Below are 72089 nucleotides of genomic sequence, written 5' to 3'. Positions count from 1 at the left end.
CCCTCTGCCATCCCTTAAGCCTAAGATTATGGCCTCCTGGGTCAGATATGAACTTCATCCTTCCTGAAGGGCTCTGGCCTAAGAATAATTCAATACCTATGATGGTATGTGCTGTTTTCCCTGAATATCTCTAAGGAGACTTGTTTACCCCCTAGTTGTGTATGATCTGAATGGCTTCCAGACACATCAGCATATCCTTGCAGTAAGATAATTTTACTGTTAATAATCCAAACACTGGTGGCTGATGACTCTCCCAGTAAAAGCAGGGTCTCAGCCTCTCACTTGCACTTAGAAGAAAATCAAGTGTGTGCTCTACATGGACACTCCTTAAGTCCTTTCTGGATGTTGCTTGCAAGAATTACCTTCATTTTCTGTCTCCCTGCCTTTCTTTAGAGCCCCAGCTTTCACTTAGACACTGCACCCCAGGGCTCTGCAAAGAGCATGACTTCCCAAGGATCTGAGTCGACAGAGTGTGCTTCAGTCTGGCCAAGTCAAAGAGGGTCCCGTGCAACGAAGAAACAGTTTGCACTGTACCATCTTCTCACCTTGTCCCTGTATCCCAGTCTGTCTGGACACCCCTATGGTGCCAATGAAAACAGCTTTTATTTGCAGTTCCATTGTCCTTGAAGGCAAAGGCAAAGGATGACATCAATCAAGACAGCCTTAATGTCTTCATCTTTCTCTCTTTTTCTTAGAAACTCATGTGCAATTGATTCAACCAAGTCCTAGGTCAGAGAAGGAGTTTCTGTTGATGGAGACAGAAGTGGAATGGATCCAAAACTCAATTTGGGCATGACAGTGACCTTTTGATCTTTAGAAGCCGATTCCACGGATACTTTTAATTTGGTCACTTAAGTATTTTTCTTCATACATGAGATCCATGCATGAGGATATTAGATAACTCTAGTTTCTTTCAGTTTTTTTTCCCCAGAGAACAGTGCCAGATATCTTTTGCAAGTAACACAGGGAGGAAGGCCACAGAGGAGTCGCTAAGAGTGAGCCAGCAGGAGGAGAAGTGTGTGCAGGGTCACTGCTGGATGTGCAGAGAGAGCAGACTGTGGAAGAGAGCAAGTCAGCTATGACTAAGTGACTTTGTGTTCCGGAATCTTCTCCATTGCCATACTGGCTGCCCACTTCCTGGGAAGCAGTGACCTGCCTTGTGACTCACTCAGATCTCTGATCCCTAATCCTAGCTTGTTATGTTGGCGGTTGTACTTGTGTCCTTGAGAGCTTGTATAGATCCTCTTTCAGTGTGGGTCTCCTTCATCATCACTGATTCCTTTTCTACTTCTTCAGCAACCTCCATTTGCAACAGGAACAATTCCACTTCCATTAGCATTTCTTCTGTGTCTGAACATTTTTTCAACATATCTGTGCTATTCAATTTACCCCCCAAAATTTTGTGGCTGAGGTAACCCAAGAAACAAAGCTGGCTAGAGATGAAGTAGAGATGTTGGCTTCCCTAACAGCTCAGCATGTGTCCCTTGATTCCAATCCTATTTCTGGTCAGCCCCTTTATATATAGTTTTTATATAGTGAGGCAGAAGAGATATACTTCCAGCTTCCAAACAGGGAATATTGGTCAGAAAAGCTTGGGAGTGTGTTAAACAGTCATTTCCTTTTATGGATGATCAGACTTTAGAAAAACATCTGCAACAGATGTGAGTAGGAGTTCTAGAAGATGCTACTCAAAATATAAATTTAAGCAACAGGGAAAATTGCAGGGTAGATAAATATGTATGGGAAATGGATCTTAGCATGCATTTGTGTATATATTAATATTTCTAGGAGACGTAAATTAAGATATATTAATGTAGCTGTCTCTGGCAAATACAACTGGATAAGCAATATACTTACTGGGAAATGTGAAAAAGTATATGAGACTATCTTTAAAATTTTACTAACATTTCAATTAACTCTTTGAAAATGTTATGTATTTATCCAATGTGTTTTGACTATATCTATCCATCATTACCTCCCCCAGACTCCCCCTAGTATACCCACCCTACCTTCTTCTCTACTTCACATTCTACCTTTTTGTTATTATATCTTCCTGAGTCCAGTGGAGTTAAAACATTTAAGGAACATTTAAAACTTATATAGAAGCAAGTGATGATATGCCCATCATCTGTGAACCCATTATCCAAATTCTAGCTCTTAACCACAGCCAACCTTGCTTCTTCTGGTTCTCCAGAACCATCTTGAGACAAATTACAGGCAAAAGATAAGGATCTGATTCATCACCAAAACCTAGTTATTGCATGTAAGATTTGAGCAACAACTGCTTGAGCCTCAGTAGGGAGGCAATGTTCTCATGCCTCTCAATGTTTCAAAAACGCTATTTACTTTTGGAGTTTGAATTAGGCTACAAACAAAATTTGTATTGTGAATTTGACAGATGCCTTCCAAGTTTCTCTGTTTTTTTTTTCCTCACTGTATTTTGTTCTTGAAGAGAATTGGTTATCTCTTCTGCAGAGTCTCCCAGTCTGTTTGTTGTGTTCATCCTCTTGGGGGTATAACAGGTGAGCATCTCTTATATTGCCTATAAATAGATCTAGAGACTCTGACTGCTTTAGGGGAGAGTCGTTGGCAAGGTTGCTTCATAGGGGTGTGGTATCTTTAGGATACATGTAATATCTGGATGCTTCACTTTCATGATTAGCAGCCTGTGATGATCATGACATAAGCATATTATTTTATGGGCATTACAGGCTGTTGCTATACTAGGTTTACCACAGTTTTTGAGTGTAACTTAAAAATATTTACTATGAAAAGCATCACCTCATTGGCTATTTCATTAGTCAGTTTATCAATATACCTATCAAGATGCTTGAGGTATATCATAGGCTATATGCTTGATTCTTCCCCTTTACTTAACAGGTTTTTAAACTAGTGAACTGATTGGTTAACTTCTTCTAACTCCCCTCCCCTCCCCTCCCCTCCCCTCCCCTCCCCTCCCCTCCCCTCCCCTCCCCTCCCCTCCCCTCCCCTCCCCTCCCCTCCCCTCCCCTCCCCTCCCCTCCCCTCCCCTCCCCTCCCCTCCCCTCCCCTCCAAAGTTGTTCTCTTTTGTGGAACCAAGGGCTGAATCATATTCAGTAGGTTTCAAACTGTTGTCATATTTGAAATATTTGGATCCATTCTAACCATCGTCTCCATGGAATCTCAGGTTGCCCCATCTTTTCTTGGGAGGATTTATTCACCCAAGCTTCTGAATCTTGCAGCTCTGCTGGACACTGATTTCTTCCTTGTTTTTGCCCTTGCAGGGTACAGCAGACCTATTCTTTATATCCATACCTGGCCCCTGCCGTTTCTTCCTGGAATCTGTCTCTTTTCATGGAGATCATCCTCTGAGCAATGTGGTTTGTCCATTGGTATCAGACTGGCTATTGTTTCTAGGTTTCTGCAGTGAAGAATTGTGCCCAAAGATATTTGGACTCAACTTTTTATCCTATTAAAAACGCTAAATGTTACAGTGGGGTAGAAGAAACATGCATACTTTCCCATTAGCAAAACTTTCTTTTTATTCATAGTGTTATTGGACTTAGGAGAAGTACAGTTTGTTTACAATTAAACATATCACGAACTCATTGCTACCTATAATTTGAATCGTTGATGGCTGAGCTCTTATTTAGTTTGGTTAGCTCAGTTATTTGTATCTCATGTCTCTCTTGCTGAAACACCAAGGGCTTAGCCACCAAAATGGTTACCATTGCATTCTCTATCACATATGCAACAGAGGCTGAGGTTGCAACATTCTGTGCTCATAAGAGAGATCTGAAGTGTTCTGCAGTTTAGAAGGTGTCTGTAGAGGCGACAGTGTCTGTGTATACATGCTGACAAGCTTGATTTGAAGATATAGAAGAATGAACGATTTGGTTTTGAAATACTAAAAAACCCTTGGCCAGTTCCCATCCATGGCTTATTCTGCTGACTGGATCATGGTTTTTGCTGTTTCTGAACCTGTCTTTGCAGTTAGTTGTTCTACTATATGAGGAAGTTCTTCTCCGGCAGCTGTAGCGGTCATCCTCCTAGTAACTCTAATGCAAGTGAATTACATTGTAACTCACAGTTTCAATAGTGTTTCAACTACAAACTGGCAGTTTCAGTTAATCTCGCTGCCCTGGGATGCCACCAAAGAGAGCTGAGTTTATCAACCTCTTAGGGGTTGAATAAATGGAATGAACCTTCAACCACAACTATTGAAATATAATACCTGATTTACATTGCCCAAATATTTCTATCCAAAGTCTTCTGTTGGTTCTTTGGATTGATTCCTGTCTCCACCTACACTATGTGTTGTATATCTTTGGAATCAACTTTTATCCCTATTAGGCCAAATGTTACAGTGAAGTAGAAGAAACACTCATGCTTTCCCATTAGCAAAGCTTTCTCTTTATTCATAGTTTTATGATAGACTTTCCCTGAGGAGGGAGTACAGGCATTGATTTGCCTTGTTTACTAGAGAGCAGGGCTGCCATTCACTAAGGGTCTCATTCTCTATCACTTTATGATTATACTCTATACAGTTCCTTTGTATAACCCAAGATCTGATCATGGCAAGGTAAAAAGAGAATGAGGGCATAACAGTTATAGGTTACACAGTCCTGTCCTTTGGATAGCTTGTAAATATATCTGGAAAAAGATGTGTTGATCAGGCTTCTTTTGAGGTTGGTGTATAACTCACACTAGAGAACACATGTACTGATTAGTTTTTATTGTTAGCTTCGCATAACTGAGAGGCATTTGGGAAGAGAGTATCCCAACCGAATAACTGATTCACTCAGATCAGCATGTCTGTGGGACAATGTAATGATTCCCAATTGATGAAGGAAGGGCCCATCATAGACATTACCACCCTTAGGCAAGTGGTCCTGAAGTGTATAAGAAAGCTATCTGAGCACAGTAATCACCCCCCTCCCATGGTTTCAGCTGTAGGTACTTGCCTTGAGTCCTGTCCTGCCCCAGAAATAGATTGTCTTGGTTTCCTCTTCTAAGTTGTAGTTGGTCATGGTGTTTATCACAGCAACAGAAAGCAAACCAGAACAACACATTGTGTTTATTTCTCTTTCATAATTAGTCACCACTGATGCTCACAGGGCTGGAGTATTAATTTATGAGTGATTGCAACATGTCACCATTCTGAGTTTATAATTTTTTTCATTAAAATCTAGAAAATAGCTACACAGGAAAATATTACCTCATTGACTTGGATTTGCTTTGTGACATAGATTTTCCTTGTAACATACAATGTAATAGAAGAAGAAATAGCATGAGCTCAAATTCAAGTCAAACATGGGAGTCAGATTTATTAAACACTCACTCTTTGGGTTATTGGCACTCTCTTTGCTAATAATAAAGGGATATTTTAGTTCTGGCTTTTACTGTAATTGTCTGGGTCTTCAGTATCCGTGGAATTGAGCAAGACATCTGTATCTTTTATTCCCTTAATATAGTTTTGTTTAGTAGCTTCAAAACATGATTCTGTTTTTCTGACAATTGAAAAAGAAACTTAGAGTTTTTTGTCCAAATTTAAATATAAATGAAAATTCCTAACATGGCCCTTAAGGCCCAGTATGATCCATTCTCTTTGCCTTGCCTTCTCATATTATTTATTGCCCCATAGACTCCTTCCTATGTTCTAAAATTTTATTCTTAAATAATTATATATATTTATGTATATATACATATATACATATATATATATATATATATATATATATATATATATATATATATAATATGTGTTTTGATCACCTATAACCTGATGTATCTCTTATCCCCTCCCACTCCTGCTGGAATCTTTCTTCTTCTTCCCAATAATCTTCGCTACTATCTTTTGTTTGTTTGTTTGTTTGTTTGTTTGTTTGTTTTGTGGTGTGTGTGACTGTTTGTGTGTGTGTGTGTGTGTGTGTGTGTGTGTGACTGTGTGTGTGTGTGATGTAATGCTGAGTTTAATAAGGACTGCTTGCATGAGCATAAACAATTAACTAGTGGTTACATCATTGAAGAAAATTGAATGAAGAAAACGAAATTAAAAGGGAGCCGGAGAAATGGCTCAGTAGTTAAGAGCACTGACTGCTCTTCCAGAGGTCCTGAGTTCAAGTCCCAGCAACCACATAGTGGCTCACAACCATCTGTTGTGGGTTCTGATGCCCTCTTTTGGTGCATCTGAAGACAGCTACAGTGTATTCATATACATAAAATAAATAAATAAATCTTCAAAAAATAAAAAGGAAAGGACGTGACTAGTCTCAGAGTTCAACACTAGATGAATGAAAAAGAATTAAAAAGGAAAGACATGACTGATTCTAAGTATGGCAGAAGAGAAAGGTTATTGTAGATGAAAGGAAGAACATAGTCTGAGGCAGTGGCATCTGGTAGAATCCAGAGTAAACATGACAAGACTGAGCCAGGTCATGTGGGAGTCAGGGAGAGAAGGGAGGGGGAGAGTCAGATAAAGAGGCCAGGAGCTAATGGTAGATGAAAAAAAACAGGTAATCAAGTGGTTAGATTATGAAGGGAAGGACAGCTGTTAGAAAGACAGCCAGTCTCTGGGATGGAGAAATTTAGGATAAGGGGGTGTGGTATGCCAGCCTGGAAGACTGGTAGGGACTGAGGTAGGGACAGGTAGGGACTGAGGGACACTGGGAGAACCTGGAGACAGGAGTCCACTTTGGACTAATGTCCACTTTTGGTTAATGGATACCTCAGCCTTTTGTCCTGGGTTTGGGACTTAACAAATAAGACTCCCTTTTTTCAGGTAGCTCTTAACTTCCAGTGGCTTCTCTCCAGCTGCTCCCCCTTGATGATGGAATGTTGAGGGGCCCAGTATTGTGCAAATGTTGTTAATGTAACCTCAGCTGTGGTAAATTCATGAGAACAATGGCTGTGACATGTCCAGATGACAGGGTTTCACAGCTGTCCTCTGCAACTTTTGGCTCTTACATTCTTTCTACTGTCTTATCCATGAAGTACCAAGAGCCCTGCAGAAGTCAATACGGATGTCCTAGGGATGGCAGAGCAGTTATTTATTCTCAATGTTTACCCGTTATGAATCTTTGTATTAACTTCTGCCTTCCACAAAGAGAAGCTGCTCTGACCCAGGCTGCAAGTAGCACTAACCTGTGCTTATACACACAATTATTTATGAGCAAGTTTGACAGCACTTCTATTTAGCAAATAACATTCATCCCTATGTTCTACCACCTCCCTAGCTATGGGCATTTCATCAGGTCTACAGTTCCATGCATGGGTTCCCTCCTGTGGAGTAGGCCTCAGATCCAGTCAGACCTCAGTTGGTGACTCCATACCACTCTTTCACCTGTGGCAATAGTTTGCCTGACAGGTCAGTATCATAGCATGTGGGTTCTACCACTGAGGAAGACCACTGATGGCTTTTATTCCTCAGTGGCCTGCACAGAACCTTCATGCAGTATGAAAACCAGCCTGTGGGGAGGAGGTTCCAGTTCAGTTTTACCTTGATTTCTCTTTAGGTGTTCTCCACATAAAGTGTGTGTTGTTTTCAAGAATATGTATCTTAGCAAACACTCTGCTGGGCACCCAAGATCAATGGCAGTAGCTTATATTACTGTGTTTCTTTCTCACTAAGCCCTCCTGGGAAAATTGAGAAGTCATTTCTACATGAGATTTGGGTATAGAAATTCAGTTAAATTCATATTTCCTAAATTGAAGGAGAAGATAAATTTGCATCCTGCTTCCCTCATATGGCTGGTATATTTCTAGTCCTGGACTTCACATTAGCATGAGAAATTTTCAAAGGCTAGGTTAGGTTATATTGCAAGGAAGAGGCAGCCTTTACCAACAATTCATAGGGACATGTCCCATTCCTTGAACAGGGATTTTCATTTAAACCTGTGAGTACTGGGAGAAGCATTGTTTTAATAAAAGGATAATCATAATGTTTGAATTCTAAAGGCATAATTTAATATACAGTGATTTTCCTTTATATCTTGGCCTGTAGTTAGCTGTGGTATTAGTGTGTCAATACTTGCAGTAGGACAGGATAGAAATGGATTCTGACATTTATACTCACTTAGCTTTGGGACCTTGGCTATATTAACTGTCCTTATCAAGTCCACCTTCCTCATCTATAAACATGACTTCTAATATCCATCTTTTAAGTCCTTAAAATTTAAGGACACCATGGAACAGCCATGGCACACATAGAACTGTGAGTTTTCTTCACAATCTGGAATTTTGAATAAGAATAGTTCTTGCCTAGGAGCTCCTCAAACACACTAACTTTTCTTTTGTAGAATTACTGAAGGCACGATTAATCATCCACTGACCCCTAAAGCTATGTAGCACATCTGACAGGAAAAGTTTATTCTATTTCTTGTTGTCTTGCATATCCTCCCTCTTCCAAATCTTGCCTTTCCTTCTGGTACCTTTCTCTCCCATCCTTTATTTCCCCTTTCCTCCCTCTGCTGAAGTTGAGCATGATCACATGACACCTGTGGCATGTCTCTTGATATGTCTTTCATTAAAGTGCTAATGCTACATGCCTTGGGACTCCCTGCTCTGGGAGCTTTGCAGAGTTTCCAAGATGAAATCTGATGAATTTCTGTTTCTTTTCCTTATTAGAACCTCGATGAGTTTGGCTCTGTCACAGCACAGGGTACTTAGAGAGACCACATTCCATGACAAATTCACTTACTTAGTGGCTTGTACTCTGTGTTTAGGGACAGTGGTTAAGGCTTGGCAAGATTGCTTGGCAGGGATACACAAGACTTATTTGTCCCACTTATAAAAAAGATAGTTTCTTTTTCACTAAGCTCTCCAGAGAAAAATTGAGAAGTCCTTTCTATATGAAATTTGAGTATAGAAATTCAGTTAAATTCATATTTCCCAAATTGAAGGAGAAGAAACATTTGCATCCCCCTCACTTCATGTGGTTGGGATATTTCAAGTCCTGGACTTCACATTAGCATGGGAAAAGTTTCAAAGGTTCGGTTAGGTTATGTAATAATCCATTTTAATCTGATCAACAGAGCTGTTAGACTCATTTATTCATCCATCTATCTAGCAAGACAGCCACCTGTCACTAATTCGCATATCTGTCTGTTTACATGTTGAGCCATTCATTAATACCATAGAAAATATTTATTAAACAAACTATTTCCTGTGTTTGTAAATTTTTGTTATTCTCTGAAAAACCTATAGCATGGAACTCATTGTGTTGATGGAGCTGGCTTCAAATGTGCAGAGACCTGCTTGTATTTGTCTCTTTAACACTGAGATTAAAGGCATGGGCCAATACACCCAGTCTGTGTGCTTTTTAAAAACAATTTGAGTGTGCTGTGTGGCATGTACTTGTTACTATGGATGCATACATATGTATGTGCAGGTGTACCTGCATGTGTGCTGATTGTTGATATCAGGTGTCATTTCTTGGTCTCTCTCTCTCTCTCTCTCTCTCTCTCTCTCTCTCTCTCTCTCTCTCTCTCTCAACATGAAGCTAATCAATTTGCTTGAATGGCTGGCTAGGCAATCTGTTTCCCTCTGCCAGTGCCCCTCTCTCAGCTCTGAGATTACATACGTGTGCCATCACACATGGCTTTTTCTGTGGTAGTTGGGAATACAAAATCAGGTCTTCATGTTTTCACAGTGAGTTCATTATTGACTATGCCATTTTCCCAGAAGCCTGTTCTGTGTTCTAGTGGAGATTTATCTTAGGAAGTCACAGGACATATTGAACACATTTTGTTCAGATTACTCTATCAAGTGTTCACCCTCTGGGCATGGGGAGCCAGACTAGCTGAAGACTTTCTCAGAGGCCCCAATGAAATGACAAAGGGAGATTTTCTTTGTCCAGGAGTGGACTTGGTAAGGCTGGTCTAGAGAGTGACACCAGTACCTTGAAGGACTCAAGGTGGTTTTTATGGGCACCCAATTCTTTCCCCTGGGTTGTGATTGTCAGTCTTTAGGCGGTTGTATTTGAGGGTTGTGGTTGACAGTGTTTAGGTGGCTGTATTTGAGGTATCCCATGTTCTTTTCATGAGCAGTGCTTAACTCAGCTGCCTGCTGACCTTAGCAGGTTCCTCCCTATGCAAATACTATATGCAATGCTGTACTTCTCAATAAACCTTGCTTGGCATAAGTCATAAGCTGGGCAAGACCTCCTACTATTGCCATTGTCTTCTTTATCTCCTTTTCTCATGCTTGGACTTCCAATCAACACCTCACTATTTGGGACCCTTACTCCTGGTAGTTTGGGATAAGTGGGTATAGGCACGAAGATCTGAATCAATTCGAAGTCTGCTTTCTTAGAGTTCCGATAGGTAGGGAGCTCTAGAGATTTGCTGGTTGGATCAGCAGCATTTGTAACTCATCCTTGAAAGACCTGAGACAGCTGTGGCATTTACAGAATTTGTGAAGGAGTCCAGTATCCAGAAAAACATATTTTTATCATCGAAATTCCAGGTGGCAGATCTGAGCCTGTGGGCTAAATTTCACTGGGGATTTGGTTTCAACATGGATTTTAAAGACATAACACTTGGAATTACTGAAACACAGTGGTGATCCCACTGGCAAGGTGGCAAACACAGTATCTGAGGTGAACACGCTCTAGGTCAGGGTGTCACCAAGATACCTCTCTACTGCCTGTGCTATTGAGATGAAGCTTTGGAGAGATCCTCAGTGGTGAGTACAAGGGTCTGAGGCCAAGCCTCCCTTGCTTTTTTCAGAAGCACAATTTCTCTCCTCTATTGTCTTACTTAATCTGGCCAAGACACCAGCTAAGGGAGTACTTTAAGAAAAAGTACAGCGAACACCTATATATCTGTCACTTAGATCCAATAATTGTTAACATCCTGTCGAATTTGCTTCTCGCAGTATTTTGTTCCCCTGAACTGTTTGAAAGGAAATTGCAGGCATCATAAAACTTCACCTCTAAATACTTCAGCGTGGGTCTCTTAGAAATAAAGAGCTTCTATCACAAAATCACAGTACCGTTTCCACGCCTGAGAAAATTAATAATTCCCCATAGATTTAAAACACAGCTCGAATTATTCCTAAAAATGTCTTTTTTGGCTTACTCCTTTGCTTCCTCAAGATCAGGATCCAATTAAAGTTCATACCTTGAAATGTCGATTTTTTAAAAAAGGAACATGAAAATCACTCCCCTCCCACCCCACCCCCCCCAAGGTGAAGATGAAGAGAAATAAGTCAGTTAAACAATAGGCTGCGACTTGGAGTTCTAGATCATGGGGCAGGAATCCAAGGCCACAGATTTCCCCATATGGGAAGTTCCCAGATTTAGTATTTTAGGTACTCTCCAATGATTGCTGATCTTCAATTTTATCAAATGTAAGTAACCAGAAATTGATTAACTAGTGATATTTTAATCCTAACATAAAGGTCATGCTTTCAAAATATAAGATATTCTTGCAAACATCAAGAGGTCATTGGCCTTGCTCAAGGCTCTACATCTTTTAGATGTCTGCCTTTGGATCAGGAGATATAACTCTAGGTTCCTCTAGCACCATGTCTGCCTGTATGCTGCCATGCTTCCTGTCATCATGGTAATGGACTGAGCCTCTGAAACTGCAAGCTAGCACCAATGGAATGGTTTTCTTTATAAGAGTTGCCTTGGTCATGGTGTCTCTTTACAGCAATGAAACCCTAAGACAGGTGTGATTAAATATTGGTATCTCACTTCATGTAGGACCCTACTACAAGCTGTTCTTTTTATCTATCACCTGACTGTGATCTCCCACATTATTCCCACATCCCAGTATGCTGGAGGAAGGCCTTTTTTTGTTAGACTACATGGCAGGGTGAAGGCTGGCCAAGCTCAGCCCACAAAATTGTGTGCTCCCTCAGGCTTTTGTTTGTTTGTATTTTTTTTTTTAAGACAATGTTTCTCGGGCCGGGCGTGGTGGCGCATGCCTTTAATCCCAGCACTTGGGAGGCAGAGGCAGGTGGATTTCTGAGTTCGAGGCCAGCCTGGTCTACAGAGTGAGTTCCAGGACAGCCAGGGCTACACAGAGAAACCCTGTCTCAAAAAAAAAAAAAAAAAAAAAAAAAAAAAAAAGACAGTGTTTCTCTATTTAGCTTTGGCTATGCTGGAATTCACTACATAGACAAGGTTGACCTTGATCTCACAGAGATACATCTGTCTTTGTCTCCGAGTGCTGGAATTAAAGACATAGGCCACCACACCTAGCTTCCTTCAGGTATTCTTGATGATCCAGTCATAAGGTTGTGATGTATGTATACACATAGAACAGATACAACATGGGACCTTGTGCCCAGCTCCATTTCTGCCCAGGCTTGCCTTGTGTGAGAGAAATGCATTTCCTGCTTTAACTGGTTAATATAAATGTTGATATACAAGTGAGATAGCCTTTTGGAGAAGAAAGGAGCATTAGATCAGACCCAGCTAATGATTTGCTTTCTTACAAAGAAAAAAAATCTAACTTGGTTTGGGCCAGATTGTCTTACACCCATACATAACATGGTAAGGCCAGCATGCCAATCTCCGTATTCTCTTAGGCTTCTTACCAGTCTGACAAGCTCCTAGAATCACATGCTATCTTGTGAGACAGGCTGTGTTCTGAGATGGTTTGAAGTGTCTGATTTTTGTGGGTTTCCATCCTGGAGAGTGGAGTGTCTCAGGACTGCAAAGATGGCCTCTTTTTATGTGTACACAGAGATCTATCTCTCAAAGCCTCTACCTGGAGCAGACAGCAAGCAGTAGGCACTCATGGAGAAAAAAGAGGCCTCATTTGCATGGGTTTAGGAGGAGGGGTAAATGGGAACAGACCTGAGGATTCAGCCTGACAGAGCTGAGCCAGACACTTTTCACTAGAGGCTTAAACCACAGAGGACTGTCTGAACACAGTGGGAAATCTACTCCCCATTCAGAAGTGGCTTTCAACACTGGAAGATTCTCTACTCTTATCAGATGTGGGTCCCAAAACCTTACAGGATGCTACATGGGGACTTCTTAAAACTTAGAATTCAAGAGAAAAGGAACCTCCCACAGAACTGAAACCCTGTCCCAGGGACCTTGTTGGAAGCTCCTGGAAAGTTTAGGCCAGTGCTTAGATTTATGGAGAGGTCTCAGCTATTCTATAACTCTGGCTCTCAGTTCTTTTAGTGTCTACATGGCATATATTGCCTGTTGAGCAGGGAGAAGCAGTCGATTATGTCTTGCTAGGTAGCATTGAGGGTATCTACCAGAGTTGGACAATTCATAGGCAAGCTAATCAAAGCCATGCTGGACAACTCCTTTCCTATTGCAGTTCTCACCTGGGCTTGGTCTTTTTGCTTCCCTAGTAGAGAGTACACAGGCAGAAATGATACACATTCACAGACAGACCACTCACATATATCACAAACAGTGCATTTGTGCAACTCAGCACAGAACATGCACATTTCATTTCTTCCACACATGTATATTCCAAATGTACATAATAATCACATATTTGATGTACTTCCCAAATTCACACATACTCCACACATGCTATGAATGTCCTGTACATGAATAGTGTATATTATATGTCTCGCATGTTATGTATGCTCACCACATACTCCATAAACTACATTTACCATGTACATATATCACATGTACATCATACATACTAGTGCATATGTACACATATATTACATATGTATACCATATATATTACATACAGCACAAATACCACACACCTATATATACACAAGAATATTCTATACACCTCCCACACAAGTACTAATCACACATAAAGCAAACACATATATCATACAACATAATATTACATATATCACACCTGTACATGTATATTACCTCACACATACACCATACTATGCACACATACATACAGTTTTCCCTCTCTTTCCACCTTTTTCTTTTCCAGAGATGACTCACCTCTGTTTTGAATGTTGTTGCGCCCACACACACACACACACACACACACACACACACACACACCAAATAGAACAACTGTGTGTTGCATTTCTCAGCACAAGATGATAAGCAAACAGTTGCATGAAGCTGGCAGCCAGTGACATCTGAATTTGTAAGCCCTATGAATGCATGGTTACCAGGAAGAGAGAACTACTCTCTAAGTTTTTGTTTTGTTTTGTTTTACATTTTGGAAGGTGTCTATTTCAGAGAAGTACATACTTAAACAAACAAACAAACAAACAAAAACCCAGTAAAGCATAGGACAAGAACTATGGACAACAAAGGGATAGATTTCAGAGATAAACCCCCAGAAAGCAACTTCTGAAATATAGATTCAACCAGAGCTTGTGATCTAGCTTTATTTTCAGTGACTGCACAACTAATGCCTTTCAGAAAGGCAAAGGACTGTGAGTTGAGAGCTAACCCCAAATCTGCTGAAATGCCCTATGAGGCTCTGTGCACAAAGGTAGACCCTTATCTGAAGGAAAAACAAGCATGCAATGTCTTCACACAGCATCAGTTTTTCTTTCATCTACTATTTTATGGAAATTATAAAAATATTGGCTTGCAAAGTCTCTGTGAAGTTATCTCACTTGGAGGTTGGGTCCAGTTTTGTTGCCCTAGTGAGTCTGTTGACATGGTCTCTTGCTAGGCTATTTACTTAGCCTGGCTCTAAGTGACTGGCCATTATTCTAAGACCCTTGGGTTGGCAAGGTAGGTAATACTCTTGGTCTAAGTTTTCTTGTTCCAGCTGTCAGTGAGAAGCCATGATTTTTCTCTGGTGTCCAGTATAGAGAGAAAGGGGACAATAGCAGCCCCCAAGGAAGTGCCCAGTGTCCTCTGTGCCTCAGCCTCCACCTTCAAGAGCCATTAAGGAAGGAAAGGTTTGCTATTTGGAGGTTTTGGAATCTGTAGGTAGACTCCTTGGGTCATTTGAGCTTTGAGAGGGGAGATACACGTTAGAACAGTTCTGGGGCTGCAGGAGAAGCTGGGTTCTCAGGAGGGTTGTTTTGTTTTTTTTTTTTTTTTTTTTGAGCTAGGCTCTGGCCTTCCTTTTCCTGTGTTAGGTGGGGCAGGTCCAGCATAGGCAGCCATCTGGGTGGTTGTAGATCAGGATGCATGTGTCATCATAGTCCTGATATGGCATTTCTTTCTGGAGATGCTTGAAGGGTGAAAGAGACTTTGAGTCCTGAAACTCTTTGGAGCAGAAAAAGAAACAGTGTCAGAAAAGGTAGAATGGTGGAGTAGAAACCATGAGGGTGGAGATTGGAACATACTAAGTACTAAAACACTCACTGGTGGTAGAAAGAGAACAGTTTTACCAAAGATGAGAAAGGACCATTTGTAGTAGCTTATCAATGTTAGCAGGGGCATCACAAGCCCTGGGGACTATGGGTTAGACAATTTTGCAGAAAAAGAGGCACCTTCATAGAGTTAGCTTCACCTTCACACACCTTCTGCTATGTTAGAAGTTGTGTAACAACACCCTTTAACACTTTCCCTTCTGCTCTGAAGTTAGGGGCTTCACAGTGAAAGGCTACAGGTCATCACTTAGAAAAGGATTTAGGGCAGTGGTTCTTAATCTTTTTAATGCTGTGACCCTTTAAAACAGTTCCTCATGGTTTAGTGACCCACAACCTTAAAATTATTTGCATTGATACTTTGTAACTGTAAATTTGCTACTGTTATGAATTGTGATATAAATATCTGATATGCAGGATATCTAATATGGGACCCCCACAGGGATTGTGACCACATGTTGGGAACCACTGCTTTAAAGGCAAAGATAGGGATGGGGATTTTGTACAAACCCATATGGAATGCAAGCATGACTTGAGCAGAAACCAGGGTAGTGGAGAGAATGTGACAACTGGGGGGCATTTGAATGTCCCTAGAACCTTCAGGTTCTGTCAAAAAACTCCATGGAGACCACATTGTTTGATAAGGAGTGCATCATGTGTTGGCTGTTTCAGAGACAGCTTCAGTATAGAAATCTGGAGGACATAGCAACTTGGGGCTGCCACAGGTTTGGAATGAAAAGAATGGCTTTTCCAATCACCTTCCCAGGCTGTGCTGTGACTCTGCTCATCCAAACAAGATGGGATGTAAGCTTGTGCCATGAGGGGCAGACATCCATCTACCTGGAACAGTGCACGTGCAGGCTTATCAACAAAGAAACAACAGCTTTTCTTAGGTGGAAGTCTCTTTCCAGAAGTTTGCCCTATAAAGTTGTGCCAGGCTCTAAAACTTGGCTGAAGCCTACTTCCTGTTCCATGATATGGGCCAGCCAACACACAGTGGCACCGAAACCTGAAAATCTGGAATGAATTTGAAAACTGAACAAGTTGAGTCTTATTTTTTTTTTATTTTATGAAAAATGTTCCAAGCTGCAAATGAAAGTACTTCTGAACTTGGCAGAAAAATGTGTGGGTAAGGAGGTTATCAGTTCAGGGAGAAAAAAGAGCTCTCGAGTGCTGTTGACAAACATGGGAGGAGAAACATGCCTCTGTGGGAACTGGCCTCTGCTTCTGAGGGTGCAGCCATCTGTTTTTGTCCCCTATGTGCTTTCATTCCTGTCAGCTGCCCCCTCTCAGAGACCACAGAGGTAGAGAAATCATCTCTGCAGGTGTCTGAGACCATTGTGTGTAGCAAGTCAATACTGCTGGCTTTCCAACCTAACTTCTGGGCTGGGGCAGAGGCCAAGTTCGGCACTAAATGGCTAGATCCCTCTGACCCCTTCTCATAAGGAAAGAGGGTCCAAGCAGACATGATGCTATTCATGGGTAGGTGGTTGTGTAAGATCAATTCAGTCCCTTTTTGAAGCTCACTGAAGCCTTGGGTAGGTTTGTAAGGAGAGTAATCTATGAATAATTGATCTTGGCTAGTTGACAAAGAAGCTGTCTTCTGTCTGTTGATGTCACTCAAATAGTTCTTTGAAGGGGCTAGAGAGATGACTTTTGGCTAAGAGCATCAGCTGCTCTTTGGGGAGACCTGGATTTAGTCTTGGTGGCTCACAACTGCCAACAACTGCTCACAACAGTTCCAAGGGATCTGGTGTCCCCTTCTGGCCTCTGTGAGTACCCATACATATGTGGTTCACATACATCCTCTCAGATCATGGGACATATATAGGTTTATAAAATTAAAAATGAAACAATCTCCAGATAGTTCAGAAAAATACATTTCTCCAGTTTTGTTGTACTGACTTAGCTCCAGCTAAGTCAACACCTTTCATATCTTAGGCCTTTCTGATTTCAAGGAATGGAAACCAAACTGCACCTATAACCCTTACCAAACCTAGAAGGTGTCCTATTCTCTCCTCCAGTGAAGCAAGGGCTAAAGTGGGCCAAGGGAGGGAGGAGACAGTCCTCACCCACACTGGTGGACTTTGGGAACAGCCTCTGAGAAGGTTGCGGTCATGTCAGAATGTATTAGAGAAATTGGCTGATGTCTTCAGAGGTGAAGCCAGCCAACTGGTGACTTGTTTTTGGGCTGGCTGTCCCTATGGACGCTACAAACCCAGTGCTGAAGATTGGCTGAAAGGAAGGATGGGATTCATGCTATGGCCAGGGCCTTCTCCAGGGCTGTTCAAGTGGGGAGTGAATGGGAAACAGGAATGGATCTCAAACCTGGGCAACAAAGACTGAGCTTCTGCACTGCAAACACATACGCTTGTGCATATCTGTGCATGCGTACTTCAGGGCACCCTCTGAAGTACACAACAAGAGGGTACCATATTCACGGTTTCAACAGCAATTAGGTTTTCAACAATTTTGCACTCCCCCCTTTTGTAAAGTAACTCTTACTTGTTTTGGAAAATTATGAAATATGAAAAGGCCCCCAAATAATAAATAAATGAACACAGAGCAGTTCATCCTACAGAAGCAGATATTGCCGGCTTGGGTTAAGTCTCTCCTTTATGGCTTTTCCTGTTGATTTTCACACTGTTGATCCCAACCTATGAATGGAAAATTGCATCCTTTATTATCATCATTAGCTTTGGGCTCATGGCATGATTTTAAGGTGTTCATAAGATCCCACTTCCCTCATTTCCAAAGAGCTACAGTTTGCTGAGTGTTTTCAGGCTGGGACCCCACATGCATCCAGGACACTGCCTGCCCCCAGGTTATGATGAAGGGGCTGTGGTGTCCAGTGCTAGCTGACTTATTTATAGGAAGGATGCCTAAGGGGCCGGTAGCTGCAGACTCTGGTCACAGTGGATGGAGCTCAGAACAAAGGAACAATTCTGGCTTCAGGAAGATGTGTGTTTTCAGTGTTTGCCTTGTTCACAGCCTACAGCTCTGAACAAATCTCATCTGAAATACAAGGTGATAAATAACTGACTGGAGGATTTTCTAAAAACATAAAATATATAACAGGCAACATGGAATATACAGTATAGAATATTTAAATATATGTCAAAATGAAATATGCAATGTGAGTTATATGATATAATTTTATTGTGTCGTAGCATATATAAAATACAGTCTAGCTGATGGAAAAAGAGTATAACTTAAGTGAGAGAGTATATGGGGGGTGGGTCTCAGCCCATGCTCAGCAAGGAAACTGCCCTATACCCATTAGAGATAGAAGTGCTTTTGACTTGGAAGAAGGGAATAAAGGGAGAGACATATGTAGAGTCTGCTCAGTGGACTGGATCTAACATAAGAGGAAGGACAGGAGAGCCCGAGACAGTGAGTCTGGTTGTGCTTGACCCTGTGCAGAGCCAACCAAGCTCTCACTGGTTCTCAAGGCACAGGGGAAGGCTTGGAGTCTTTTCTAGTTTCCTTTAAGTCCTGGCTTTCTGTTTTATTTCCTGACAGACCTTTCTAAAAGACTGACATTTCAGGGTTGTGTTTTACTGTTAGCTTTCGGAATTGCAAGCAAAGTTCTTCAGGGAAAAGCATCGGCTTCTACTTAGTGGTGGATTTGTGGACTTGCCCTGGTACATGGGTCAACCTGTCTGGGTAGTGAGCACCATCCTTTGAAATTCTGTGAGCAGAATGTGAGGTACCTGGGATGATCTGGCCTTCCAGCTATTGTGACCCAGTCTCATATTCCTGTGGAGGATTGCTTGGTCTGTATTATAATGTCATAACCAATTACCAGTACATCCTTGGACAATTCACCCATCTTTTCCACAGAATAAGTACAATGCTATTCACATGGCAAGGGCTTTTGAGGACAAAGTAGACATGTTTAACACATCTAGGATAGCGCCTTTCCTCTATCTGCTTAAGAGACCCTTTCTTGATCCATCACTACCAAGCATGTCACAGAAGTACACATACATGCATAGGTACATGTATGCATGCACAAGTACATGCATGCGTGTACTCAATTCATGCACATGCACCACATAGAAGCACAAATGCACATAGGAACAGACAGGTATACATGTACATTCAGTGTATGCATGAACAGATATGCACAAACATATGGCTGCACATATACATATGCACTTAAGCACATAGACAAGTACACATACAAATTGACATACGCATGTGTGCACAGATAGCCTTATCATACCCTTGCACACATGCCTATATGGAGGCTGTAGTCCACCTAGGTTATGCTTTCCAGTTCTATAAACATGCCATGCATTTTCCAATTGTGTGACTTTGTAAGCATCCTTCCCTCACTAGCAAGGTATCTTTTGTTAATCAGCCTGTCAGCTCCTCCTCATTTTGTATGATCCATGTCAAATGTCACATCTTCTGTGAAGCATTTCCCTAGACAAGAACTATTAGCTCCTTCTTCATTTCTCCCAGAAACTGTGAGGGGGTTGAAGAGATATATCACATTCATCTCCGGGTCGCCAGCATCTGACAGAGTCAGACATAATTGCGGAATGCTGGAAAAGCAGGGGCGGAGTTTATTCTATCAGGTTCCTCAGTTTATGATCCCTTTACAGAGGTTGAGGGGGAGGGCATTTTCTGGGCAGAAGTGCTGCTTAGGCATCGCTGGAAGGAGGTGAGGCAGGTGCCTCACAGGAGGCAGAGTCAAGGCAGTCACAGGTGGTAGGAAACAAAAGGGAGAAACATTCTGTTCCTACAGCCTGTTAGCTCAGCTGCCTGGGGCCAAGGACACAGCCTGGGAAGGAAGGGGAAAGCAGAGGGAGATGGGGGAGAGGGAGACTGGGAAGTAAGAAAGGTAATAGGTATCCTCAAAGAACAGAGAGGGAAAGAGAAGCGCTGTCTGGTGACCCAAGGGAGTGACTGACTGTGGGAGGGGTGGGAATAGGGTGATAAGCTCTCAAGTCAAATGCTTCAGGTCACGTCCTCGAATGTTTACTCTCAGGAACTTATTATACTCTTAAAAATTGTTGGGGACCCTGGGGGAACCTTGTGTTTCTGTGGCTTATATAAAATAAATATTTAACAATTATTAATTCTAATGCAGGACTTTTAAGATATATATGAACTAGTTAAAACAATACAATGCATCCATTGCTTATAAATATAGTAATTTATACTTAAAATTGTGTATAATATAATAAAATTGGCGAGAAGGTATGCTTTTGCAGTCTTTGGTAGATTTGATAAACAGAATCTTTGCATTTTCTTTCTTTCTTTTTTTTATTACATCTTTTCCTCAATTACATTTCCAGTGCTATCCTAAAAGTCCCCCATACCCTCCCCCCTACTTCCCTACCCACCCATTCCCATTTTTTTGGCCCTGGCGTTCCCCTGTACTGGGGCATATAAAGTTTGCATGTCCAATGGGCCTCTCTTTCCAGTGATGGCCGACTAGGCCATCTTTTGATACATATGCAGCTAGAGTCAAGAGCTCCGGGGTACTGGTTAGTTCATAATGTTGTTCCACCCATAGGGTTGCAGATCCCTTTAGCTCCTTCGGTACTTTCTCCAGCTCCTCCATTGGGAGCCCTGTGATCCATTCACTAGCTGACTGTGAGCATCCACTTCTGTGTTTGCCAGGCCCCGGCATAGTCTCACAAGAGACAGCTATATCTGGGTCCTTTCAGCAAAATCTTGCTAGTGTATGCAATGGTGTCAGCGTTTGGATGCTGATCATGGGATGGATCTCTGGATATGGCAGTCTCTAGATGGTCCATCCTTTCGTCACAGCTCCAAACTTTGTCTCTGTAACTCCTTCCATGGGTGTTCTGTTCCCAATTCTAAGGAGGGGCGTAGTGTCCACACTTCAGTCTTCATTCTTCTTGAGTTTCATGTGTTTAGCAAACTGTATCTTATATCTTGGGTATCCTAAGTTTTGGGCTAATATCCACTTATCAGTGAGTACATATTGTGTGAGTTCCTTTGTGATTGTGTTACCTCACTCAGGATGATGCCCTCCAGGTCCATCCATTTGGCTATGAATTTCATAAATTCATTCTTTTTAATAGCTGAGTAGTAGAATCTTTGCATTTTCATCAGCCAGCTGTCAACCAGTTCAGCGGCCTCATGTGATCTTTGTGATGTCCCATATCAGCCTGTTTCTGGAAAGTCTCATGGCATGTAAGAAAAATCTAAAGTGTTAGGAAAATAGTTGGACAGTACAGACCTGCTGAAGGGGCCACGGGGACTTTGAAGACATATTGGATGAAGCTGTGTAGTGCTGAGGTCCATGTTTTTGTTTGTTTGTTTGCTTTCTGGGTGAGCTTTGTGCCTTAGCTGTCACTGTAGACTTCCTGTTTGGTTAGGATTTCTATTGCTGTGATGAAACAACATGACCAAAAGCAATTGGAGGAGGGAAGGGCTTAACTCATTTTACAGTTTCGTATCGCAATCCTTTATTGAAGGAGGTTGGGATAGGAACTCAAGGCAGTAACTGAAGCACAAGACATGGAGGGATACTGCTTGCTGGCTTGCTAGCTCCCTCCTGGCTTGCTCCCTCTTGGCTGGCCTCAGTTTACTTTTCTATACACCCAGGACAACCAACCCAGGGATAGCACTACCCTCTATGTACCAGACTCTCCCACAGTGAATCCTCAATCAAGAGAATGTGCCTAAGCTTGCCTCAGTTGTGATTCCCTCATTTTAAATGACAATAGCTTGTATCAAGTTGGTAAAACAAAACAACCTGGAGAACTTCTGTCTGCTTGTTCCCTGGTGATGTGGGAAGCTGAGGGTCCTTGATCCATCATGGAGAGTTTCTGTTTATATACTCTATGGGAAGTGGTAAGGTTGATGGGAGAGGAAGGACCCCTGAGTGAGAAGTAGGAGATGAAATAGATTTCCGGAAGTCCAGGGAGCACCATGTATACTTTGGTCAAGCCAGTTCTCTTTAAGAAACCATGTTCTGTCCTGCCCTTGTCTGGAGTGGGGATGGGGTCAGGTTCCTTTGGATCCCTCTGGTTTGTCAGGGCTGAATTACTACCCCCCCCCCCATTTTATGCGAATGCTTTGTCCTATCTGGTTGTTGAGGGGGATTTCCTTGTAGAGGAGTCTGGCAGTCTGTCTTATATAAAAGTAACTTACATTTTTGAGATAATAAATAAGTCAGTAGGTTATAAAGAATGGAAAATGAACAAAAGTAAAAGAAAACAAGACAACAGTGTTGTCCTCAGTCCTCCAGATAGCTCCTGCTAGTGCTGGGACGACAATCCTTCTGTTTTCTCTATGAGAGCACATAGTTCATTCTTTATGCCAGATAGACTATTTCTTCTTAAATACAATCCTATCATGTGACTTCCAGAAACTGAATGACATTTGATTTCTTTATCTGGCATTCAAGGCTTCACTTTCCAAATGGTCTTTGATGACAACATTGCCTCATTGTATCTCTCCCCCAAATAAAATATGTGCCTATGTCCCCTCCACAGCTTTGAAGCTAGCCTGCTCCATGACTGAGCACTCTTGTAAACAGAATGTAGCCTGTAAATCCCAGGAATTTATATTTGCTTATTGTCCCTTTGCTTTCTGGACAATGTGCTCTGATCTGGTGTCACGTTCAAAGTCTCATCACAGCCCAAGCTGCCCCTCTCTCCTCTTAAGTGGCACTCTAATTCCTTAAGTGGCACTGACCTTCCTATGTGTGGCATGCTGAATAACTGCTCATTGAGGTGAGCCTGTGTGGGGCAGTGCAGAGACAGTGCACTCTCTCTACCACCCAGTGTGCATGCATTTTTGGTTCCTTGGTTCTCCACTTGGACTTTGAGACATCTACATACAGGTAGTGTCCACAGAGGTCTGATTACTTCATCTGTGTGGTTGGGAAAGAATCAGGGTTGAGCCAGCTCTGGCCTGTGATTCTTGGGATAAACAGGATTCTAGACCACAAGATGTCAGTGTTGTCTTAGCTACAGAGGAAGCAGACAGGGTCACAGACTCACATCTTGAGTTGCCTGGCACTGGAAGCACTGACTGCTTCCAGGAACTGACAGATGCTACTCCTTGCTGCAGGTAGGTCTGGAGGAAAGTCAAGGGTATGGAGACAACAAGACTCCAACAAAAAGAAGCTACTACCGAGGGCAAGCCAAAGAGTGCTCTTAGTCTGCCTTCCACATGAGAGATAGGATACCAAAGTTGATGCAGTTGCAGGAAAACCACTTATTATCCTGCCACACATCCAGCTGAAAGCACTAGAGGGTCAGAAAGGGTCACTCAGTGGGCTGGGCTGAAATAGATTTAAGCAAAAATGTGCATGTTTCTGTCTATTCTTTTGTTCTAGCTTCAGTTCTAAGAGCTAACAAAGTAGGGATCCACTGACTTCACTATTAGTCATGACTTCTCTACAGAAGACAAAGAAACAGTTGTTTTCTTGGAGAAGTTCAGGAGACCATTGAACTCAACCCTGACTTTTTTTTTTTGACCAAGAACAAAAACTTTATTGTACTTTTGAAGACATGGATTTTTCTTTTTTTTTAATTTTTAATATTTTTTATTACATATTTTCCTCAATTACATTTCCAATGCTATCCCAAAAGTCCCCCATAGCGCCCCCCCCCCACTTCCCTACCCACCCATTCCCATTCTTTTGGCCCTGGCATTCCCCTATATTGGGGCATATAAAGTTTGCAAGTCCAATGGGCCTCTCTTTCCATTGATGGCCGACTAGGCCATCTTTCGATACATATGCAGCTAGAGACAAGAGCTCCGGGGTACTGGTTAGTTCATCATGTTGTTCCAACTATAGGGTTGCAGATCCCTTTAGCTCCTTGGGTACTTTCTCTAGCTTCTCCATTGGGAGCCCTGTGATACATCCAATAGCTGACTGTGAGCATCCACTCCTGTGTTTGCTAGGCCCCTGCATAGTCTCACAAGAGACAGCTATATTTGTCAACCCTGACTTTCATTTGTGGAATGCATCAACAAATCCAGGAAATTTCCAGGAGCTGCAGTCTTACAGGTTAGGGAGGGCAGAGCCTTTGAGATTTTGCCTCTAGCATGAAGCATCTGAAGGGTGCTGGGTAGGAAATCAGAAGGGCTCCATCCAATCTCCAGCCCAGCCCTGTGAGCCACATGTGCCTCTAAGTCTCTCATCCCCCCCCCCCCCATTTTCATCCAGCTGTTTTGCTCCAAACAGCAAAGAGCTACCTCCTGCTGCAGCTTCTCCTTACTTCCCTGGTGGGTGATTAGAAGGCTTCTTCTGCATTGAATCTACTCTCCTGACCTAGCTATAAAGATTTTTTTGTGTCAAAAAATATCCCAGCATACACATTCTCTTTGATGTTCTTCTATTTATTAACTAGGAGGTAAAATTGAGATTATTCCAAAACTTCAAAACGTTTTTAATATTGACTGCAAAACATAATTTCCGTAAATCTATTAATTTTCCCTGAATTGGGTCTAGCAATTTATTTTTCTGATCTGTTCAGGCACCTGACCCTTTCTGTTTCTGATCCTTTTTTTTTTTTTTTTTTTAAGTCCTAGAAAGCCTAGCACCTTACAGCCTCACAAATCCCAGGACTTTTGTGCAAATACTCTGGAAGATATAATCTTCATAATAAAATTCAAGTTGATTGTGTTATTTAATATTGTCTGAAGGCATCATGGATAACATATTGATTTCTCAAAATTAAAACTAAGAACAAAGAGAAACCCACACAATTGTCTGCAGTCCACCAACTGTTAGGGAAATGCTGAAAAATGTTTCAATGCAAGATCAATGAAATTTGACCGTAATGAAAAGAAGAGTGAGGATCTGAAACAGCCTTTGCCTCTGAGTTGTCAGTGCTCCCCAGGAACACTGGAAGCAGCCATTTTACTTGGCCATAAGGTTAACGTGGGAACAAGAATGCCAGAGAAGCACTGCTTCTTTGGTAGTTTCTGCCATGGGGATGGTGTTAGAGACCCAGAATTGCAGTTGTTTATGTTTTATGTGTAACTGGATCTACTCCTAGACTGCTGTAGCAAGCCCTGGCCATTCACTCTGGTAGATTCTACCCAGCGCTCATGTACCTCAGCTGGCTCTCTATAGAGCCGAGCTTCATCCTTGGATGAGATTAGAATGGAAACCCTGGATATCTTAGCTCTCCTGTGCTCCTTCTGTCTTTCTGTGCCACTTATTCTAAGTACTGTAGTTCTTTTAATACTTCCATGTGTTTCCTGTATCAGCCAATAAGGACAGGCTTATATTAGTGCTCTCATTTTAGAGAAGGGTCACATGGTGACTCAGAGGGATTAAGTAACTTACTAGAGGTCATAGGATTATTCCTACCTCAATAGATCCAGATTAAAGGTGAGTCTTCTCACTTAGAAATGATTTAATTAAGAAAATTCCCTCAGAGGTGAATCCAACCACTTGGGCTTTAGTTAATTCTAGACATAGTGAAATTGACAACCAAGAATAACCACCATCATACAGCCCAAGTGTAGATCTATGGGTGCACTGGCTTATTTACCTCTCTATTGACAAACCTGAATAGAGTGCATGGACATTTTAATAAAAAAAATATTGGAAAGATGGAGGTATGGACCAGTAGGTGGTTAGGTGAATGAGTGAATGGATGGGGGAACACACGATGACTGGGTGAATACATGGGCTGGAACATGGATCGATGGATGGTTGAATAGATGAATATGTGAATTGCTTCAGTTTTTCCATCAAACCACATCTACTAGAATAACATTCACAATCCTCATAAGAGCAGGCAAAGCCACCACTCATATACACCTACCCCGCCCCTCAGCAGACTCTTCCTTTCTACTTCTTTCCTTTTAGTATTTATAAAAAATATAAGTCAAGCTTGGAAGTAAGACAAAAAGACATCTAATACCCTTCAATGTCAAACTAGGACACTGTCTAGTAAGCCTACACACACACACACACACACACACACACACACACACACACACACACGCACGCACACACCAAGCTGATATTTTGATGGAGGTTTCTAATTTACTATTTCCTACTAATTGCTGCTAGAACTTCATCAAGGTAAGTGCCAACTTCAAACTGCTGTCAAGTTGCAAGAGATTTGTATTTGGTAGAATTTTGTAGAGCATAGAAGATAAACAAATGCTAAAGTTTCATTGTACTTTAGTGGTTGGGTGTCTAACACAATTGTATCCCAGCATTCTTTCCATGACAATACGCTCTGAGTTTTCATATTCTCTTTGGAACCACGTCTTTGGGACCAGGTTTGCCATCCTGTTTATTCCTCCTTCAGTGAGGTAAATCAATCTTTGCCATGTGCTCACTGCATATTTCTGAGTATTATGCTTTGACACGGAATCACTAACATGCAACTGCTTCACACTTCTCAAAACTGGCATTTGCTCCATTAAAGGTGAATGCCTCTTCCCAATGCCACCCTCTGTCCCCAGCACATAAACTCAGGACTGTTCTCTCCAAAGCTGTCTCCTGTTCATTCCTGTAGGCTAAATTAAATGTCAGCTTGCTAGAAGGTCTTTCCTGATACATACCCCTACACAAGTGTCCATTTGCACACAAAGATATTCACATGACCTTATAATATATAACTTCTGCTTTACATTTTTGTAATCTCAGCTAGAGTTTTTTTTTTTTTAAGAGAATGGGATCCACCAAGTATATTAAAGTGTCTTTACCTGTGATAGGACAAACCTAGCCCTTCCTGTTTGCACAGAAAACTCCTTGTTTCTTCCCTGAAAACACTCTCTCCTCAGAATTCAACTTCTGAGACACTGAAGGACGAGCCAGTTGGCCCTTTTGGTAGAGAGATGATCAAGCAGAGGGTCTCATGCATAGCCTCTTGAGCCTTTCACTCATGTTCAGATCAGAGCTTCACTGCTTTCTATTCATCTTAGTCCTGTGACCTCTAATAAGTTACTTAATCTCTTTGAGCCACCATATGGCTCCCTCTAACACAAGAGCACTAATACCTTTCCTCATTGGCTGATACAGAAAACACATGGAAATATTAAAACAACTACAGTCCTTAGAAGAATAAGTGACAGAGAAAGACTGACACAGCATGTGAGACCATGATTCCTCCCTTTCATCTGGACCACACTTTCTGCTGGCAGCCTATGTAAAGGACATAAGAAGATAAAACCGGCTGCTCTGTGCCTACTTGCTCTTACTCTTGCTGGCAAGTCCATTCTTTCACTGGGCATTATGTGGGGCAGTGGACCTTGCCACCTGACTGTTAGCATTCTGTCTAAGCTCCACCCCTCAGTTATCCTGGCAACAGCCAGGTAGGACTGACCCACCATAAAAGGGGCTGCTTGCCCACTCCTCTCTCTTTTGCTCTTGCTCTTCCCTTTCTGCTCCTACCCTCTCCCCATTCCCTTCCTCCCTCTCTCTTCACATGCTCATGGCCTGCCTCTACTCCTCTACATCTCTACTCTCTCTCTCTGCCTTTCTCTGCCTCTATTACCCTCTTAACTCCCCTCCCCATGCCCCGAATAAACTCTATTCAGGGGGAAGGAATGCCTTGGCATGGGACCTCTGAGGCACCCCCATCCCCTATACCTCACCACACCTCCATAGAACATATCCCCTCCTCTCTTTATCTTTTTATAAACACATCCTTGATAGCAAAGCTGGTAAGGTCAAGCAGATTTAGAAACCCTGGAAATTCTCTTAATTAAGAATGGTAGGTGTTTAAATCTACTCCAGACCAGGTTCTTGTCCTGGAACATGTGACCATGACACTGGATGGAAAGGACTGTGACAATTAGTCATGCAGGGACACCTGGTGCCCTTTCATGTGTAGATGAGCCATTTCTAATGTCTCAGACCAAACCAAAAGAAAACATCTGCCTTTAGATCCCAACCCACCTGAAAATGTTTATATGACCCTATCCATAAGGAATAAAGTATAAGAGTTTCACCAAAGACCATCTGAGAATGTGTGTCTTATTGAGCTGTAACAGTTTAGGGAAGAATATTCTCTCCTGAAGCTTTAGTTCTCTGAAGCTGCTTGAGCCTACCACAGCCATTTCCTCCTTGGTAGTCCCATCTTGGCTCCTAGCCACCCTGCTGTGTCCTGCCACCTGTGACCAATCAACTTCAGGACAGCAGCATCTGTGAAAGAGGCCTGGCAGCCTGCCTTGCTCTAGCCTCCCCCTTGGAGAGCTGTAACTCTGGCTGCTAAGAGCCTACTTCTTTGGAATTCTGGCATACCAGAACAGCTGAGACATCCATCCTCATGGACTAAACAACTACTGGACACTTGGACTTTCCATAGGTCAGTGGCTATTGTTGGACTAGCTGGACCATAGCCTGTAACCCACTCTGGTAAATCTAAACATATTCATTCATTCATTCATTCACTCATTCATGGTCTAATGGATGAAAATATTTTAAGTCATTCTATCAGTTATGTTTCTCAAGAGCTGTGATTGTCAACTTTTCTAAGGCTGTTGACCCTTTAATGGTGTGGTGACCCTAACCATAAAATTCTTTTCCTTGCTACTTCGTAACTGTAATTTGCTACAGTTATGAATTGTAGTGTAAATATATGACAAGCAGGATATCTGATGTGGAATGTGCAAAGGGGGTCACGACCCACAGGTTGGGGTCCATTGCAATAGAGAACCTTGACTAATCCAGGCAGTTTACATTAATGGAGGCACATAAAACAGTGGTGTTGGTGGTTTGACCGGCTGGAAGTCACCCTGTAGATGAGGGAAAGCAGTTACACAGATTGTGAGGAATCTGGTTCAATAGTAACAAGGGCAAAGGTTGGAATGAACTGGGCAGGTCTCACAGGTAAACAAATGGCACAAACATTTGAATAGAAGGACAATGGGCTAAGCACTGTGAGCATTCACAGAGCAGGAGGAAGGGAGACACCTTTGATGCAAATTCATCTCTAGGAGTAATGGTGCTTAAGTTGTAGAAAAATATGGCCTAATTTTGTTTTGCAATGTATCATTTTGGCTGTTGGTTTAAACATGAGTTATGAGGCACAGACAATGAGGAGACTTGTCTCAGGTGGGCCCTGGGTGGAATGTCATTTCTGTCCCCATCAGGAAAGATGAGTTTATACCATGGTATATGGTAACTAGGGTTCTCTCTCCTATTTTTTCTTTTATTGTTTTATTTACATTCCAAATGTTGCTCCCCTTCCTGGTTCTGCCTCCAAGAGTTCTTCACCCCCTCCCCTTTGACTCTGAGAGGGTGCTTCCCCACCCCCTCACCCATCCACCCCCTACCTCACCTGCACTTCCCTCCCCCCATCCCTGTCAGCATCCCCCTTCCCTCCCTTCCCTTAGGCCTCAAGTCTCTACAAGATTAGGCACATCCTCTCCCACTGAGGTCAGACAAGGCAGCCCTCTGCTATATATGTGTTGGGGGCAACAGACCAGGCCATGTATGTTCTTTGGTTTGTGGCTTAGTCTCTGGCAGCTCCCAAGGGTATGGGTTAGTTGGCACTGTTGGTCTTCCGATGGGGTTGTCATCTCCTTCAGCTCCTTCAATCCTTCCCCTAACTCTTCCATTGGGGTCCTCAACGTCAGTCCAATGGTTGGCTGTAAGGATCTGCATCTGTCTCAGCCAGCTGCTGGTAGAGCCTCTCAGAGGATTTGGTGTCAGCCCATGGGATGGATCCCAAGTTGGACCAGTAACTGGGTGGTCTTTCTTCAGTCTATGGTTCATTTTTTGTCCCTGCATTTCTTTTTTACAGGAACAATTCTGGGTCACAAATTTTGAAGGTAGATTGGTGACCCTAACTCTCCACTGGGAGCCCTGTCTATCTACTGGAGGTGATCTCTTCTGGTTCCATTTCCCCACTGTTGGGCATTTTATCCCCATTGAGTCCTGGGAGTCTCTCATATCTCAGGTGTCTGGGACTTTCTAGAGAATCCATCTATTGCCCAACCCCTGCAGATGCATATTTCCATTCATTTTCCTGGCCCTCTGGGCTTCTTTCCTGTCTATCCCCATACCTGCTCCTGGTTCCCCTTCCTCCTCTCCTCTCCCTTCCCCCACTCAGGTACCCCCCTTCCTCTGCATCCTGTGATTATTTTGTTTCCCCCCTTCTAAGCGGGATTGAAGCATACTCACTTGGGCCTTAGGGTTCTCTTTTTAAAATATCATCTTGGGAGCTTAGGTAGAGGTCTTCTGAGAGGCCTGCTTAGAAATAAAGGACCAAGGAAGGAATTGATGAGTATGGAGGTAAATAAATAAATAAATAACAAAGCAAAAGTTCAGCTCTATATAACCCAGAAGTTGCTCCTAATGAATATTTTTGCTATCAGAGAGAGGTTTTACCTGTAATTGCAGTCTACCCAGTGGTGGGACCCAGGTTTTGCCCAGACATTGACATCTGTAGAAGTGTAAATCCCTTTGTAATGGTCTTTTAGGTAGTGGTGACTTAATGTGTTGGGTAACCCATAGATGATTTCAGAAGGAGAAATGAAGATAGCCATTTTCCAGTTCACTCCTCTTCATGGCTGAGATCCCACAATCAAATGGCAGGGCAACATTTTAGTTCAAGTCTTGGTCTCTCTAGCCCATACTCTTGTGGTACACTAATGCCACACTGTGACTATTTCCTCAGGGAAGCTGCTTTCAGGGAGTTTGGGAAAAGTGCCCTTGCTAGAGCTCTAGGTTGCATGACAAAGTCAGGGTTATTTAAGTAGAGTCCGGAGAGCTCTAAACTCCTTTCTTTCTGGGTAGAGTTTTCAGACACTGACCTTACACGGTGAAGTTGTGTGAAGTTGTTTTTTTCCCATTCCAGAAAAGAATGAAGTGTGTGTTCCTGAGCTAAGTGGCTTTGTATTTATGCAGGAATCTAAATGCCAGGACTTGGGGAACACAGCAGAGCCAGGTGAGGTCTCATTTGCTCTAATATGTAACAAGGAAAATGTGATTGTATTTCCAAGTTCTTTTCTTTCTGGGTAATTACGTACAGTGTTATATTTTCCAAGATCAAAGGGTGGCTCTTTGGATCTGTGTTGCAAATGAGTTACTGCACTGTGCAAGCTAACTTGTGCTTTCTAGGCTGTTGTGGGATAGAGCATGCAAGCTGAGAGTCAGGACTCTCTGAAAGGAGATACAGCAAACCCACTGAGGCAGACAGCACAGAGTTAAAGCAAATTAGTGGGTAGCCAGGGTTAGGGGCGGGTAGAGGGGAGAAAGGTTCGAAAATGGGACGTAGGATATGAACATGGAGTTAGAAATCCCAGAGAAAAGAGACTGCTAGGACAATTCATCTTGAAAGCGGTCTCTTATACAAAGGTGGAGCAATTGGCATTACTAGTCCCCCTCCCTGATGGAATAGCCAAGAGGAGAAGGTGTTCTGTCGTAGATATTTACAGAGTTGTTTGGAAGGCAGTGTTCCTGATATCCCAGCAATTGTGTGCATCTGTCACTAACAAATGGAAAATGGTAATAGCTTGAGAAATAGTCTTACACTCGCTGAAGTCAGTGCTTACAAGGCCAAACCTGAAGCAATTTCAGACAGACTATGAAATCTCTCCAATGAGTATATTGACCCTGATAGAGCAGAGAGATTAATTCAGCATGGACTAATGAGAGCTGTGTGTAGTTATATGTCTGGCAATGTATAGTCCTGTGATCCAAACCTGGTACATATGTTACAGAAGAGATATTGTCTCTCAGTAATTTGATAGTAAGGAATCTGATATAGAGAAATGCTAGCCAACTTCTGGTCATAGTGTATCAAATCCCTGCCATGATTTATTTATGGTGGCTGACGGTGTCCCTAAAACAGACCAAGAGGAGACATACCAGAAAACTCAAGAAGACATTGATAAGACCAGAGTAGGCACATTTTCCACTTTCTTTCTGTCTATATCGTGGAGCAGATCAGGAAACACAAACTTTCTTGAGTCTCATTCTTTAATTTATTACTGAATTTCTAGCATTCCAGGAAATGTTAAGAAGTAACCCGCAAAAAGGCTTTATGCTCAGAGAAATTTGGGCTAATCTAATGCATTGACTTTAGGGCTTTTTGCAACCTTTAATAGGCTTGTGTGCAAGATGAAGAGGAGGCAGAGTATGCAGCTAAATGCATTTGGTCACACTGTTCTCTTTCCCTCCCTTGTTTTTAGTGGGTGGTCTGGGTCTATACATACACCACTTGGTGACTTATGTATATGGTTCACTCTACAGAGAAGGTTTGAGTCTTTTTAGGTTTCTTATTCTTGAAAATATTCCACATGGCGAAGATTTCTACATGTCTGGCATTTCAGAACTTTGTTGGTGGTTCCTGCAGAGCAATGAGGAAAGGACAGGGAGAAGGGCTTCACTTGGGGTGGGAGGAGGTTTGACAGTTTTAGCCACATAGGAAGAGGCTGTACAACTTAAGAACCTGATGTGTGGCAGCCAGCTCCTTTGGTGGTTAACATTCTAGCTAAGGGATATAGAAGAGCAAGTTGGGAGACACAAGACTCTTGCAGAGAAACACAGGAAAAATAGGCAGGTCAAATAAGAGGAAAGCCAGCCTGATACACCATGTTCCTCCATTCCCATTCAGATGGACCCTTTGTGACCTACTTGGCTCCTTTGGCTCCCACACAGGCTACTGTTCTGCAGGAGTACAGGAACATTAGTTGGGCTTTACAGCCAAGCAGATTTGCACTAAAAACCTCACAGGCATATTCGATTCTCAATTTGTGACTTGGGGTAGTGTTCTAGGAGTTGTATCGAGTCTCCAGTGATCAGAACTTTTGTAAGGGTTCAGTGAGAACTGTGGCTAAGGCCAGTGCCTTCCTTCTCCTGTTGAGGGGCCCAGGGTACAACCTCAGCTTCATGTAGTCTCCCTTACTTGGCCTTCAGTTCCTTTTTATCAACCACGGACTTTGTTTTATTTCCCCTTCGTGCTTTCTGTTGTTGCCCCCTGCTCCTCCAAATCTCTGCCTTTCTCTCTCTTGGGCGCAGGGCTGATTTTTATGGTCCTGATCGGCTCCTTTGTTCACACTTGGGATCTGCTGGAAACTGAGAGCACGGAGCAGCTCCCATGCAGTAGGGTGCACATCCAAAAAGCTTTCTCCTACACAGGAGGGCAGCCGGATGCCCCTCTGGAGATCTGTGCCTACTGTGCTGGAAGATCTATTTGCTCTATGGCATTGTATTCTGGCAAATCAATCAAAGGAGGAATTTGTACACTGGGTAAATTTTTAATGGCATTTTTTGGCCACTTGAAGATATTTTCTGTACACTCTCTTCCAGCATGTGAATTAAAGCTTCTTTTTGGTCATCATGTTTCTTAATGTTCTCTGTCTGTTACATATGAGTGGTGAGTAAGCTGAAGGCCTGAAGTAGCTGTCAGCTCTGGAATTCTGGACAGATGATTTTAATCTGTCTGAGTGAACAACAATTATTTAGGAGCATTGCTGTGAAACTAACCTTGGAGAACACTGTGCTTTAAAAATATTGAATTGAGTAAAATTTGAAGATTTATTATTTTCCCTCTGATTTATAACTATAATATGTGCTCAGAGTAAAAACTAGAAATACAGAAATGAGAACTACCATCAAAATTAAATTTGAGTGTATTTTCTAAGCCCATCTGACTTTTCCTCTATATACCCCCCATAAACCAATCCCCACGCCCTGCAATCGACTAGTGATTAGGGTGCACAAAGGGGTTAGTTTTTTCTTTAAAATTTTAATATATTAATTTATTTATTATGTGTGTGCACATGTGTCCATTTGCATTTGAACATGTTTTGAGGCCACTGTGTGGCGGTCAGAGGATAAACTGTAGGGCTCTCTTCTTTCCTTCTACTCTTTGGGTAAAACCCAGTTCATCAGGTTTAGGAACAGGCACCTACTGTCTTTATTTATATTAAAGACAGTCTCATATGTGCCAGGCTGTCCTGGAATCCCTCGTCTAGCTTCACCTCTCCAGTGCTGGAATTAGAGTCCTGATCCACCACACCTGCTTATGCAGTGCTGACAATCATATGCAGGACACAGGACTTCTCACACACCTCAACTGCTCCTTGGATTTTAATGGTTTTTACTTCTTCTTTAGTGCCACATTTATTGTTGTGGCTAGAAGAATATTCATGAATAGCAGTTAAAAGGGGCTCTTACAATCTTTCTGCCTCCTTTTCTACCATGTCCCTTGAGCCTCAGATGTGGGGGGTTGTATGGTAGATGTACCAACTGCGGATGGACACTGTATAAACAGTTGTTCTCTGCATTTTGTTTGATCATGAAATCGTATACATACAACTAATGTTAAGCAGACTCAGTAGGTTATATTTACATATTTATGCATTTATGTGTGTATGTAAGACAATAATAATTAAGGAAAAAGAGGCCATGAGTTTGAAAGGGAGTGAGAGGAGGGTGTTAGAGGGTGTGGAAAGATGTATGGAGGAGAGAAATGATGTTATTGGGGTTTAATGAAAGCAAATAGTGAGACCATTAAAAATTTAAAGATATTCTTCAATCTTAATTCTCATATGATGAAATATATTTATTTTGATAAGCTTCTCAAAAGCTTCACCATGGTTTTCATTGCATAATTTGATTACTATTCTATTGAAATGCAAATAATTTAGTAAGTTTTGTGACCATTTATGAGATTCTGTGATTTAAGCTTTCTTTTAATTTTACAGAAAACCTTAATAATTCTCCTCACAGTTTCTCAACATTTCTAAATTAATTGAATATTAGATGCTTTATCTAATAATCTGTATCTATTAATGATATTTTCCTCCACATTGAATTATCAATATTTCCTGGTGTAGTTTTCTTTTAATACTGTAATTATCCAATTTTCTGAAAGTTGTGTTCTTTTTTTTTGGTTGATTTTGGAAAGTAATGAAATATGTATGATTACATCCAGTACATAGCACATATATGTTTATTATACTTTCTTTTCTTTTTAAAAATTTTTCTTAGTTTTTTTGTTATTAATCATTTTATTATTTTATATTTCAAGCAATATCCCCCGTCCTGATTATCCCTCCACAAGCCTACCTTTCTTCCCCTCTCTTCCCTCTCCCCTTTACCATTATGAGGGTGGTCCTGCTCCACCCACTCACCTACTCCTGCCTCACCCCTCTAGCATCCCCCTACCTTGTTGCATCAAGCAAAAATATGGGGTGCTTCATGAATTTGCATGTCATCCTTGCACAAGGCCATGCTAATCTTCTCTGTATTGTTCCAATTTTAGTATATGTGCTGCCGAAGCAAGCACTTCTTACTGTGCTAATCAGTAGTTCCCAAATAGTGGTAAAGTAATGGTAGCCTTGGCAGGCATTCTTTTCATGCTCATGAATTTAATGGAAATGCCTCTAAATGAATCATGAAGAATAATCCCTGGTGTTGGTTTGTGGCGTGTGGATTTTTGTTATAGCAAAAGTGTCTGATTTAAATTCTGGTTTTGCTAATAGGGTCTACTTCTTACTAGGAATAGGGTGTTGATTTAATCAAATCAGGTAATAATACTACTTTTTTCTTTCCCTACGTTCTTTAAGTACTACAGCATCTTAATGGACTTACAAATACTAAATGTTCCTCATGTACATGGATTATTTTGGACATAGTCACGTTGTATATTTATTTGAATATATTATACCTTCAGTTTTACAAATAATCATAGTCACACTTATAATTCTTTTGCTTTATGTTTTTCTCAGAAATTTAAATGCAAAATTTTATTTATTGATTGATTGATTGATTATGTATGTATTTGTGTGTGCAAGTGCCACAGTGCTTGACTAGAGGTCAGAGGTCAACTTGTGGGAAGTGGTTGTCTCCTTCAACCGTGTCGGTCCTAGGGACTAAACTCACATCATCAGGACTAAAGGCAAATGACTTCACTCAGTGAGCCATCTTGTCAGCAAAGCACTTTTTTTTTTCTTGAAAGAGTGAAGAACTTTTCTTTAAAATATTTATGCTCAACATTGTTTGGGAGCATACTTTCCATTTCTTTCAGATTTCTGAATGCATATAAATGTGCTTTGAAGAACTTCAGCTCTGTTAAAGGGTCTCTGCTTGATTCTTTTTTTTCCCTTTCTCTCTGTTTTTAATATTGTGACTGTGTGCTTTCTTATTCATTTTTAAAAGTATTTCTGATACTCTGTAAATGTTTCCAGAGCAAAGAGTTGACCTCATCTGGCTTTTATGAACTTTTACCATGTTGCTATGTATGCGGTTTATCTGTTTCCAGTTAGGTAGGCTTAAAGACAAATTTCTGGTTTTAACAAAAGTAATTCCTAACAATAGAAAAATAGATAAGTAAGACTTCCACAAAATCAGCTTAGATGGAAGTGGATCCTAATAACTCAAGCCTGAGTAAATAATATCAAAAACTCAACTGAGGCCCCCCAATACAAGCACAATATTTTCTTAATTCTACTTAATCATCAGCCTCACTGAAGTGCAGGCAACAGGAACCCTAAGAACAATAATACAACAGACTTCACTGGTAACATACCTACAGACAGGCTGGTAACTCTATCTCCAGGGAGTAGGAAGACACACAATGGAAATGTCAAAGAACCCAGGGTAGGATGGTCTCTGAACCTCAACAGAAGTGTTTGGTAGCTTTCCCTGTTATATTTAAATCTACCTTCTTAATCTAAATGTGTTAAGATAGATAGCTTATTTTGAGTTCTTTTTGTTTGTTTGTTTTTGAAGTGAAAACATCATAGAGGATATACTTGTGTTTGCTTTAGTGGCAAAAGCCATTGAAACCCATTCACAAAATGTATCATGATAAACTAGGACATTCTTTGTTAGCAACAGAATTTTATAGAGATCAAATACATCATTGCACACCCGAGGAAATACGTTTTGGAAGAAATACTTTTTCTGATTTACTTATTTATTTGTGTATTTATTTTGTGTATTTATTTTGAGCTATGGTTTTACTTTGTAGCTCAGGCTAGCCATGTGGCCTAGGTTGACCTTGAACTCCATAGCTTCCTGCCTCAGCCCCCTGAGTGTGGAAATTAGAAGCCTGCACTGCCATGGCCAACTAGAACAAATTCTTGGAAAATAACTGCTAGGTATGTAGTTGACTATCAGTGCAAGTGCCTGTAAGATGCATCTGTGTCATGTGGCTATTAGATCTCCTCTCAGTAATACATGTTTAAAGCACATTGGCTGTGTGCACTGGGCTACTCCAAAACATTTCCTAAAGGGAGTGAGAGGACAGTCCCTCAATAGCACATTGCTTCTTTAATAACCATTAAGAAAAAACTCTTTCATGGAAATTGCAGAGGAAGACTGTATCCCCAAAGCTACAGATGGAGGAGCAAGCTATGTCTGCTGCACCAAAATGGGTCTCCCTACCATGAGAAGTTTATCATTTTTCCATCTATATGAGGAATTAGTCCAACTAAATTCAGGCAAGCAGGGTCATCAATGTAGTTAAAAGAGAGTAGTAGAATGTTTATAATGCATCAAAGAGGATGATAATGACCTGCATATATTAATATATTAATACATACCAATTAATATTAATATATTAATATGTAGGCTAATATACATATTTGAAGCTCTTATTAATAATCTCATAGCAAATGGTTGTACAGATTCATCAAACTTTAAGATAAGAAAATGCATTATTTTTCTCACACAGAAAGATAAGCAATCCACGTTTGATGATATTTTTTCTTTCAAGCAGACATTTTGAAGAAACAAATACAGTTAATCCCTCCCTTCAAGGTAAAAATGATATTTTAACAAGTGAGAATCTGCTTTTATTATTATTATCATTGTGTTAAGGACAAACAGAACATTTTTGAAAACAGATGTCTGGGCTGTTTCATTCTCACATGATTTTGTAAGCAGTGTATTTCTCCCCAAAATTCATAGAACAAAAAGTCTCACTTAAAAGAAAATATTGAAAGGATCTTGTTAGCTTTAGCTTATTTGCTTACAAAAAAATCAAAGCACATTACCTGTGAGCTATTTGGCGTGAATAAGTGATTGACAACTGGCATCATGGAACTTTACTAACATATTCTTAGCAAAAAGCAAAAACTTTTCATAATGGATTCAGAGAGTGCAGCCAACAACACGATTTTTGTGGTGGTTGTAGGCGTTCATCAGTAGCTTTTCCTCCACCATGAAATCTAAATATTGTTATACACTGAATTTAGACTTGAATCTTGGAACAGTGTCGTGGAGATTTTTTTCCCTTAAACAATGAGCTACATGTGGAATATTTCATCCTGTGCCTTCTCAGGATTAGTGTTTTCAAATGTAGGGTCGTCCAGAACTTTGCTGTATTTGGCATGGGGGGTCCAACCCTTGGCTCTTTGGCCTCTTATCTCATAGTCATTATTGCCACTCCTGGGACATAGTTTGAGAACTACTGCTTCACTGCTTTGCCCACCGTCAGTATTTTAAGGCTTTAGTGGTACTGGGCTTATTTCAGTCTAAGGATGGTGGCTATTCTATGGAATTTGCTTGATGCAGTTATTATGCTACATGTTGTATAGGCCTTTATCCTTTGAATATTATAATATCATTGTAGAGTTAAAGATTTTAAGGGTGAGATAGTCTTCAGTGCTCAGCTTATCAATTTTTGGGGGGTGGTGGTGCTTAGAGTTTACGTTAGAAAGAAAGCTGAAGTGTTTTGCTAGGATGAACATCATATTTCCACTTTTACTGTTTGCTTTATTTCATCTGATACTGTGTTTCTAACTTTCCTATACTGTATCCTTTTGGCAACACTTTGTAGTTACAGTTTCATCTTCAGCTCTGGGATGACAATTTAACTGATTTATCTGCTCATCGTCAGCAGCATTTTCAATGTCATTTTTCATCTAAATTTTTGTCTTTTCTCTAACCTACCCTCCTTCCAACTCTTAAATTTATGAACCATTTTTATGTGATTTTTCTTTCTCTCTTACCCATCAAGTACCAGGCTCCGCAAGTAACTTTTAATGCTACAAATAAATATATTTAATTAAAAACATCTCATTATAGCTTTCTGCAATTATCTGCACCAAAAATTAAATTAAAGGGATTGGAGATTTTGCTCCGATGTAGAGTGTGTGCCTAGCAAGCACAAGGCCCTGGGTTTGGTCCCCTGACCAAGAAAAAGAAATAAACAGAAGGTTTATTAATTTAATTAAACATATTTATTATTGCTAAAGCATTTAAACTTTCCCACTAGAAGGGAAGGATGTCTCCTCCATCCATTGTGTTCTAGGAATTATACTCGAGGACCGGAGAGATTGCTCAGAGGTTAAGAGCACTGATTGCTCTTCCAGAGGTCCTGAGTTCAATTTCCAGCAACCACATGGTGGCTTATAACCATCTATGATGAGATCTGGTGCCCTCTTCTGGACTGCAGGCATACATTCAGGCAGAACACTGTATACATAATAAATAAATAAATAAATAAATAAATAAATAAATAAATAAATCTTTAAAAAAATTAAAAGGAACGATACTGGGGTTGCCAGGCTCCCCATGGCAAGTGCTTGTCATCTTCTTGGATCATTTTTTTTTCTGAAGGCCATTCAATGATAAATATTAGTTTTGCTTCAGTTTTATCTGAATTATCAATTACTAGTTTATCTTTGGTCTTAAAATAAATTTTGGTACTTCTTTGAAGTCTACTCAAACAAATATCCAGCCAAATCTTTACTTGTGGAATTTTATTCCATAGTTACCAATTTTTCATATTTCTCTCTCTAAGTATTTTAGTTTCTTTGTACATTAGCTTAAATGCATTTTTAAAAAAGCATTCTGCCAGCGATGTTCAAGTCTTCTGCTTGTGCTTGGGGGGGGGGAAAGTCTGACTCCAGCTTGCTATTTGGCTCCTTTTCTGTGCTACTGGACTCTCCTGCCCATCACATGTAGAGTTCTTATCCTTATCACTTTGAAAGTAGCCACAGTGTAGTTGCATGCGATTTCTTTTCATTAATTACATTGGGCCCATGGAAAACGACTTCACTTAAACATGTCGGGGGATGGGTTCCTTCTGTATAAAACATCTTCCTTTAATATAGCTCTAGTGGATGTTTATATCCAACACATCTTGGTCTTTTCCAGGAGCATAGCTTATGTCTGTGTGACTTTTCATTCTCTGTAATAGATGTCTTTTAATTTCTTTGCTCTGCTGTTCCTGAGGTAAGAGGCATTTGAGGCATAGACCCTCTTGACTGGCATTGTCTTTTGTCACCTGTAAAGAAATAGTAAATTTGAATACAAGTTGTTAATAACAATACATATATACATATATGTGTATATGAGTATATGTGTATATGTGTATGTATATGTATACACATATTCTTCTTGGCTGGGTCCCTATTCTTTCCCTTACTTAGTTTACACAGACTTCATATTTTCTTTAAAGGGAAAGCCAAAACATGTAGTTAAAAAGACATTGAGCACTATATACATATATTCTCTCTCACCCTCTTCTTCTCCCTGTCTCTCTCTCTCTCTCTCTCTCTCTCTCTCTCTCTCTCTCTCTCTCTCTCTCTCTCTGTGTGTGTGTGTGTGCCAGGATATGGTTTGTAGTTTTGGACTCTTTATTGGCATGAGAATAAGAGGAAACATTCGGCCTCCAGGGCAGGGGTGATACTGGTGTGCAGCAGGAAGAGTGCTCAGAACACTCATCTTAGGCTGTTGCAGTCGGGGTCCTCCCTCATTTCCTTATCTGCTTTGCAGATGCCCTGTTGGAGGAACTGAGTTTATATTCCATGAGGAAAGCCGAGGAGCCAATGTGAAGTTTCAGGCAGACCCTGCAGGAAGCTTGGGCTTTCAATAGTAAAGTCAGATATTGCAAGAGGGGGTCCAGTAGAGAATTCACAGGCTGTGGATTGTGTTGCCATCCGTGGATGATTTCCAGAGGTGATGGTGCTAGGGGCAGCTTCTGGGCCACTTGAGGCAGGTGCGATTTCTTTTCCATCCAGTGCTCCGTCTCTGAGGCAGGTAGGCTGCCTTCAGGCTCATCCTATGGAAGGTTTCATGTGTTTCTAGAAGCAAATTTTCTTGATGCAACCCATTTCTCCAGTTTCTGTCAGTTCTGCCCCCCTGCAACATGTACTGTCAGTAAATGTATTTCCACTTAAATCAGCCAGAAGCAATTTGCTAGTATTTAAGGAAGACTCTGCCTGATGCATTCTGCATCCTGCTCGTTGGGTCTGTAAATCTGTGGGTTTCAGCTCTTATCTGCCAGCCCCATGTGAACTCGAAGTGCCAAGCTGTGCTTGTGTTAATCACCACTGCTTTCTAGTTAACGCAACCAAGATCCTTGACCAAGGCCAGGTGTTTTTGTATTAACTCTGATGTTTTTCCAGGTTTATTTGAGAAGGAGTCTAGTGTTTTCCCCTTAGCTGATGGATGAATTTGCTTGGATTATTTCACATTGACTTTGCTATAAGAATTGTCATCTTGCATTTTAAGCTGGGGGATGACTGACATACATAACTACAGACCAATTTTGCTGAAGTTTACAAATCACACATTTAGTGAAAAATCTGTCGAGTTTAAATCAATCCTTTAGATTTTTTTTCCTTCCTGGATAGTATGCACATGAGATGGTAGTTTTGTCTTTAGAAAATCAGAATGAAGAACCTGTTCTTACATTTCTTGTATTTTATCCAGGGTATTTCCAACACTCTGGCCTTCTGCGCTCTGTCCAGTGAGCTCTTCAATGCCCTGCCTCTGACCCTGCTGACCTCTTCAGTCTGAGTAGAGACCCTAACAAGGGTAACCTACTTATTCTTCTGTGAATCTATGTGGTTGAGCTCACTCACATGACTCTCTGGGGGAGAAAACAAACCAAAAAACAAATGTAGAGAGCTTGTTGGTTCACCTTTGCAGCTTTAGAGAGTACTTTCTTCTCTGTCTGTCTGTGGATTCCCCTTTGGCTGGCATGGCAGTTTGAGGACTGAGTTGCAGAGGGGTGGGGTGCCCGAAGCCATCCTCTTCCTTTGGGCAGTAGGCAATCTTTTATGAAACTGGAAGATGTTTACCTAAATCACAATTTTGACTCCCGTGGAAATTCCACAAATCCTTATATAGCGTGCATTTTTAGTTAATAAAAAGGATAGAAAGGAGAGTTATGTGTCTCCAGCATGCTACTGGAGTAATCTGTTCCACACTGCTGAGAGAAATTTTAAGCTTTCTGAGAGCCCGTTGCTGCTAGCTCCCAAAAGGAGCTCGCAGCCATACCCTGTGGCAGAGTGTGAAGGCTTCTATTATCCAAGCATCAAGTTAGGTGGAAAAATAAAATTGTGTATCTTCTTCACACTTTATGCCAAAATAAACATTCCGGACACACTGAAGACTAACCTTTAAAAAATAGGGGGAAAAAATAAAGCGTGAGGAAATCATGAAAGGGACCACTCATAATGTTAAAACAGGAAAGACAGTCGGAAGGATGGCACAAAGGTCAGGAATCTTGAGAGGAAAGATGAATAAACATGGACCCATGACAAGGAAATGGCTCTTTATGATCGTGAAAAAATATTGAAATCAGGGGTTACAGATATGGCTCAGCTATTCAGAGCACTTGCTGCTCTTGTGCAGGACCAGCACCCATGCTGTCCAGTTTATAATTGTCCATGCACTTCAGTTCTTAAGGTACAATGCCCTCTTTGATTCCTGTAGGCACCTGCATATACATTCACATGAACACAGATATGCATAAAATTATCAATAAAATAAATCTAAATAAGAATGTTGAAAACAGGTTCAGGTTTGAGACAAATAGAAAACTAGAGAAATATTTGAAAAATGTATAACAATTAGTGCACCACACTATGAAGATTATTTGTAATCAAATAAATCAGTCAATCAATAAATAAATAATATCATTTTCTAAATAAGTAAAAGACCTAATGGATATCTCATAAAAATGGTTAAAAGTTCTTTTGAGATTTATAGGCAAAGTATTCAGTTTAATTTTTAAAAAATAAGTACCAATTTCAACTGTTGAATTGCACACTCGTACACTCTGACAAGACATAAAAGGCTTTAGACTAATATAGAATTTGCTCAGCATTTTGAAGGATGCTGGGACCCCACAAAGACACAGGGCTGCATTTTCTTGTTTCCCACATCTGTAGCTTATCTGGCCCCTTCACTAGCACAGTGGCATGCACAGATATTAGGGACAAGAAGCAAGGTATGCAGGGGCTCTGCCTCTGAGGTGTCCTGAGATCTGTGTTCCAGTTCTTAGTTCTGTCCACTCAGGAGCACTCTCTAACACAGAGGAAGGAGACATAGTATCCTGGGTTTATTTATACCTATACTTTCTGAGCAACCAGGGCTCTGAGGTCAGGTTAATGCAGTATGAGTTTAATTCCTTCCTCCCAAAGTGTACGTCTGATTGTCAAAGATCTGGGTAGACTCACAGGAACTTAAGAGGGCAGATTGATCACACTTATTCAGATTTCCAACACGTACTCTCTTTAACTTAGTAGTTTCAGGTGTGGGAATTCATCCTACAGTTAAACCTGCTGTTTTGGTACAATGATGGGAACAACCTAAAAGTTTGTTCATAGAGGGTCTGATGATATAAGTTATGGTAAGCCACATTACAGAATAACCTTATTGTCATTTCAAAGTGAGAGAAAGCTCTGCATACACTGAGACTGAACAGTTTCAGAGGTCTGTGAAATAACCAAAGAACAGAACAGCACATGGATGACACATTGTATAAGGAATAGGAAGTACGTGCTGTGTCATTGTGCATCTGCACTGCCTGCCTCTGGAAATACTAGCAAGACACTGTTGTTAATCAGAGAATGGGAAAGAGAATTCCTCCCACTTTCCGTGCCCCAGGAATACTTTAAAGTGATGTATATTCTGGAACGATTCCATAGATAGGAATAAACACATACACACACACACACACACATGCACACACATGCACACACATGCACACACACACACACACACACACACACGTACACACGGACGTGTGCTATTTCTTTGAAATTATTGTGGATAAGAAAACAATATCTTTCTTTGAATGAAACTCTTTAATTTATCTAAAGAATAGAAGTAGGAATCACGAAGCTATTGTCAAAAACAATCACTACTCCATCAGGTTGAGTTCTCCTTTTAGTGTTGGCCTTGGGTGTGATATAATGGAGATAGTTAGTACCTGTTTACATTTTGGATAGGCAAATGCAGAGGCAATATTCATTTCCTCAGTGTTCTCCTCTTCCCTTCTCTGCAGAGGCCTCTGCTGCCTGCTCAGGCCTAACTTGAACTGCTAAACAACAATGATTATTTCTCAGGGTCATCTGGCTTTGCCTTTGCCTTCATTTCTGATGGGGGTGTTGTTAATTTCTTTGGCTTTTATGAACCTTTCAATAAACGCTGCTCTGTCCAAGGCAGGACTTATGAAAAGGCTCCTGGCATTTTCTGGAATGACTGAGCCTCAGGTGGGTCATGACAGCAAAAAAGCCTAAGGAACCTGAACCTGCTTGTATTAGAGGCGGGGTGTGACATGTTGCTTCTTTTTGTAGGAGGAAATATGGGCAAAAGACCCTGAGAGGTTGTCTTAGAACTTCAGCCATTAAAGTTGAATGGCTGGTCATTCCAAGACCTAAGTTCCAGATAAGTTATTCAAAGACTCAGTCTGTGACAGGAGCCTGATGCAGCTGTCTCCTGAGAGGCTCTGCCAGATCCTGACCAATACAGATGGGGATGCTTGCAGCCAAACACTGGACTAAGCAAGAGACCCCAATGAAGGAGTTAGGGGAAGGACTGAAGGAGCTGAAGGGCATCAATGGGAAGGGAGGCCCTTTGTTCTCTGAAGGTTTGATGCCCCAGTGTAGAGAAATGCTAGGGCCGTGAGGCAGGAGTGGGTAGGTGAGTGGGGGAGCACCCTCATAGAAGCAGGGTAAAGGTGGATGGGGTAGGGGGTTGCAGAGGGGAAACTGGGAAAGGGAATAACTTTTGAAATGTAAACAAATAAAATATATGATTAAAAAAAAGACTCAGCCTTGACGAATGGAGGACAGCCAGGCAAGACCATGGCATCTTCTTTTCCCATTTTGCTTAGCTAGCATAGCTAGCTGGGCTGCAGCCTTAGGCTTCTAATGAAAACACCCTGCAGCATTCGAAATCCAGCTTGTGCTTTGCAATGCACAATATACCAGCTTGTCTCTCTTTGCATCAGTAGGATTCTCCTCTCCTCTTCCTGAACAGAGCTTCTCTGTGTAGCCATGGCTATCCTAAAACTTGCTCTGTAGACCAGGCTGGCCTTGAACTCACAGAAATCCACCTGCCTCTACCTCACAGTGCTGGGATTAAAGGTGTGTGCCACCCTACCCTAACCTAATCCTAATCCTAACCATAACCATAAAGAGCAGATGAAGCATTCCTAATACTTTTCTTATCCTCAGCACATAAGTGAGAAGGGATAGCTTTTTCCCTCCAGTGTCCTGGTCTGTCTACATATGGATGGTGTTATTATCTCATACCCATGTGTTTTGAATATAGGTTTATAAGTCTCTAGGAAATGGTAGCCAGAAGACCTTTTCTAGTATCTCAGTGCTCTGTGCTTTGCACTGTTATAAATGATAAAGGGCTGTTATTGTTAAAACAGAGGAGGTAGAGAAAGGCCTGCTGAGTTCTGGCACACGCTCTTCAAGCCTGCTCTCCTCTTTGTCCTCTCCTTTGACATTTGGTGAATTGTTTAGTGACTTGGAGTCTAGAGTCCACCTTGAGAACTGAGGACTGGCGTGTTAGAGGCCTTGGCCTCTGTAATTTCCTGTGTTGAGGACAATGTACACTCCTAGCTAAGGAGACGGGGAAAGTGGGAGAAGGCTACTGAACAGGAAGAAAATTCTCTTGGGAGACACATAGCACATTTGCAACCTTCAGTGCTGTGCCAGCGCTCTCTCCTTGGGGACCAAGTTTCTATTAAAGTCACACCCAGCTTTCATGAATTAGACTCTGAGAGGAGAATTTCCCTCTCATCTCTGTAGGAAAGATGTAATGCTGAAAGCACAGACAGCTTAGCTGCTGCTGTCTGAAGTTGTCCTTCAATCTTGGCTATCCTGGTTCCCCCCAGGGGTAGAGTATCTTCTCTAGAGAACGTCTCTGATGCTTTGTTTGGCCCATCAATCCCTCCACGAGGCATTTAGGTACATATAAGTCCTGGCTCACGTGACCCTTTATTGTTCAAATGATCAAACTTCGAAGCTAAAGGTGGCGACAGAAACAGGATTCTGTGCACATACCCAATTCTTGCTCCACATAGAGGAGTTTAGCAGGGAAAGTGGAGGAACAGGGTGACGATTGCCTCCATGAGGGTTATTTTGGTTCTAGAGGGCCTGTGTCCTGAGCACAGTTTAATGTCATGTTGTCAGATCCAAAGAACATGGACTAGTCAGGAGTGCTGTGGGCAGGAAGGCCAAGAGGCATGCCCAGCTGAGGGCTTCACAACCCCTGGCTTCACAGTGGGTTTGCTGCTCTCCTGGCATCCTGCCTTCTCTGTACATCTTCATCTGACAGGCAGCATGCTGGGAGGAGATCTTGGGAAGCCCCCTGGGGCATAACCTTAGCCACCCTTGACCCTGCTTGGCTCAATGTTGTACCTCAAGGAACTGCGTGCAGGCTGTCTTCAGCCCATGTCTTCAGCCAGCTGAAGGAGGTCACCATGTGGGATCTTCCCACCTCTATTAGGTGTTCCTCATTCCAAGGAGTGATCCAGCGCTGCTTGAGCAGAGTCCCAGGAGGCTTTGCTCCTCTGCTTCTTTTCTAGACACATTGAATTAGTCATTAAGTAGTTATTATTTACTTTTAAATTTCTCCAAAATATGTCTCTGGAGTCTATCACTTTTTGAGCTCTAATTATTAGGGAGATAACAGCCTCCCTGATACCTAGTCTTTATATCCCTATCAGAGCACTCCCAGATGCCCGTATGAATAGCCCTTGAACTGATACTACAGTTAAAGGAGAAGCTTCAGTTCCAGCGAGTCCCATTGGAGCAGTCCCAGTCACTTGTCCCAGAAATCAATTCAAGAACTGAGCTATAGGAAAGCCAGTGAAGGGACTTTACTGATAGCTTGTCTGTATCAGGAAAAAAAATCTCTTCTCGGTGCTTACAGTAGTCTCAGCATTATATAGACATTCCAAGGCAATGACTGATGGTTTCTATAGTGATGACCCAGGTCATTGTGGTCTGGTCAACCATTACCTGGCACTGTGATAAAGAGCTGTGTGAGTACCCCCACTACTCCTGAGGTAGTCTTGGTTCTTGCTCTTAAAATGTTCATCAATCAGGTATCTTGTTCCTGGGATTCAATATAACAATAAGTGAGGAAGATTGAATGAAGAAATGAAACAGAATGGGGTTACATAGGTGTGATGGCTATTCCTAGTGTCAACTTGACTATATCTGGAATGGACTACAATCAAGAATGGAGGGTGCCCCTGTGATCCAGATCTTTTTTTTTTTAATTTTTAATATTTTTTATTACATATTTTCCTCAATTACATTTCCAATGCTATCCCAAAAGTCCCCCATAGCGTCCCCCCACTTCCCTACCCACCCATTCCCATTCTTTTGGCCCTGGCATTCCCCTATATTGGAGCATATAAAGTTTGCAAGTCCAATGGGCCTCTCTTTCCAGTGATGGCCGACTAGGCCATCTTTCGATACATATGCAGCTAGAGACAAGAGCTCCGGGGTACTGGTTAGTTTATCATGTTGTTCCAACTATAGGGTTGCAGATCCCTTTAGCTCCTTGGGTACTTTCTCTAGCTTCTCCATTGGGAGCCCTGTGATACATCCAATAGCTGACTGTGAGCATCCACTCCTGTGTTTGCTAGGCCCCTGCATAGTCTCACAAGAGACAGCTATATTTGGGTCCTTTCAGCAAAATCTTGCTAGTGTATGCAATGGTATCCGAGTTTAGAAGCTGATTATGGGATGGATCCCTGGATATGGCAGTCTCTAGATGGTCCATCCTTTCATCACAGCTCCAAACTTTGTCTCTGTAATTCCTTCCATGGGTGTTTTGTTCCCAATTCTAAGAGGGGCACAGTGTCCACATTTTGATCTTCATTCTTCTTGAGTTTCATGCGTTTAGCAAATTGTATCTTATATCTTGGGTATCCTAAGTTTTGGGCTAATATCCACTTATCAGTGAATCCATATTGTGTGAGTTCCTTTGTGATTGTGTTACCTCACTCAAGATGATGCCCTCCAGGTCCATCCATTTGGCTAGGAATTTCATAAATTCATTCTTTTTAATAGCTGAGTAGTACTCCATTGTGTAAATGTACCATAATTTTTGTATCCATTCCTCTGTTGAGGGACATCTGGGTTCTTTCCAGCTTCTGGCTATTATAAATAGGGCTGCTATGAACATAGTGGAGCATGTGTCCTTCTTACCGGTTGGGACATCTTCTGGATATATGCCCAGGAGAGGTATTGCTGGATCCTCCAGTAGTACTATGTCCAATTTTCTGAGGAACCGCCAAACTGATTTCCAGAGTGGTTGTACAAGCTTGCAATCCCACCAACAATGGAGGAGTGTTCCTCTTTCTCCACATCCTCGCCAGCATCTGCTGTCACCTGAATTTTTTATCTTAGCCATTCTGACTGGTGTGAGGTGGAATCTCAGGGTTGTTTTGATTTGCATTCCCCTGATGATTAAGGATGTTGAACATTTTTTCAGGTGCTTCTCTGCCATTCGTTATTCCTCAGGTGAGAATTCTTTGTTCAGTTCTGAGCCCCATTTTTTAATGGGGTTATTTGACTTTCTGGAGTCCACCTTCTTGAGTTCTTTATATATATTGGATATTAGTCCCTTATCTGATTTAGGATAGGTAAAGATCCTTTCCCAATCTGTTGGTGGTTTTTTTGTCTTATTGATGGTGTCTTTTGCCTTGCAGAAGCTTTGCAGTTTCATGAGGTCCCACTTGTCAATTCTCGATCTTACAGCACAAGCCTTTGCTGTTCTATTCAAGAATTTTTCCCCTGTGCCCATATCTTCAAGGCTTTTCCCCACTTTCTCCTCTATAAGTTTCAGTGTCTCTGGTTTTATGTGAAGTTCCTTGATCCACTTAGACTTGACCTTAGTACAAGGAGATAGGAGTGGATCGATTCGCATTCTTCTACATGTTAACAACCAGTTGTGCCAGCACCATTTGTTGAAAATGCTGTCTTTCTTCCACTGGATGTTTTTAGCTCCCTAGTCGAAGATCAAGTGACCGTAGGTGTGTGGGTTCATTTCTGGGTCTTCAATTCTATTCCATTGGTCTATTTGTCTCTCACTATACCAGTACCACGCAGTTTTTATCACAAATGCTCTGTAGTAAAGCTTTAGGTCAGGCATGGTGATTCCACCAGAGGTTCTTTTATCCTTGAGAAGAGTTTTTGCTATCCTAGGTTTTTTGTTATTCCAGATGAATTTGCAGATTGCACTTTCTAATTCGTTGAAGAATTGATTTGGAATTTTGATGGGGATTGCATTGAATCTGTAGATTGCTTTTGGCAAGATAGCCATTTTTACAATGTTGATCCTGCCAATCCCTGAGCATGGGAGATCTTTCCATCTTCTGAGATCTTCTATAATTTCTTTCTTCAGAGACTTGAAGTTTTTATTATACAAATCTTTCACTTCCTTAGTTAGAGTCACGCCAAGATATTTTATATTATTTGTGACTATTGAGAAGGGTGTTGTTTCCCTAATTTCTTTCTCGGCCTGTTTATTCTTTGTGTAGAGAAAGGCCATTGATTTGTTTGAGTTAATTTTATATCCAGCTACTTCACCGAAGCTGTTTATCAGGCTTAGGAGTTCTCTGGTGGAATTTTTAGGGTCACTTATATATACTATCATATCATCTGCAAAAAGTGATATTTTGACTTCATCTTTTCCAATTTGTATCCCTTTGATCTCCTGTTGTTGTCGAATTGCTCTGGCTAGGACTTCAAGTACAATGTTGAATAGGTATGGAGAAAGTGGACAGCCTTGTCTAGTCCCTGATTTTAGAGGGATTGCTTCAAGCTTCTCACCATTTACTTTGATGTTGGCTACTGGTTTGCTGTAGATTGCTTTTATCATGTTTAGGTATGGGCCTTGAATTCCTGATCTTTCCAAGACTTTTATCATGAATGGGTGTTGGATCTTGTCAAATGCTTTTTCCGCATCTAACGAGATGACCATGTGGTTTTTGTCTTTGAGTTTGTTTATATACTGGATTACGTTGATGGATTTCCGTATATTGAACCATCCCTGCATCCCTGGGATGAAACCTACTTGGTCAGGATGGATGATTGTTTTGATGTGTTCTTGGATTCGGTTAGCAAGAACTTTATTGAGGATTTTTGCATCAATATTCATAAGGGATATTGGTCTGAAGTTTTCTATCTTTGTTGGGTCTTTTTGTGGTTTAGGTATCAGAGTAATTGTGGCTTCATAGAATGAGTTGGGTAGAGTACCTTCTGTTTCTATTTTGTGGAATAGTTTGTGAAGAACTGGGATTAGATCTTCTTTGAAGGTCTGATAGAACTCTGCACTAAACCCATCTGGTCCTGGGCTTTTTTTAGTTGGGAGACTATCAATGACTGCTTCTATTTCTTTGGGGGATATAGGGCTGTTTAGATCATTAACCTGATCTTGATTCAACTTTGGTACCTGGTATCTGTCTAGGAACTTCTCCATTTCATCCAGGTTCTCCAGTTTTGTTGAGTATAGCCTTTGGTAGAAGGATCTGATGGTGTTTTGGATTTCTTCAGGATCTGTTGTTATGTCTCCTTTTTCATTTCTGATTTTGTTAATTAGGATGCTTTCCCTGTGCCCTCTAGTGAGTCTGGCTAAGGGTTCATCTATCTTGTTGATTTTCTCAAAGAACCAGCTCCTTGATTGTTTGATTCTTTGAATAGTTCTTCTTGTTTCCACTTGGTTGATTTCACCCCTGATTTTGATTATTTCCTGCCGTCTACTCCTCTTGGGTGAATTTGCTTCCTTTTGTTCTAGTGCTTTTAGGTGTGTTGTCAAGCTGCTTTTGTGTGCTCTCTCTAGTTTCTTTTTGGAGGCACTGAGAGCTATGAGTTTTCCTCTTAGAAATGCTTTCATTGCTTTCCATAAGTTTGGGTATGTAGTGGCTTCATTTTCATTGAACTCTAAAAAGTCCTTAATTTCTTTCTTTATTCCTTCCTTGACCAAGGTATCATTGAGAAGAGTGTTGTTCAGTTTCCACATGAATGTTGGCTTTCTATTATTTATTTTGTTATTGAAGATCAGCCTTAGTCCATGGTGATCTGATAGGATGCATGGGACAATTTCAATATTATTGTATCAGTTGAGGCCTGTATTGTGACCAATTATGTGGTCAATTTTGGAGAAGGTACCATGAGGTGCTGAGAAGAAGGTATATCCTTTTGTTTTAGGATAGAATGTTCTGTAGATATCTGCCAGATTCATTTGATTCATAGCTTCTGTTAGTTTCACTCTGTCCCTGTTTAGTTTCTGTTTCCATGATCTGTCCATTGGTGAAAGTGGTGTTTTGAAATCTCCCACTATTATTGTATGAGGTGCAATGTGTGATTTGAGATTTACTAAAGTTTCTTTAATGAATGTGGCTGCCTTTGTATTTGGAGCATAGATATTCTGGATTGATAGTTCCTTTTGGAGGATTTTACCTTTGATGAGTATGAAGTGCGCCTCCCTGTCTTTTTTGATGACTTTGGGTTGGAAGTCAATCTTATCAGATATTAGAATGGCTACTCCAGCTCCTTTCTTCATACCATTTGCTTGGAAAATTGTTTTCCAGCCCTTCATTCTGAGGTAGTGTCTATCTTTTTCTCTGAGATGAGTTTCCTGTAAGCAGCAAAATGTTCGTTCTTGTTTGTGTAGCCAGTTTGTTAGTCTATGTCTTTTTATCGGGGAGTTGAATCCATTGATATTAAGAGATATTAAGGAAAAGTAATTGTTGTTTCCTGTTATTTTTGTTGTTAAAGTTGGCATTCTGTTCTTGTGGCTGTCTTCTTTTAGGTTTGTTGAGGGATTACCTTCTTGTTGTTTCTATGGAGTGATTCCTGTTCTTGTATTTTTTTTTCCTGTTATTATCCTTTGAAGGGCTGGATTCGTGGAGAGATAATGTGTGAATTTGGTTTTGTCCTGGAATACTTTGGTTTCTCCATCTATGTTAATTGAGAGTTTGGCTGGGTATAGTAGCCTGGGCTGGAATTTGTGTTCTTTTAGTGTCTGTATAACATCTGTCCAGGATTTTCTGGCTTTCATAGTCTCTGGTGAAAAATCTGGAGTAATTCTGATAGGCTTGCCTTTATATGTTACTTGGCCTTTTTCTCTTACTGCTTTTAGTATTCTATCTTTATTTAGAGCATTTGTTGTTCTGATTATTATGTGTCCGGAGGTATTTCTTTTCTGGTCCAGTCTATTTGGAGTTCTGTAGGCTTCTTGTATGTTCATGGGCATCTCTTTAGGTTTGGGAAGTTTTCTTCTATAATTTTGTTGAAGATGTTTGCTGGTCCTTTGAGTTGAAAATCTTCATTCTCATCCACTCCTATTATCCGTAGGTTTGGTCTTCTCATTGTGTCCTGTATTTCTTGGATGTTTTGAGTTAGGATCTTTTTGCGTTTTACATTTTCCTTGATTGTTTTGCCGATGTTCTCTATGGAATCTTCTGCACCTGAGATTCTCTCTTCCATCTCTTATATTCTGTTGCTGATGCTCGTATCTATGGTTCCAGATTTCTTTCCTAGGGTTTCTATCTCCAGTGTTGCCTCATTTTGGGTTTTCTTTATTGTGTCTACTTCCCTTTTTAGGTCTAGTATGGTTTTGTTCATTTCCATCATCTGTTTGGATGTGTTTTCCTGTTTTTCTTTAAGGACTTCTACCTGTTTGATTGTGTTATCCTGTTTTTCTTTAAGGACTTCTACCTGTTTGATTATGTTATCCTGTTTTTCTTTAAGGACTTCTACCTGTTTGATTGTGTTATCCTGTTTTTCTTTAAGGACTTCTACCTGTTTGATTATGTTATCCTGTTTTTCTTTAAGGACTTCTACCTGTTTGATTGTGTTATCCTGTTTTTCTTTAAGGACTTGTAACTCTTTAGCCATGTTCTCCTGCAATTCTTTAAGTGAGTTATTAAAGTCCTTCTTGATGTCCTCTACCATCATCATGAGATATGCTTTTAGATCCGTGTCTAGCTTTTCCGGTGTGTTGGGGTGCCCTGGACTGGGCAAAGTGGGAGTGCTGGGTTCTGATGATGGTGAGTGGTCTTGGTTTCTGTTAGTAAGATTATTACGTTTACCTTTCGCCATCTGGTAATCTCTGCGGTTAGTTGTTATTGTTGTCACTGTTTAAAGATTGGAGCAGACTCTGTGTTCCACTCACCCGAAGTCTCAAAATCCTGTGGCGGGGGTCGTGGGTAGCTGGCGGGTGTCAGCCGACCCTGCGCTCTAGCTACCCCAGTGCTGGTCTGGCCGGAAGAGGCCTGTGTCCCTACTCAGGCCGGTTTTCTGCTTCCCTAACTAATGCAGTCTCAGGTCCCGAGCACAATTGGATTGGAGCAAAAGCTGTGTTCCACTCATCAGAAGTCTTAAGATCCTGTGGTGGGTGTTGTGGGTAGCTGGTGAGTGTCAGCGGACCCTGTGCCCTAGCTACCCCGGTGCTGTTCTGACTGGAAGAGGCTTGTGGCTTTACTCAGGCCGGATTTCTGCCTCCCCAACCAACGCAGTCTCAGGTCCCACGTGATTGGACTGGAGCAGAAGCTGTGTTCCACTCACCAGAAGTCTCAAAATGCTGTGGCGGGTGTTGTGTGTAGCTGGCAGGTGTCAGCCGACCCTGCCCTCTAGCTACCCCGGTGCTGGTCCGGCCGGAAGAGGCCTGTGGCCCTACTCCGGCCGGTTTTCTGCTTCCCTAACTAATGCAGTCTCAGGTCCCGTGCACAATTGGATTGGAGCAAAAGCTGTGTTCCACTCATCAGAAGTCTTAAGATCCTGTGGTGGGTGTTGTGGGTAGCTGGTGAGTGTCAGCGGACCCTGTGCCCTAGCTACCCCGGTGCTGTTCTGACTGGAAGAGGCTTGTGGCTTTACTCAGGCCGGATTTCTGCCTCCCCAACCAACGCAGTCTCAGGTCCCACGTGATTGGACTGGAGCAGAAGCTGTGTTCCACTCACCAGAAGTCTCAAAATGCTGTGGCGGGTGTTGTGTGTAGCTGGCAGGTGTCAGCCGACCCTGCGCTCTAGCTACCCCGGTGCTGGTCCGGCCGGAAGAGGCCTGTGGCCCTACTCCGGCCGGTTTTCTGCTTCCCTAACTAATGCAGTCTCAGGTCCCGTGCACAATTGGATTGGAGCAGAAGCTGTGTTCCACTCACCAGAAGTCTTAAGATCCTGTGGTGGGTGTTGTGGGTAGCTGGCGAGTGTCACGTGGGTAGCTGGCGAGTGTCACAATCCAGATATTGAGGCTGGAAGACATAGGCTTTTCACCCGAATCTTGACGTGGCATGACATACAGTTTTGATCTGGATCTTGAGACAGCACCCATGAAAAGCTTAGGCTCAGGCAAGATGGTACACTTCTTACCCTCAGCACTGTCCCAGGAGACAGAGACAAGCAGATCTTTGAGTTCAAGTCCAGCCTGGGACAGAGCAAGTTTCATGTAAAAACCAGCTTAGGTCTAGTTATGGTGGTATACACCTTTAATCTAGGCCACACCTTCTGCTGGAGGCTAACATAAGGATAATGGAAGAAGGAAGGCTTCTTTTTTCTCCGTCTACTTGCACTTACTTACCAGCACATCTGTTGGAACCTACTTCTTCAGGATTCCAGCTTATAAAGAAGACCAGCTGAAACACCTAGCCCCGTGGGACTGAGCAACTATTAGATTCTTGGACTTCCCATTGACAGCTGCCCAGTGTTGGATTAGTTGGACTGCAGACTCTAAGTCATTCCAATATTTTCCCTTAGTATATAGAGACACTCTGTAAGTTCTGTGACTCTAGAGAACCCTGACTAGTTCAATAGGCGAGCAATGGGCCCTTCAATTTACATAGGTTATTTTGCTCCTGAGAACTTCTGTGCTGCCTTGAGCCCTGTCTGAACATCAAAGCTGACGTAGCTATGCATATTTAAGCTTTTTAAAACTGCTTTTCTCTGGCTGCATGCTTCTGTGACCTCTGTGTGCCTGACTGTAATGCACATACATGTTTGGGAATGGTATTGATGTGTCTGAGCCTGTGTGGGTCCCAGTGAATAAGTGCTGGTTTAATTTCTGTGCATCAAGTCTCTATGCCTTTGGTTTGTGTGTACTGAGGTTTGCTTGCCTGGATATTTGCGTATGAGTTTATGTCTGTGTTGGTGGTTATTCAAGATCTTGCATCTTCTCTTCCTTTGCCGTTTCTCTGTGTTTGTTTCCCTGGGAGAGTGAGTGATTGCTGTCGATGGGGAATGTTCCAATAAGGAACAGTGTGAAAGAAATCATTTCACACTCTCCATAAAGCAGACCATGTGCCCTGTTCTTAGCAAGTGAGTAGTTGCTGAGTTACTGGGAGTCAGCTTCTTTTCTCCCCGGTGATGATGCACTGCCTGATGGCTGCTTGTTTTTTAACACATACCAGCTTCCTTTCTTTCCTGAGCTTCTTCAGGAGCCAGAGCACAGAGCTGGGCAAAGTCTCATCTTTCTTGGTGATTTACTATGTCTTGGAGAGCTTCGGCAACCCATGGAGGGGTGCTGAGCATTTGTGGGAGGAGAGATGAGGTGCTGTGTAAGATTTGGGGCAGGGAAGAGCCGTTTTTATTGCCATAGCTCTTCTGCCTTTAGTGACATTTGTAATAGCTGCACAGAAAAAGAACTGGCTGAGAGGAAATAAAGAGTAAGTAAGTTCAAGCCAGAAAAGTCTGCCCTCTCAGGAGCCCAAGGCTAAAGAGCACCAGGGCAAGCATTTAATCACCTGAATCTCAGGCTAGTATTTTCTTCCAGGGTCTCCTGGATTCACTCCTGGATGAGAGCAATAGGATCTATTCTATCTCCTTTCCCTAATCAGACTTCTTTTATGACTACTGTGAGCACAAGTCTTCTCACTGTCAATCACAAAGATGGGAGGCAAACAGCAATAAAGAAAGCACGTGGTAGGTCAGACAGCATAGCCCCAGTCTCAGCTTTCCTCATGTGGGCATTTGTGAAAGGGAAGAGGAGGAAGCCTTAGCATGACAGTGTGCCCCTTTATCAGACAGAATATTAGCTGCACAGCAGTGAGTGCAACTCTAGTCTCCAGACTCCCCATAGAGCGTCCTTTCCATCACACAAAGGTCACCCTGGACGACTTTTGGGTACCAGGTGACTTTTATTTAAAACTGGAAAATAACTCCCACTCATGGGACCATACAAGTGAAGTGGAAACTCATGTAACGAGAGTTAGGAAAAGAGCCAGTGACAGTGGAACAGAGGACTTTCATCTGGAAGGAATGTTCCTGCCTTTGAAGAGGTAGTTGTAGGAAGGTTTGATGTAGGCCAGAGATGGAGAGTTCTGAGAATGATCGGCACAGTGGCCAACCTGACAGTCAGTTCAGTGCAGTTCAGCCATCCTGTACTCACGACCCTTCATAGTTGGGGTCTGGGAAGGGGTCAGGCATGCAGAAAAGGTGAAGACATAGCCATTCCTTCAAGGAGCTCAAAGGCTGGTGGGGATCCAGAAAGCAAAACATTTCTCCCAGTAAAATGTGCCAGCAAAGCCCAGATATCCGGGCTGGGGATATAGTTCAGTAGCAAAATTTTTGCCTGTCCTGTACTAGGTCTTGAGTTTGGCCCCGAGAATGGCTAACTAAATAAAGTAACTAAATAAAGTAACTAACTAACTAAATAAATAAATAAGCAAACAGGAGCAAACAAGTAAAACTCCGGATACAAAACAAAACAAAACAAAACAAAACAAAACAAAACAAAATACAACAACCATAAAAACCAACAAATGACTGTCAGATAAAGGTTACTAAGGTAATAAAAAAAAGGATGTGTGTGATGGCTACTCTTAGCTGTCAACTTGACTATATCTGGAATTAACTAAAACCCAAAAATGGGCGGTGCACCTGTGAGGGATTCCTGCTTAGTTTGGCAAGAGAAGATCTGCTTCCTATCTGGACCTTTGAGGTAGGAAGACACACCTTTAATCCAGATCTAATCTGGACCATGCCTTCTGCTAGAAGCCCATAAAAGGACATTAAAGACAAAAATCTTTTACTCTTTCCTTGCTGGTTCTTGCCTTGCTAGCAAGTACATGCCTTCACTGGCATTAGTACCTACTTTTTCAGGATTCCAGTATCTAATGAGCAGCTGAGACATCCAGCTGTGTGGACTGAGAAACTACTGGATTTTTAGGCCTTTCTGATCACAGCTAGAAGTAGCTGTTCAATTTACTAGACCGAAGTCTGTAAGTCATTCTAATACATCCCCTTTTTCTCTATGTATAGAGGGATTCATTCCATAAGCACTGTTACTCCAGAGACTCCTGACTAATCCAATGTTCTTTACCTGAAAGGCCCATACGATGCACAGATGGAAATACCATGTATAATGTACATAGGGATTCATAGAGACTTTTGTCTAGCAGAACTTAATATGCAGGGTAGAAAATAGGAGGAAGATAATGTAACAGTTGTTTTGGAGACAGATAACATGAGTCTTGAGTCTTCTGAGGCTATTATAAAGAGCTTGAAAAATGGGAATCTGTCCAAAAGTTGTAAGTGGGGTGGTAGATGGTTCAGACCTGTGCTTCATATTACCCTGCGAGATCATGTACAGGATCAAAAGTATAAATCAATGAGGAGATGGTGGTACAATTCAGGTGAGAGAGGAGAGATAGAGCTAGGCCAGCAGCACAGAAGGGCAGAGAGAGATGGGGGGCAAATTAATAAGATCAATGTCAGAGAAAGTGGTCTATCACTGTCTGGAGGAGAGAGAGAAGTATTGTAGCCTCATGTCTTAGGGGCAACTTGGAAAGTGATGTCACCAATGTAGAAAGGGTGAATGAGTTTGAGAATCCGTGGGTAAGGCATGATGGTGAAGCTGTGTACATGTATATTTAGTGCATTCAATTGAATGCTTCAAACAACCAAGGAATTCAGTTCTGAAAAGTAGCCCAAGTTAATGTTACAGGTTTTGAGAACTCTCTTCTAAATGAGAGAGTAAAGTCATCTGGAAGACATGCTGTGTTGGAGAACAAGTGGATGAGAGAAACAAGGAATTGCAACCTTTAAGGGGCAGTTCTAGGAAGAAGGCCTGATAATCAGCAGAACAGAGGCAGTTGTAGTTGGACCAGGAAAAAGAAAGCACTGGAGTGAAGGGGCTGAGGGGCTGAAGGGGCTGTGATTATAGGGAAAGTCCATTCATGCCAGACGCAGGAGCTGAAATGCAGGACTGACCAAGAAAGAAGGGCAGAAATACAAGAGGGCTGTGGGGTGTTCCTGGAATGAATGGGAGTTACAGTGTGCACAGTGTGTCAGTCTAGACTTTAAGAAGTTCTAGACTTTAAGAAGTCTAGACTTTAAGAAGAAAGAAATATTCCCAGAGGGAGTATAGCCAAGTGAGAAGCGTTTTATGGAATGGAAAAAAAATACAGCTAATTATGAAATGAATATACATCCAGACATCCAGTCCATCACTGAGCTAGGTAGAAAGACCTGCTCAGAGTATAGGAAGTGAAAATGATGGAGGAAGGACTTGAAAAATGCTGAGGATGGGTGGACAGACATGGGCACTCTTGGCTTGAACAGGAAGGTTCTGGCTAGAAGGTGCCAGTTCTGTTGCAAGTTAGTTTGAAGGTTACAGCACTTAGGAGGGGAGGGGATTTGTGTGATTCGTTTCCACGTTTTTAATGAAGCAAGAGGCACAGTTTTGTTAGATGTGTTCAGGGTTTTTTTTTTCAGGCTGTTGAGGGGATAATTAGAAAGATTTGGATTAGGAATTAGGGAAGGAACTAGCTATAGACAAGGTGTGGCCCACAGAGGCAAAGAGCCAGTGAGAGTGCTCTTGTCTCACTGGCAGGGATGAAAGTGCCTCAGTGTCTCTTCGACAGTGTTAATTTCCTATGTATAAGGCACTATTTTCAGAGTTGCTGTAACTTCAAATCATGATATGGATTTTGAAGCATCAATATAATTTTGAAAGTGATTATGATGGTTAACATTGAACAAATGCTTAAGATCCTTTCCTACCTTTGTTGTGTTGTGTTTTGTTTTGTTTCCCCAAAACTCTTAATGGTTAGGATGTGGGACTCACTATGAGATTTATTTAAAAGATGAGGAATCTAAGTCTCAGGAAAGTAAAATTTGTCCCAGGTTGAATGTGCTAGAGACAGGATTCAAAACCAGGCTATCTCATTAATTCTCAGGGAGTTAATGATGCGATTCTGACTGCATTTGGAAGACGGAGAGGCTAGCAGCAGGCTGGTAGATTAGGGAATAATTAAGGTTGTCAGAGAAGTGTGTCTATCTGAGGCCAAACAATTGATGGGTGCGGAAGTAAATCCAGAAGAATAATTGGTTGTGAGGGTAAGACATTGGTTTCTGGAGGTGAGAAGGTCAAGAAATATAATGATGGTGTGTTGAATGGAGTGAAGATGTTTCGATGTCTTAGGATGTTGTAACTAAAAGGCAGTAAATTAACAACTGGCATATAAGGCCTAAGGTTAACTATGCTGGATATTAACTGTGCTTTGAATTACAGACTGAAGTTTGTTTTTCAAGCATTATCACCCTGTCTGTCATGTCTTGGTTGGCAACTATAGATGCCATCTCCTTCTAAGGAATGATGACCTTCCAGTGAAGGTCAGTATCTCTTCTCTCAGGCTAAGGGACCAGAGAAGTCATGGAGTCATGAGACACAATGGAAGCACTCAAGTTGTCACTACTTCCCCTTGAATGTTCTCTGTTGGTTGATTGACAGATCTCTGCCTAAGAGAGTATTTGTAAGCATTCATGTGCATATGCTTGTGTGTATGTGTGTGTGTGCATATGTGACTTGTGGATTATAACTATCCTATAGGTGAAATAAGTGTCCAGGCCTACATGAATAGTTAATTTATTAAGTTGAAAAAAGCCCCGGGTTAGTCTAAATGGGAAGCCTGGAAATCTGTGTCTTTAGGTCAGCTAGTAAAGGAAACTTAAGGAACAGAGAGCCACTTGGAAAGCCTATAAGGAGGAGGAAAGAGTTGAGCCTGTGAGAATGACAGTAGGTAGACCACTGAGCCAAGAGCTGGTCTGGCCAAGAAAATAGTAAAGAGCCCTGGAATTCTCTGCAAGTGAGAGTTTTAGATTATTTTTATAACATTTTCAGAGCCACCAATCCCTTGATTTATTCCCAAAGCAGTGCTGTGGTTAAAAGAACACAGTACATACAGGCCAAAGTAATTTCAACCCCATTTTATGTGGTTCATTTTTACCTCCCTAGATCCGTGAAGCAAAAGTATGGCTTTTGTACTGCCTTGTAACTTGTTCTTTTCTTCTCCCTTGCATGGTCTCCTGTTTGCCCGTGCCTCCCAGAACATGGTCTTTAATGTTCCTTGAATGAGGCCATGGACTCTCACTGGGCAGGACATATGCCCATTCTCTGTCTCCTCCCTCTCCTTTCTTTGACACAAAGGCCTTCCAATTGCAAGAATGTTGATCTTAGGGGTAGCCAGATTTAGAAATAGCATCAGGGCAGCTTGAAAACGGTAGCTAGGGCCACACTGGGGCCACACTGGGGCACACCTTTATTCCTTCATTTTCTACCGAAATGATATGAGATCCAGAAACTTTCTGTCATTCAGGAAGCCCTTGAAGGTTCCTGTGGCTCATATTCCAGCCATGGCCACCTTTAACTCGATGTGTATGCTACCATGGTGGGAAGCCTCCAGAAACTTGCTTGAGTTTACTCCAACATTTATCACACTTTTCAGGATCAGGGGACCTGGTAATCTGAAACAGGCCTTTTCAAAGTCATTGAGAGTCTTTAATAAAATCAGGACTGAGACCCAGAACAAGCAACCATCCATTGTTCTGATTGTCATAAGCATAGAAAATGTGGGCCACCCTAGTCTTTTGAGTCAGTTCCTGCTCACCATGTGACATGCCAGGTGGCAAGAACCCAGTACCTTCAAAATTTTAGTTAGGGGGTCCATCTTCTTCCTTGAAAGGACAGTACACGCCGACTCTCCAACCAGCATTGGCAGAGGCCCAGCTCGCCTCCATCTGCTAAAATCTCGCCTGTCTAAGCTCTGTTCCTGAGGTGTGAAACTGAAGTTGCCTTTAAAAAGGAAAGATTATTTACTTATTTTTAATTGATGGATAATTATATGTCTTTTGGGGGCATAATGTGATATTTTGGTACCCATGTAGTGAAAAACTCAAGATATTTAGGTTAACTGTGATCCCAAACATTTATTTCTTGATGAGAACACTCAGAATCCTGTCTTCTAGCTATTTTAATTGTTGCGTTACAAGCTCATTAACTATGCTCATTCTTTCATATGATAACAGTGGCTATGATAACATATTCCTCCTATCTGGCTGTGTCTCTCCCCCCATTAAGCAACCTTTCCCAGTTTCTTCTTTGTCTCTACTCTTCAGTAAAAGCCAGATGTGCTCTTATGATCTCTTATGTTTTAGACCCCATACAGGAGAAAAAACGTACAGCATTTGTCTTTCTGATTGTGGCTCATTTCACCTAATGCAGGTCCATGCATATTTCTGAGAATTTTATTCTTTGTATTTCTGAATAATATTTCATTGTTATATGTAACATATTCTTTTTATTCATTCATCTTTTTGGATTTATTTGTGTGTGTATGTGTGTGTGAGAGAGAGAGAGAGAGAGACAGAGAGAGAGACAGAGAGACAGAGAGACAGAGAAGCAGAGAGACAGAGAGAGACAGAGAGACAGAGAGACAGAGACAGAGAGTGTGTTTTGCTTGCATGTATGTAGGTGCCACCATGTGGATGCCTGGTGCTCCCTGAGATCAGAAGAGGGCTCCAGATTCCCTGGAACTGATATTGTTGATGTTGGTTAGCCATCATGCAGGTGCTGGGAATCAAACTTGGGACCTGTGGAAGAGCAGCCAATGCTTTTATCTGCTGGGCCATTTCTTCACATTTCCAACCTTTTACTCCTCCACCCCACCCCCCACTTCCCTGTCTATCTTTTTCTGGCTTCTCCAGTATGCATGGATAGACGTCTTTGTTCTGGGCATGAGTGTTTATCTCTTCTTCCTGACTGCACATACAATGTGACTCGTTGCCTCTCACCCCTAGTGCCACAGCTAGAGCCACTCTTGCTTCCATGTCTCTGCACCAGGATAGATTGTACCCTTAAACTGTGAGCTGAAAGAAACTGTTCTGTCTTTAAGTTGCTTTGTCATTCACTATATCACAGCGACAGGACAGTTAGGTCTCATTCTTGTTCTGCCTGCTGTTATTTTATGCTTTGTGGTGAGGAGGAGATTTAAGGAAGACTGTAGTGGTTTGGATAAGAATGGTCACCATAAGTTCTTGTATTGGAATGTTTAGTCATCAGAGAGTCACACTACTTGAGAAGGATTGGGAGGTGTAGCCTTATTAGATTAGATGTGGCTTTGTTGGAGGAAATGTGTCACTGAGGTCTGAGGTTTCAGAAACTCTTACCAAGCCCCCTCTCTCTCTCTTCTTCTGCTGTCTGTGGATCCAGATATAGAACTCTCAGCTACTTCTCCAGCACCATGACTGTCTGTGGCTGCCATGATCCACACCATGAAAATGGACTGAACCTCTGAACCTGTAAACCAGCCCCAGTAAAATTTTTTCTTTTATAAAAGTTGCTTTGGTCTTAGGCAAATGGGTGTATCTGGAGGATATCATCCTGAGTGAGGTAACCCAATCACAAAAGAACTCACTTGCTATGCACTCACTGATAAATGGATATTAGCCCAGAAACTTAGAATAACCAAGATACAATTTGCAAATCACATGAAATTCAAGAAGAAGGAAGACCAAAGTGTGGATACTTCACTCCTTCTTAGAATGGGGAACAAAATACCCATGGAAGGAGTTACAGGGACAAAGTTTGTAGCTGAGACGAAAGGATGGAGCATCCAGAGACTGCCCCACCCAGGGGTCCATCCCATATTCAGTCACCAAACGCAGACACTATTGCATATGCCAACAATTTTGCTGAAAGGACTCTGATATAGCTGTCTCTTGTGAGGCTATGCAGTGCCTGGAAAATACAGAAGTGGATGCTCACAGTCAGCTATTGGATGGAACACAGGGCCCCCAATGGAGGATTTAGAGAAAATAGCCAAGGATCTGAAGTGTTCTGCAACCCTATAGGTGGAACAACAATATGAACTAACCAGTACCCCCCAGAGCTCGTGTCTCTAGCTGTATATGTAGCAGAAGATGGCCTAGTCGGCCATCATTGGGAAGAGAGGTTCCTTGGTATTGAAAACTTTATATGCCCCAGTACAGGGCAACACCAGGGCCAAGAAGTGGGAGTGGGTGGGTAGGGGAGCATGGTGGTGGTGGTGCGGAGTGTATAGGGGACTTTTGGGATAGTATTTGAAATGTAAATGAAGACAATATCTAATATAAAATGAAAAAAAGCATAAAAGTTGCTTTGGTCATGGTGTCTCTTCACATCAGTAGAACAATGACTAAGACAAATCCTGAGGGAGCACTGGGAAAATGTTCTTTCCTGAGCAATGCTTCACCTGGACCTGTGTGGGTGGAGACCTGTGTGGGGGTCAAACGTCCCTTTCGCAGGGTTCACCTAAGACCATGGGAAAACACAGATATTTAAGCCACTATTCATAACAGTAGCAAAATTACAGTTATGAAGTAGCAATGAAAACACTTTTATGGTTGGGGGTCTCCATAACATGAGGAAATGTATTAAAGGGTTGCAGCATTAGGAAGGTGGAGAACCACTGACCTGGACAGATGTGGTTCCTCTTTGCAGCAACAATATCATGACTCCAAGGCCTGACACTGACTGGTTGACCCTGAGGTTAATCGTAAGGGACTCCTTGACATATCTAGTCACTAATTCTTTCACTGTTCCTCCTGTCCTAGCAACAGCTGCTGTTGCTGCGGTTGCTATGTCGGCAATACCCTAGCACTCCCTTTTTACCTTCAGTTACCAATTCTTTGTCTTAAAGTCATATCTCTTCATGTAACTGATTTGGGCTTGTCTGCCAATGGATGTCTGTGCACATATTGGTTTACTTACAAGCCCCAGGCTCTGTCTACACCAGCACCTGCAATCCTTCCAGACTCATGTCCATGAATATCTTTTAGTTCCAGGCTAGCCACATCAGCTCTCCTGAGGGGTTGAGGATTTATCTTTCTTAAAATCACTTTATACATGGAACATTTCTGTAGCACATTCTAAATATAATTCAAAATCTTATACAAACCCTTGTATCTTCCTATTGATTTCTTAAATTTGTGTTAAATCTCTGCAGTGAGTTTCTCAGGCAAACCTAAGCCTCCAGGGAGGCCAAACCCAGCTGCATTAGCAGATTTTGGATTTGTAAGGCAGGAATTTTACCTGTATTGACCAACAACTAACATCATACAAATCCGGGTTTTAAGAAGTTGAGAATTAAGAATTTGAATACTTTAGAGTTTCTCAGTTTAGCTTTCAGTAGGTGAGATCTACCTGTCAGGTTGCAAATAATAAACATCTGAGAAAGAATGGACTAAAGAAGGAAGAGGGTTTATTTTCATGAAACTAGATATCAGAGATGAGAATACATGGGGTAACCCATCAGTGGTGACACTTGTATGATAAGAACTCTTTTTTTCCTTGTCATTTTTGACTTCTGACTTTCATCCTCATTTCCTACCCTGGGTAGAAAAGCCACACTGCTCCATGTGAGGGCTTTCAGGACTGGGCAGCAAGCACTACCTATAGGACGAAATAGTGCTGTGAACTGGACGTAGAACTTTTCCAAATATTCCAAACAGATTTTCTGTTGCATCTCACTGGCCAGAACATTGGCATATGGGCAGTCCCAGCTGCAAGGGGCGTGGGAAATATATATATATATATATATATATATATATATATATATATATATATATATATATATATATATATATCTGTCTATCTGATGGATTTCACCATTACTTCTGTCTGCAATGATTCTGTTCAGGAGAGAAGGGGTTAGTAGGCTTTGGATGGACAGATTGCAGGAACTGCCATCATAAGTGAATATATGTCCTGAGCTCAACAGATTTTCCTGAACCTTTCAGTATCTCCAATTCTACCTTCATCTTTAGTGAGGTCTATTTTTAGAGTTGTCATGACTTCGAATTTTATTCCAGGAGTCCTCATAGCCAATGATATGACATCTTTGCTTCAGATCCTTGAATATTTTAAATTTTTTGCTTTTTAATTAATTACTTTATGTTTTGATCACAGCTCCTCTTCCCTCCTCTCCTCCAGTCCCTCCCCCTTCCAATCGCTTCCTTCACATCCTCCTACCCTTATCTTTCCTTCCTCCTCAGAAAAGGAGAGACCTCCTATGGATATTAAGTTGGCATATCAAGTTGCAGTAGGACTAAGTGCATCTTCTCATATTGTGTCTAGAAAAGGCAGCCTAGTTTTGGGAAAGGGATCCAAAGGCAGGCAACAAACAGAGTCAGATACAGATCCTGCTCCCACTGTTAGGAATCCCACAGGAAGACTGAGCCACATACCTGTTAACTATGCACAGAAAGAAGGCTTAGATCTGTCTTATTTATGATCTCTGGCAGCTCAGCATCAGTGAACACCTATGGGCAGATGTTAGTTGATTCCATATGTTTTCTTGGGGTGTCCTTGACCTATCTGGTTCCTTCAATCTTTCTTCCCTCTCTTCCATAGGATTCCCTAAGCTCTTCCTAATGTTTGACTGTGGGTCTCTGTATCTGTTTCTGCCAGTTGCTGGGTGAAGACTCTCAGGTGACGTCATGCTAGGATCTTGTCTGTAAGTCTAGCAGAGTATCATTTATTAGTGTCAGGGGTAAGCTCCCTCTCTCAGGGCATAGTCCTTACACCTTTGAAGCAGAATTTATATATTCATGGGGAAAATGCACTCATGGGTCATTAATATCTTAACATTCTTAATCTGCCCAGTAGTGTTGTAGTACTTTTCTGTTGCCGTGATAAAATACTATAACCAAAAACATCTTCGAAGAAAGGGCTTATTTGGTCTTACAGTTCCAGACAGTATGCATAGTGGTTGAGAAGGCTTGGCAGCATGGGCCGAAAACAGACATAAATCACATTTCCTTTACATACAGGAAGAGGACAAGGAGAACAGGAAGTGGCCTGAGGCTATAACCCTCAAAGTACGTTTGTATGACCAATATTCTCTATCAAGTATCTACCTCTTAAAAGTTTCATAACCTCTTCAAACAGTGCCCCTTACTGGGTACCAAGTATTTAAATGTGAGCTTATGGGGGCGCATTTCTTATTCAAACCACCACAGTGTGTACATAGCATCTTCCCAGCTTGCCTTTTTTGCAATGGGCCATCTCTCTCTCTGCCTCCCTGGCAGCTCCCTTGGATCTCTCGACAATCTTTCATCTCCTGGGACTCACCTATAGGTACCTTTTTGATTTCCTTTCTTTCTTTCCAATAACCTTTCACAGTTGCCCAAGGACTAGTTTGGAAAGCAGGTTGGAGGCTAGTGGGAATAGAAGCAAAGAAACAGAATCCCCAGAAATCTCAGGAAAGGAATTGTCCATAAATGATGATGGATGGATTCAGGGTTGCATCATAAATGCTTTTTTTTTCCCCCAAGGAACCTCAGGAAAATGGCAAGAAAAGGGATTAAAGTCTATTAGAGAATGGCCAGCTGAACTGGGGTCATTGAGGAGTCCAGGAAAGACTCTGCTATGATAAAACTGTTGTGGCAAAGAAAGAAGTAAGGACTTATTGAGACTGACTTAATCAAAATCTCTGAATCATAGCGTATCAGGACTCCCACAAGTCAGCTCATGAAGGCCTGTGGTGTCTCCGTGATGTGGCTGCTGAGATGATCTAGAAAGCTGTACTATGGTTTTTGTCCCTTCCTTTCTACAGTTTGGTGGCAGTTGAGTGTCCCTTCTCAGTCCCTGACCTGAGTCCCCTCTGCAGTCTCCCACAGCATCTTGCATCTTGCATCATGCTTGTGCCTTAGCCAACAAGAGCCTGGGTAGATACTTAGAGGTGCCTGTAAGTTCTTCAGGTCTGCAGAGTTGCACGTCAATCTGAGCCACTATTAGAAACTTGTGCTTAACTGAAATCCAAAGAGCATTTAATTATCTATCACCTCTCAGGAGCCCTTTAAGGATAAAACCTGTATTTACAAGTGGATTTGAAGTTTTGTCAGGATGGGGAATGAATTCTGTTTCCTCTCAGTGCCAAGAAAAAGTAAATAAATGAAAGGAAGCCTAATTATTTGTTCAGTAATATGAGAAGTGGGGCCTCTGGCCCAAATCCTGCAACCTTTGGTTTTTTATCTGATTAAAAACACAAACTTGCTGGTTGGTGAGAGCAGATGCCTTTAGTCCCAGCACTTGAGGCAGAGGCAAGAGGATCTTTGTGAGTTCAATGCCAGCCTGGTCTACAAAGCAAATTCTTGAGCAGCCAAGGCTAAACAGAAAAACACTGTCTTGAAAACAAAACAAAATCAACAAAACAAGACCCCTACCCCCAAAGAAAAACAACACCTCTCTCCTAAGCTTTAGAATCTTCGATTAAGACAAACAGTGCTGCTTCAGACACAGTTGTTGCTCTTCCTGACTGGAATTTATCTAGGTCAAAGGAGTGAGGATGTAGACAGTAGGCTATCATACTGTTTTTTCCATAGCCAGATGCTCATCACTGACAGACCTTAGGAAGCATTGCCAGTTTAATCCTGAGCCAGAGAACAAGTTATTCTAGCTAGAGATGAGATGGGTCGAATTTATGAAGCAGAGGCAAATGATCTGCATGTGGTGACCCCAGTGACCTTGTACTCCAACAAGATATATAAATATAAATCATTTGCTAGTTGTTCATTCTCCCAACTAGCTCACTTGATTTATGAAACTTAAAACTGCCCTGAAATTGTAACCATTTTCTCTGGACTTTGGATGTCATTCTTACCTTTCTTAATCAGTTTCTTTATTTCTACAGGGAAGCCGAATATGAGCCTCATCATTGATATGTGACTCCTGGTTAGCCACATAAGAAAATCAAAAGGAGACAGGTAAAATTAATTTTAATGATGTATTTTATTTAAATCAATATGTTGATATACTATTATGTAGTTAATCTAAATATTCCAAATATTGATTTTACCAGGGTGTTCTAGAGGGGGGAATGAGAGGTAGAGATGGAGAGATTGATTGACATTGAACTGATTCATTTCCTTATGGAGCCTAAGAAAACCCATAATTGGACATTCACAAATAAAGGGGATCACTGAAGCAAAGTTGAAAAGTTATGGAAGTCGATAGCATGGTTTAACTTCAAGACTGAAGGTTGCAGAGCCAGGGCAGCTAGAAGCTCAGTCAAAGTCTAAAAGCCATAGGGCTTAAGAGTTCCTTAGGGAAGGGATAGTAGTATGATGTGATCTAATTTTAAACCCCTTGGGACCAAAGAAGGTGTTGGTGTTAAGTATCAGACTAAGTCTGAAGTGGGAGAGCTGGAGGCAGGGCTGGGGGTTTGCTGGTGTGACTTCCAAGATGAAATGCAGGCCTTGGAACACCCAAGGGAAGGAGAAATAGGGCATTCTGACTACAAACTATGAAGAGCAAGGTTTCACTATTTCCCACCTTTTCAATCCATCTGGGCCTCTAGCTGATTGAACGGTGCCTTCTCACACTGAAGGCAGAGCCTATGCACTCTGCCCACCAAAGCTCATGTCCTCTGGAGATACCTTACAGACAGACCTGAGGCTGCCAAACCACTGGATTGTCTTTTCATAGACAGTCAGCTCACTGCTTACTGAAGCCTTGAGAAAAATAAATAATGTGTTAATGCGTTACCAGATGTCCAAATATTTATTTCCATTGCATTGCCACTCAAAATTGACCATCACAATGAGGTATTTTATCTTTTAAGTCAGATTCCAAGTCCTTGAAACATGATGGTTTGCTATTGCAGCTCTTCTCAATTCAGACGGGCTACATATGCACATAGATACCTTGCACAGTTATAGAAGGCAGTGTCTCCAGGACCTCTACAACTGACTAGGGTCGTCATAGTTTTTATAGTAGTTACTTCAATGTATCATTTTGATTGGTCCCAAAGCCCAGATATCTATCCAAGCATCTATTGTTGTGTCCTTGAAGGTATTTCTCAGTAAGATGAACATTTTAAAATTAAGTAAAGGAGATCCCTTTCTTAATGTGGTTGAATGTCACCTAATTCTCTAAAGACCTGCAGGAAATAAAGGGCAAGCAATGAAGAGTTCTATATTTTCCTGACTGTGTTTGAGCTGGGACAAGGGCCACTCCTGCTTCTGCTTTAGTCTTAGACTGGAACTAATACCATCATCTCTCTTGACTCTCAACCTTTGAGCTCAGACTGGAGCTTTATAATGGGTTCTCCTGGGTACCCAGTATTTAGACTGGTTTTGCTGCTTTTCAGTCTTGGTTTACTTATTTTTGTCAGCTCCTCTTCCAACCCCCATCGCTCCCCCCCCCCCTGTGTGTATGTGTAGAGAAAGTGTATTGGCTTTTATTGGTTTCTCTGGAGGACCCAGACTAAGACCATTCTTAGACTGAGCACATAGAACTATAAAAGTGGTGATCAACCTAGTATAAAGACACCAGTTGGCAGATTCCATCTCTCTATAAAAAGATTTAACAGGGGCAGCATGCTGAGATACTCTGGGTCACAATCCAAGGAGAAGCTAACATATTCTTTTGGAATATGATTTAGATAACATCAAAGAACCATCTGCAGAAGATGACATTTTGAGGAAGAAGCCAGGAATCCAGATAAGCAGAGATAGAAAGGCTCATTCTAGAGGAGAACATGAGAAGTGAGAGGAAGAGTCTGTCTTGTCATTGTCAAGAGAAGTTCTTTAGCTGTGGTGATTCCTTGTGATTCCAACCTAGAGTGCCATTCCTGAGAAGGGTTAGTAAGTGGTCTCTTTCTCCTCAGTGCTATTGTAACCAAGAACTTTGAAATCCCAGTCTCCTTCCTTACCTTACCTTCCAGAATCTTTTTTTCTTTTTTCTTTATTTTACTTAATTTTTTTTATGTATGAGTGGTCCACTGCATGCACACCTATGTGCCAGAAGAGGGCATCAGATCGCCTTAGAGATGGCTGTGAACCACCAAGTGAGTGCTAGAAATTGAACTCAGGACTGTGGAAGAGCAGCCAGTGCTCTCAACTATTGAGCCATCTCTCTAGGCCTCATCCAGAGTCTCTGCATGAAGCCGATCTGACCTTGGTATTAGCTTTCGGCTTACAGCAGAATTTGCCTATGCTGTGTTTTCAAATTCCTACTAATGTGTATTCAACATGTGTGCTCTGTCTTTGGCTTATCTTCTCAGACATCCCTTCATGTTTTTCTGACCCCCTCACACCTATGACATAATGCTCTTTATATCAGTGTGCTTGGCTTTCACATCTATGCTGTTGGGTGTGGTTTTCTTCTTGCCTAGAAGTCACTGACCTTCCCGTTCTATGCCTCGCTTCTCTATCTCCCCTCCATGGCTGGGTAGGTATTACATGCATGAATATTTTCGGACATGTTGTTTTATTGTCATGCTAAGGATAATCAGGTGTCCTGTGTTATCTAAAGCATTCTCAGCACCTGTGTCATAGAACCCATCTTACAGTATGTAAATAACGTCTTCACATATTTTCCCTGCTGTCAATCTATAAAGCACTTGAAGGTATTTATGTGTTCTCAGGACACAACATAGGGTTTTGCCTGGGATACATTTCAGAAAGGTTTATCAGATGATGAATATATAGGTCTACCTTGCTTCTACAGAGATCATCAGTGGATAATGGGGCCTAAGCTAAACGTTGGATTTTCTGTCTGGTTTGTACTGTGATTCCCCACTAGCTTAGTGACTAAGTCAGCTTAGAATAGGAGCCACCCTTTAACAAAAGCAATGTGTCAGTGTAATATGCAAGAAAAAGCATACCCACCAATGTTCTGTGCAGCAGGGCCTCTGATAGAAAAGTGGAAGAAACAATTATGTTGCACTGAATAAGTAAATTATAGCATGTCAATGAGTTGGCATGTAAGCAGTTGTAAAAACCATGATTATGAAGACAGTGGAACAGCCTTAAAGACAGTCACACTTTCTGTCCACCCCACAGAGAAAATCCAACTCATTAAACATCCTCCTCCTGTTAGTTCATTTATGAATTCAACAAGTGTTTCCTTAATACTTACAGTGTACCAGGCTTTGGTCATTAACAAGCAATGCAGATTTTTACAGATTTCCAGTGGAAAGGGAAGGCAGGGCTCCAAGACTCATCCCAGCTTTCGAGGTATTTCTCACTATTTCTTCTGGAAGGTACACTCTTAAGCACTCTCTAAACCTTCTCTGCATTTGCTGAAGGATAGCTTGTCTTTGGTAGGCAGCATTCTGTTACTGTAACAAAATATCTGAGGTAATTAAATAAAAGGAGGAAAGGTTCACTATAGCCCTTGATTGCAGAAGTTTCTATCTACAGTTGCTTGACTCTACTGCCTTGGTCCTGTGGAGTGGCGGAGTGTGGCAAGGAGGGCTGTCCATCTTCTGAAGGCTGAGGAATCGAGTGGTGGGGGAGAGAGGAATGGGCTAGAGTCCTAATGTCACTAACAAGAACATGCCCCAATGATCTAACTTCCTAACTTCGTACCAGATCCCTAAAGGTTACACCACCTCCCACTGACTGGGAACCAAACTCTCAAAACATAGCTTCCGGGACATTCAAGATGCAAACCATATGAGGCGCCGCTT

At 41.7% G+C, this 72089-nt stretch overlaps 1 non-coding gene across 1 annotated transcript; it reads right to left on the bottom strand.

Annotated features, from left to right (window-relative positions):
- Window positions 1–35327: 35327 nt before the first annotated feature.
- Window positions 35328–35433, bottom strand: LOC115029370 (U6 spliceosomal RNA). Its single transcript, XR_003834922.1, has one exon. It is a non-coding gene; the product is annotated as a U6 spliceosomal RNA (small nuclear RNA).
- Window positions 35434–72089: the final 36656 nt, after the last annotated feature.

The sequence above is a fragment of the Mus caroli genome, unplaced genomic scaffold (genome assembly GCF_978045245.1).
Source record: "Mus caroli unplaced genomic scaffold, Mus_caroli_1 scaffold_12, whole genome shotgun sequence".
In the NCBI taxonomy this organism is placed as follows: Eukaryota; Metazoa; Chordata; class Mammalia; order Rodentia; family Muridae; genus Mus; species Mus caroli.
This window is presented reverse-complemented; position numbering and strand designations above follow the sequence as displayed.